This window comes from Nicotiana sylvestris, chromosome 12 (assembly GCF_000393655.2).
Source record: "Nicotiana sylvestris chromosome 12, ASM39365v2, whole genome shotgun sequence".
NCBI lineage: Eukaryota > Viridiplantae > Streptophyta > Magnoliopsida > Solanales > Solanaceae > Nicotiana > Nicotiana sylvestris.
Genome location: NC_091068.1, coordinates 2,085,462 through 2,157,550, shown reverse-complemented (window position 1 = coordinate 2,157,550; position 72,089 = coordinate 2,085,462). Strand labels below are relative to the sequence as shown.

At 39.2% G+C, this 72,089-nt stretch overlaps 1 long non-coding RNA gene across 1 annotated transcript; it reads right to left on the bottom strand.

Moving 5' to 3' along the window:
- Positions 1-26,655: 26,655 nt before the first annotated feature.
- On the bottom strand, positions 26,656-28,504 carry LOC138884268 (uncharacterized). The gene is made up of 2 exons (XR_011404433.1): positions 27,704-28,504; positions 26,656-27,022 (listed from the first exon to the last, which is right to left on the bottom strand). It is a non-coding gene; the product is annotated as an uncharacterized lncRNA (long non-coding RNA).
- Positions 28,505-72,089: the final 43,585 nt, after the last annotated feature.

Below are 72,089 nucleotides of genomic sequence, written 5' to 3'. Positions count from 1 at the left end.
GTAAGTTAAAACAATTAGGAAATAGTAATAAAAATCCCTGAAGGGTTCAAATAGTTGGCACGAAGCCCAAATCATGATGATAACATATAAGTTTCAGTCAAATGCGCGGTAAAATCATCAATCGGGATGGACTAAGTCACAATCCCCAATAGTACACGACTCCACGCTCGTCATCAAGCGTGTGCCTCACCTCAATATAGCACTACGATATGCAATTCGGGGTTTCAAACCCTCAGAGCATCATTTACAATCATTACTCACCTCGAACCAGCTAAATCTCTAACTCGTGACGCCTTTGCCCCTCGAATCGGCCTCCATGCGCGCCAAATCTATCCAAAATCACAACGAATACGTCACAATATACTAAGGGAACAAAGCCCAAGCGAAAACAATCGAATTACCACAAAATTCCAGAAATTAGTCAAACCCGACCCCCGGGCCCACATCTCGGAATTTGACAAAATTCACAAAACTAGAATCCTTATACCCTCACGAGTCTAACCCTACGAAAATTATCCAATTCCGATACCATTTAGTCCTTTAATTCATCATTTTACATTTTCGAAAGATTTCACAATTTTCATCCCAAATTCTATTCCAAATCACGAATTAAATGATGAATTCAATGATGGATTCATGTACTCTAGCCAAATCTGAGTTAGAATCACTTACCCCGATGAATTTCTTGAAAAACCTTCGAAACATCGCCAAAATCCGAGTTCGCTAGGTCAAAATATCAAATAAAACCCAAAACCTCATATTTATAGAGTACCCCACAGATTTCCACCTCTGCAAACCGCACAAAGTTGACCGCGGTTCGCACAAAACCAGTGCGGTCCGAACAAAAATGACCGCGGCCGCACAGCTTTCCTCTACAGTGACAGGATTTAGTATTTTGGGTATAAAATTCGCTACAAATGTCCAAATTGCAATATCTTTACCTTTCTGGAAACTTGACACGAAGGGCTACAAGTTTTATTTTTGAATCATCTCAAAATTTCTTGTAGATGAAAAGATATGAGCTTCCGAAGTAGGACCAGTGAAAAGTTTCCCACCGCGGCTGCACAGCATTTTGTGCGGTCCGCACGACACCTACCGCGGCCGCACATAATTTTGTGCGGTCCGTACAGCTCATACCGCGGCCGCACTTGTTTTTGTATGGACCGCGCGGGTGGGTTCCGAGGCCTACAACCCTTCTGGACCTGCTACAACTATGATTTTTGGCCTAAAACATCCCGGAACTTACCCGGAACTCCCGGAACTTCAAACCAATTGTACCAACACATCCCATGACATTGTTCAAACTTGTTCAAATATTTGGAATGCTCACAATATCATCATATCACCAATTTAACATAGGATTCAAGCCTACGAACTCCAAGAACTCTTAAATTATGCTTTTGATCAAAAAGCCTATCAAATCTCGTGCGAATGACCTCAAATTTTGCACACACATCCCAAATGACACAACGAAGCTACTGCAACTCTCGGAATTCCATTCCGACCCCTATATTAAAATCTTGCCTATCAACCGAAAAACGCCGAAATCTCAATTTCACCAATTCAAGCCTAAACCTTCCACGGACTTCCAAACTGCAATTAGCCTGATCAAACGAACCATCAACCTGTAATTAGCCAGATCAAACTAACCATCAACCCGTGCCTCACTGAACTCTAACACCGTAGAATGTAACCTCATTCTAGTACAACCAAGCAACTTCCTGCTCTATGCACCGAGCATCCTTTACGAACAACAACTCAAGACATTCCGTGATTCTCATACCCTATGAAGCATAATATAACCTCTGTCAAAATTTTCCTTTACTCGAGCCATCATCGGTCTCAATTTCTGCAAGCCATAAGTGATTCACCAACACGCCTCAAATTGGAACCAACATAGCACCTAACCGTGCAATCGCCTAATCAATAGCAGACTCCCCCACTTGGCTTGAAGCCATAGATCAACACACACTGAACAACTCATAACAATTATACTTTATTGATGCCATGATACCATAGTGATATTAAACTCAAATCTTTTATAAGCTTGTGAAATTACAGAACATCTAGAATTTTAACTCTTCTGCAAATCTCGCATTCACTCTTGCAACAGTTAAACCCACTCTTTTATGCGACCCGAATTTAAATTTCAACACATATATTTCACTTGAAAATGAGATCTTCTAACAGACAACATAAAGGTCACACAACTTCCGAACACTTCATAGGAGATATCCCACCTACTTCGCCTCGAACTAACCTTCCCGCATACCTCACAAAATCAGCACCTCGCTGCTCAAGCCATAGGCAAAGATCCGGCCTCAAGTCCTCCAAACTGGCCCAACATCAACTCACAGAGATCACATCTCGCCCCTCGAACGGGGAATCACAAGCCATCGAGGCATATCTGATACTGAGCGCTCATGCGTGCACACAAACGCGTGGAAGGAATTCAAAGAGTTACATTTCAAGCTGAATCAAAGGACGCACGATAAGAATTCAAGAATATGAAGTTTTCCTAAAGGATCTGCCGCCTCTCGAGGATAAATAAAGACGTCTCTGTACCGATCCGTGAGACTCTACTAAACCTGCTCATGACTCGTGAGACCTATGTAACCTAGGCTCTGATACCAACTTCTCATGACTCTAACCTTAAACCCGGTTGTGATGGCGCCTCTCGTGAAGACAAGACCAGCCAATTAAACTCATTTCACTTTTTAAAACAGTTAAACAATATAAAAGCAGTCTATACATGATTTAACAATAATAAGTAGCGGAAATACAACCCGACACAGCCCTAACCGGGGTGTTACAAGTCATGAGCATCTACTACAATTGTCTAGTCACAACGGGACCGAAATGGTCGGTAAAATCACAAGAATACATAAGGAGGAATACAGAGGAAGAAAGCAGAGCTGCGATCGCTAGGCGACTACCTTGCTAACTCTAGTGAAACTGCCACCAAGCTCAGAAAATACGTGAATCTGCACACAAGGTGCAGGGAGTAAAGTGAGTACTCCGACTCAGTGAGTAATAAAGGTAAATAACAACTGAGCGGTAAGAAATCACGTAAAGCATATCAACATGCTGTATAGAAACAGTATAAAACCATTTACGAAAAATAGTGAAGTTGTGAAATCTCTTAAAAACATCTTAGCTCAGTTCAAACTTCTTTTGAAAATAACTTTTCAACAGTTATGCAAATGAATGTAAAACAATGAGTGCAGATAAGCACAGAAATCCACCTCTCAGGCACAAATACACAATCAACAGGTAATGACAGAAAATTAAGAAGATAAACACATAACAGTTCGCCCCTAGGGCAATATCTCAGAACAGTACCAGCCCCTCGGGCTATATCTCACATCACAATGGCTACCTGCGCTCACTGGGGGTGTGCAGACTCCGAAAGGGGCCCCTTACGGCCCAAGCGCAATATCAGCCCATCTCGTGGCATCAAATCTAGGCCATCGGCCTCATATCAATCAAGCCACCTCGTGGCGTATATATCTCAGACCCTCGGCCTCATAAACAATATCAATAAGCCACCTTTTGGCGTACATATCTCAGGCCTTCGGCCTCAAATCAGTATCAGAGTTTCCTCACAACTAGGCCCTCGGCCTTACTCAGTCAAAAAACACATACAAGACCCTTGAGCATTAGTAAAACAATATTTCTCAACCCAAAACATCATTTAAAATATCATTTAAGTCTCAAAACGGAGTAAAAATGGCTGAGTAGTAAAACAGTGGAAAATAACATGACTAAGTTCAATTAGTAAGTCAAAACAGTGAGGAAATAGTAATAAAAATCCCCGAAGGGTTCAAATAGTTGGCACAAAGCCCAAATATAGCAATCAGCCCAAATCATGATGATAACATATAAGTTTCAGTCATATGCGCGGTAAAATCATCAATCGGGACGGACCAAGTCACAATCCCCAATAGTACATGACCCCACGTTCGTCATCAAGCGTGTGCCTCACCTCAATATAGCACTACGATGTGTAATCCGGGGTTTCAAACCCTCAGAGCATCATTTATAATCATTACTCTTCTCTAACCAGCTAAATCTCTAACTCGCGACGCCTTTGCCCCTCAAATCGGCCTCCACGTGCATCAAATCTATCCAAAATCAGAACGAATACGTCACAATATGCTAAGGGAACAAAGCCCACGCAAAAACAATCGAATTACCACAAAATTCCAGAAATTGGTCAAACCCGACCCCCGGGCCCATATCTCAGAATTTGACAAAATTCACAAAACTAGAATCCTTATACCCTCACGAGTCTAACCAAACGAAAATTATCCAATTCCGATACCATTTGGTCATTCAATTCATCATTTTACATTTTTGAAAGATTTTACAATTTCTTCCTAAATTCCATCCCAAATCGCAAATTAAATGATGAATTCATGTACTCTAGCCGAATCTGAGTTAGAATCACTTACCCCGATGAATTTCTTGAAAAACCTTTGAAAAATCGCCAAAATCCGAGCTCTCTAGGTAAAAATATAAAATAAAACCCAAAACCTCATATTTATAGAGTACCCCACAGATTTCTACCTCTGTGGACCGCTCAAAATTGACCGCGGTCTGCACAAAACCAGTGCGGTCCGCACAAAAACGACCGTGGCCGCACAACTTTCCTCTGCAGTGATAAGCTTTAGTATTTTGGCCATAACTTTCGATACAGATGTCCAAATTGCAATATCGTTGCCTTTCTTGAAACTAGACACGAAGGGCTACAATTTGTGTTTTTAAATTATCTCAAAATTCCTTGTAGATCAAACGATATGAGCTTCCAAAGTAGGATCAGTGAAAAGTTTCCCACCGCGGCCGCACAGCATTTTGTGCGGTCCGCACAGCACCTACCGCGGCCGCACATCATTTTGTGCGGTCCGTACAGCACATACCGCGGCCGCACTTCTTTTTTTGCGGACCGCACGGGTGGGTTCCGAGGCCTGCAACCCTTCTAGACCTGCTAGAGCTATGATTTTCGGCCTAAAACATCCCGTAACCTACACAGAACCTACCCGGAACTCCCGGAACTTCAAACCAATTGTACCAACACATCCCGTGACATCATTCAAACTTGTTAAAAACTTCGGAATGCTCACAACATCATCAAATTACAAATTTAACATAGGATTCAAGCCAAAGAACTCCAAGAACTCTTAAATTATGCTTTCGATCAAAAAGCCTATCAAATCTCGTGCGAATGACCTGAAATTTTGCGCACACATCCCAAATGACACAGCGAAGCTACTTCAACTCTTGAAATTACATTCTGACCCCTATATTAAAATCTCGCCTATCAACCGGAAAACGTCGAAATCTCAATTTAGCCAATTCAAGCCTAAACCTTCCATGGACTTCCAAAATGCATTCCGATCACGCTCCTAGGTCCCAAATCACCTAACGGAGCTAACCAAATCATAAAAATTCTAATCCGAGATCATATATAAACAAGTCAAATATTAGTCAAACCTTTCAAATTTTAAGCTTTCAACTAAGACTGTTCTTCCAAATTAAATTCTAATTAACCTGAAACCCAACACCAACGATTTACATAAGTCATATTGCATCACACGGGGGATGTCATTCCAGAGAACTGATGAGCGAAATGCAAAAGCTCAAAATGACCGGTCGGGTCGTTACACAGACGGTTGTAGTAGATGTTCATGACTAGTGACACCTCGATGTCAGGCTTTCTTTCCGCACTATTACTTTGTTTTAAAGATTTTATAAAGGTTTATTGTTAAATAACTTTTATTTTATCCTAAGAATGAAAATATGTTTGGTTTTGGGTTTCTATCGGCTGGCCTAGTTCCTTGATAGGCGCCATCACGACCCGGTTGGTTTTAACAAATATGACATATATATATATATATATATATATATATATATATATATATATATATATATATATATATATATATATATATATATAGTGAGAATGAGACAAGTGCACGAAGGTATTATCATGCCATTTGATGTGATATGTTGAATATATTTCTCACACCAGAAAAGTTAAATGAGGTGTCACATGGTGACTTTTACTTGAATGAATTATTTTTGAAAGGCATTTACTTGAAAGAATTATATTCGAAAGATATTTATTTGAAATAATTATATTCGTAAGATATTTATTTGAAGGAAGTATATTCGGGATATATTTAATTGTACGGATTACATTCTAAAGATTTTTATTTGAAAAAAAAACTTATAGATATAAGATGTATATTTTGAAGGGCTTGATTAATTGGATGCACTTGTGTTTATTATTCATTTGAGAAATATTTATGGTATTCTTGTTGCCTCGCTGTTTACATCACTTGTTGATTATGGTTTCTATCACTGCAATTTGTTTCCTATTATTTTTGTATACTATATTGCACATGTTATTATACTAGTGAGTGTCTTGACTATACCTCGTTACTACTCTACTAAAGTTATTCTTGATACTTACTAGGTATCGACCCTGGTGTACTCATACGATACTTCTACACAGTTTTATGTAAAGCCAGGTATTGGAGATATCATATTCGGACAGAGATTAGAGTATGATCGCAAGGATTTAAGGTAGGACTTCTTGGATGTCGTAGTCCCTTGGAGTCTTTTCATTTATTGTACTACTAATTTCTTATTCGAACAGTATTGTATATTCGACCCACGATATAATTCCATGTATTCGATTATAATGACCCGACTGGTCGTTTCGAGAGTTATAACTATGTTTCCCTTATTTCTGCTTGTTTTGTGCTTTACAGCTGTGGCATGCGGAATTTGCAAATAGAAATCGTGAGCTCGTGGTGTAACAGGAGAGGTTGATGATTGAGTGAGGCCAAGAGCCTAGTTATGATTGACAGTTATAGGATTGGGTTGCATGTTGCAGTGGTTGTATTGATGATTACGATAGCGCTTGGGCTGTAGGAGCCCCTCCGGAGTCTGTAACACACCCCTAGTGAGCGTGGACGATATTATTGAGGGATGGATTTCCCTAGACATGTATTTTTCCGAAGAACTTGATACATGGTGATGGATTTCTCCATAAGGTTGGATTGCCCTTTTTCCTTGGATTGGGTGACTTTCAGTCAGTGTTGTAAATATACTGGGATTGATTTCCCTAGGCCGGATGGCCATATACAGAACCAAGTGGTTAAGCACTTGAGAGTGGGAGCATATGGTGCATTTCATACAGTTTGTGCATTAGCATGTAGAGGATACTGAGTTGTATACCATGCACTGTTCATATCTGCAATTACTTTACTACCTTGCACCATATATTTGACTTGAATGCATGCCTACGATTCTGCGTATTAATTTCTATTATATCTGTTGAGGTTGGGTCATCACTACCTTTCAGTCCAAATTTTGGAGTTGTTACTTACTGAGTTGATCTACTCACATTACTCTCTGCACAATCTAGGCATTTTTGGTCAGGGCAGCGGCTGCTAATTTCGGCATTTGGAGTCGGAGACTATTGCGGTAGTTGCACGACGTTCGTGGGCCTTGATTTCCCTTCCTTAGTTTATTTGTACTTTTGAGTTTATTGCTATAGATGTTGTTGTGGACTATGTCCCAGTAATTAGACGCTCAGTGACGCCCCGATTATTGGGATGGTTGTATCGTATTTTGGGTAAATTCTATTTTCAAATGGGCTTTTATTTAAATGTTAAACATTTTCGCTATTAAATTCAAAATATTTCTTTACTGTAATGGAGAGGAATGTTGGATTAAGGCTTTCCTAGTTCCACGATAGGCGCCATCATAATAAGTTAGGTTTTTTGGGTCGTGACTCAGTATTACCAGTCTTAGGAGGTTGTTTGAATATTAGTTTCTGCGGTTGCTTTCGATTATTTATATGTTATGAAAAAAATGGCTTGAATTATTATTATAATCGACTTACCTAGTCTTAGAGACTAAGTGCCATCATGACGTCTGTGATGGAATTTTGGGTCGTGACATATATTCTCCACAAAGGAGGAAAGCTCCATCTTAGAGAAAAGGAATTTATGATATCGACCTACGCTAAAACATAAAAGCATCGTCACCATTAGGAAGAGAATATTCGAGTCCTTGGATATGGAGTCGCCTTTGTTTGGGAGCATTTTTTTTCCTAATATAGGACTTTCCGACACATCTCCAAATTTAGTCGGGCCCCGATGTGACTACCGGACACCGGGTGGGTGATGGTAGGCTATAATTGTGTATTTTGGCCTCTATTTGCGCTCTAATTCACTGCACTTCACTAATGTCTGAGCTTTAAATGGTATTAATTAGCTCTAACTATGTATTTTATGCTTTGTTGGAGCAATTCAGGGCTAAAACAAGGTTAGGGAGCATTTTTGAGCTAATATGGAGCTTTGAAGGCTAAATAAAAGTTTATGGAGTAATTTGGGATTTTGTTCGAGGATCAAATGGTGTTCGCGCACTTAAAAGAAGAATGAATAGGAGAAAAGAAAGTTGCTCAAGTGCGCGCTGCGCACTGACCGCGCATGACAAGCAGAAACTGGCCAAAGTGCATGGCGATATGCGCGCTCACCTGCCTAGTTGTGCGGCCGCGCACGTCTTTCTGGAGAAAGTTTCCCAAGTTTAAATTTGTAATTTCGTAGGCGACTTCCCTTGAACTATATTGTCACAACCCAAATTCCATTAAAGGTCGAGATGGCGCCGGAACTGCTGTTAAGCAAGCCAAAAATAAACATTTAATTTGGTTCTCGTTTTAATTTTTTTCAATCATATTTCCTTCAATTAAATAGCAAAAGGTGGAATATATAGGGTAAATAATGATATTTTTAACAATTCCAATACAAGACATCTCATAATCATCCCAAACCTCGGTGTCACAAGTGCATGAGCATTAACTAGGAATGTAAAATTAAATACAACATTTGTGCGGAATACAAATTGGACAGGAAAATATAAATACTCTAAAGGAGATTCTGCCGGCTGCGGGTCGTAATAAGGAATGTAGCTCACCTAAGTCCCCGTATGCATACACGTCCGTGCACTCACAAAGCCACTAATCATATATGTACCTGCACAAATATTTGCAGCAAGTGTAGTATGGGTACGTAAATCAACGTGTATTCAGTAAGTATCTACCCTAACCCCAGAAGAGTAGTGACGAGGGGTTGACATCGATACTCACTAGTGGTCGAATGACAACAGATAAAGTAGAGAGGTAAGTAAGTATGAGGGTGAGTAAATAAATGAAATACACAAGTATAAATCACGTGGTACAAATCCCCCTATTTTCGAGGAACTCAAGCTCTCCATTAGAAATTACCTCCTTGACCAGAGCATATATATAGATATAGTATATCTCATCAAGTAGATTGCCATAATTCAAATCCAGGAAACTCACAGATACACTAGCTTCTTGCCATGTTTGACACACGATTACATGAGGATATGGTCTAGGAAATGCTGAGATGTACGGCCCGATCCAATAATAATTAAACTGTGCACTGCCGAGGTTTGAACAACACGAACCATAAATGTATCTATTAACCTACCGAGGCAAACAACTCACTCCCATGAGAGTATGGTACATAAATTCTGCCGAGGCCAACGACCCGATCCCATTAGAATAAGAATCTTTGACAGGTCCTTGACCCTACTCACAAATAAACTTGTGAGTTGTAATTTCTTTAGTAAAAACCTTTCAATGAAACATATATATAACAGAGACATGTCGTAAGAGGACAAGGATTATCCAGTGATTAATCATGAACCTGTGAAGTCTCTACAATAGTAAGTCTAATCTCAAATAGAACAAAAGTATTTAATAAGAGGAGAAGGATTATTCGGTGACTAATCATGAACCTGTGAAGTCTCTACGATAGCAAGTCTAATCTCAAATAGAAATGTAAAACAAAAGAATTTAATAAGTGAGACACTGCTCAAATAGTACAGGTATGGCATGATGTGAACCTAAGTCTTCCCGGACAATTACATAAATGTAGCTACGTACGGGCTCTCGTCACCTCGTGCTTACATAGTCCCCACAACAAGTAGCACACATTAAATATATCACCTAGGGGTAATTTTTCCCTCACCAAGTTAGATAGGAGACTTACTGTCACGACCCAAATATATGGGCCGACGGGCACCTGGTACCTTACTTAACTAAGTACCAACATAATGTATCTTTTCATGTCATAATATCTTAGATAATTGAGCCAGAAGGCTGCCATGAGATAAGTAGAATACAACATGTGATACCAACTTATACATAAGACATACGGGCCTATAAGACCAAAATAACCACTCGTGTACTGAACAGAGGCCAATAAGGCCATACAATCTTTTACGTCCATTACATCTGTCTACAAGCCTCTAAGTATACAACATTTTTATAAAGGTCGGGACAGAGTCCTACCATACCAAACAATACACGTCTAAATCATACTAATCAAACAAGCAACTCCGAAGCAAATTGAGCGCACCAACATCTTCCGCTGAGCTGATAGCCTACTTGGAGGGCTCTCAACTTGTCTATCGGGACCTGCGGGCATGAAATGCAGTGTCCCCAGGCAAAAGAGACGTCACTACGAATAATGTACCGAGTATATAAGTCACATAAATAAGTACATAATAGATATGGAAGAAATATAGAGTAAATGACTCAACCTATAAGTCTGGATAACTGTGTAATTCATGAAATAGTTATAGTGTCATGCATTTGCATATGAATGTCATTTCGTGCACAGATACATGTTTCATAACATTATCAGGCCTCTGAGGGCATCCCATCATATCATCTTATCATCTCGGCCACTGTTGGCAAAATCATCAACGTATACCAGCTGATCAGGTGGTGGTGCATATATAATGCCATAACATTTCCCATATCCCATATACAAATATACACATACATACACACACACATATATATACGCGTATATAATGCCATCTAGTCATGGGTCAATATGCACGTATAAATGCATGAAATGCATATGAAATACGATAATAAAATCTCTCGGTACATCATAAGACCATTATACCTCTGATTAATATCATGAAATAAACTTTACCAGCTTACGTATTTTTGAGACCCGTGAAAAGATGATAGAATAATAAGACATATAGGAAATCAAGAACATAGGCATCTCTAATACTTCTATGAATAGGGTCATTTATGGATGTTGTGCATTTTCTATTTTCGTTCGTGTCGTATAGATCATGCCAAAAAGAAATAAGGGATAGCCTTAACATACCTGGACTAGGAAAAAATCCGCATAATATTCTAGGAGAAGATTGTACCGTACTCCTTTAGAACCTCAAAATTTTACGTTGCTACAATTCTAACAATTCTTGTTGGAATTGTTTTGTTGCAATAATTTTATTGGATGCCTTTGTTGATTGAGTTTAGCTTCTGTTCTTGAAGTACTTTGAACTATAATGAAAGATATATGATTCCTACTTTATGACGAAGGACGTTCTGATTTTTGTCCAAATGAAATGGTAATAAGACTTGTAATAAGTCTTAATTGTTAAATTCCTATTAACCTTAGATAGCCACCTAAGCTCATATGACTACTTAGTCATATGTAATAATAGTGGCATACTACCATGTTTATCTGGGGGTAGTCTTATCTGATAATTTATTAATTAATTAGGTAAAGTCCTGTTACCCGATAATTAATCAATTACCCGCATAATTAAGAATTGTATTAAATTACTTAAAATTTTACTTATTTTGAATACACTTTATGCATCCTACTATCATGGTCATATGGTACCTTGTATGTCACTAGTCCATAAATATCGGGCATTAACACTTGGCCCGAATGTTATCCCAACATGCCAAACTTGGACGACAATTTATTTTCTTTGACTTGCTTCCCCTTTCACCTTCACGAATTTACTCATCACTTGTTTGAAATAGCATAATCCTTATAATCTCCAAATAAACTTTTCCTTCACGAATTTACTCAACACTAATGTCAATTACCTTATGGAAAATTCAACGTATAATACTATATGGTGCAGCATCATCGTAATTTAATACTGCGAAGCGTAACATCATCGTAATATAATATTACGGGACGTAATATCGACGTTATATTATGGGGCGTAACATCATTCCCCCCTTTGGAACATTCATCATCAAATGTTGACTGAAGCTCTTATCATTTTCATAACTTATAGCTCTTGTGTACCTCAATACTCTCCTTGCCATTTAGGAAGTTGTTCTGTGAATATATCTAAAGGCCAGGGTATTCCCTCTTTTAGGCCTCTTTCCTACGCCATGACTTGTGATCGAATTCCTTTCAATCTCATAACTGTTGCTACATTGTATCATGCAACCTCTATGATACTGACCTTGTAAGTGTGCCTATGCGGCTCTTCCCTCCTTTTTCCTCTAGCTTTTAGCCAGTCTCTAGGACTTACTTTGTAAACATATACAAGGCTTAATAGGATGCCTCCCCGGGCATCTATAGGTGTACTGCAGTTCTTCGCTCGGTACTTTGTAGAACTTGCGAATATGGTTATATCTTATTTCATAGACCTGGTTATCCATTCGTATGACCTGCCTCTACAGAGGCCATACTATACCATAATTCTTACTTCGATTTATCGTCACTAAGGTCTGCAATCAAATCCAAGTTACTCTCATTGCTTATCCTTAAGACTGATTGTCTAATCTCATCTCATACTATTGGACTTTTATCCCTCTATTGTTGATTCACCTTAATGTTGATTCATCATCTACCATTGATAACTTGATCTTTTATGTAAGACCGCTGCTAGGGCTTGCGTCTCGTCGGGGACATCAGGAGTAATTAGGTTGATCCTACGAGTAATACTATACTTCTATAACCGTACTTTAAAGCATCCCAATGTGACTCACCTTCTATGGTATTTTAGCCACTTACAATTCATGCAATCCTCTTTAAGTCATTACTCAATCTAAGGCCCAAATTTCATCCTTTATCTATCACTATTACGCCCTTATTCCACTACCAGGGCAGCATTCCATCTCTTCTAAATGCTACTATTCTTAGACTCCTTTGAATTCATTCTGGTTATACTGAGCCTTCTATAACTTAGAGAATCCATCAGCTCTATTATTTTCATGACCTTAATCCCAAGAACTTATCCATTCTTTTCACCTTTTTCACTCACCTTTTCTTATCCTTACTCCTGTCTTCCTAAAACCTTGTCGCTCTACCATACTTTAGCTTGTGACCTACACATATCTATTTATAATTGTTCTCAACCTTCCTTCAACTTGCTTACACCTTATATTTCCTTATGTCATTCTGGAACATCAAGCGAGATATCATATCATCTCTATCTCTTATTTTACTCTCTAATTAGACATTTCCGTACTTAGAAACCATAGGCTGGAAGGTATGCCACTGACGATGCTGCTATCATTCCTAGGTACTAGATCCCCATGCTTCTAGACTTTTATCCGCAATTTGGGCTATTCACAATCTTCCACATTTGAGTATCTCGTACATTGTTAACCTTTACCTTTCTTAACTCAAAATCTTGCATCGTATCATTTATCTCTTTCATGACCTCCCTTCCATATAGGTATAATTCATATTTAAAACTTGAAGTTCTATCATAATACTTGCACCTCTAGGGCATACACAATTCAGTAGTAGCTCCATACTGGTACTCTTCTATCTGTCTCTATCGTAAATCCATTATAGGATATGGCTACTATACTATTTCTCTTGTACTTCTGATATTAAGAGTGATTCTACAATGTTCTCAATTATGATGCTTGTAACTTTTGGGGTCCAATAAGTAGACTCATAATTTACTCAGTTGATGTAACTCTTTAGTTTCCTCTTTCTTCTAATTGGCCTTTATGTCGGCTTAAGTTATCTTCCGATCTGTGGTTCATGGTATTAGTTATTCTGTTTAGCCTTTCATGGGTGCTGAAAAATATGCATGATACAATCCTTTAGCAATATAATCTTTCGTTTAAGTCCTGGGCTCAATTCTTTCTTTTAACGTGTACCAGAATCTTCTACGGTTGTTTATGCTGCATGCATAAAACTCCAAACCCTTAAGTGCGTTCATAACGTAACCACTCTAGATTATTGATCGAATAATTTCATTCGTTTCATCTTAGCATTCTTTCAACGTAAGCTATTACTTTTCCTGGTCTTTCTGCCCCCTTGTTGCGTCCATACTTAGCTTATCTTAGTGCCCACACTTGCCAGCATTTTCATACAACTCATATGATCTCGAATATTACTTTTAATTTTACTTCCCGTTCATTAGCCACGGTCGGTTCCACTTTCCTTTGGAGTGCTTACAATGTTGTTGCAAGACTGTTGTTATATGACCATTTCATCTTTAGGTCGTTCTGCTTAGGTTGAAGCCTTCTTCCTTATCTCCTCAGCTAGTCTTTCATTGTAGTACTTAGGGAGAACCCTTGACTCTCGTAAAGCTGTGAGCTTATTACGGACCTTTTTAATGTCCTTCTTTGCCTATAATCATCCATAGTTGCTTACCCTCGTGCCCTTATGCTTATAGGGTTGCTTCTGAACTAATATTTTGACTTCCTTCCCAGTGGAACTTTCTTTTATCCCTATAATACTCATACAGTACCTTTAACTACCTGGACTCCTATTTGAATATATCTCAAGTATTATAATGAGATTACTATGAGGCTGAATTCTCCATGTTGGGTTTTACTATGTTTATCTTACACGATCTGCTGACTCGTCTGAAACCTTCCGTTTAGCCATAACTGGGCTCTTCCTGATCAATTACTAACTACTAATTGGCCCATTCTCATATCAATATTATGCGTAATCTTTCTTGGACTATTTCCTTTGTCTTAACTTATGTCTCTCACTGGCTCCTTATTTATTAATAACAGCTGGGGAAGGAACTTTTACTTCCTCTCCTTGATGTCGTGCTTACACAATATTCCGGAATCGTAGTGTATCTGTAGGATTTGGATAAGTGCCATCTCATTCCTTTTTCATTTTTATCGCTTTCTTCCTTTACCATTCCATAATCATTAGAACTACTTAATTCCGACTTAATGCCACATCACCCCATATTCCCCCTTTAGGGGAGTACTAAGAGCTGAATCCACGAGGATCTATCTATAGATATTTTACCTCTTCATCTTTCGTTTAACAACATTAATGATCCTTACTCGCCTTGCGGCAATCCTTCTGTACCAAGGATAACAAATTCCCTTACTCGCGATTGTGACAATTAGCGCAACTGGCACATACAGTCTCTTAAGTTTATTTTTGCTCATATTGCTTGCTTTAGGGAAACGTCTTCCTAAATGACCATTCTCTGAATTCATCATGGATCTTCTTCCCGCTGTCCATTCTATTGTTGCCGGAATGCAATACGAAATTCTCATGATGCTGACGATTATCAAATCACTCAGTTCCTAATTCATGTTTAGTTTACCTTATTCACTAGTCCGTACTGATTTCTATTACTCTGGGGTCTAACTTTTCCTTCTGTTAATCATGTTAGAGTCGTGAAAATATTTCTCGAAATGAGGATGTGACTGTATGGCCTATACTCTTTTGTTGTCTTAAGGCCCATCACCTCTCATCTCTTTCTTCATTTGACTATAGTTTCTGTAATACTCTACTATTGTCATCCACGTATCACATCTCACTCATAATGCTTCATTATCCCTGCTCGTACTTCCCTGCTAATATTTTTATTTATCACTTTATCTTGAAAACATTAATAAGATATTTTTTCGCTTTTACCTTCCCTTGGACGATCTACCGGCTCTTCAGGCTGCCTAACATTCTCCCTCTACCAGCGATGGGAGCCATACTAAGGCAATATTTAGCCCTTCAAGATTTCTAGTTCCTATATTTGTAGTACTTGTATCTAACTGTCCTATTTTAGTGTGCACCATCTGGGTGTCTCACAAGGAGATCTATTAGCACATTTGCAGTATCCTTTGGAAATGTCAACTAACACAAACAATTCATTCACAATTTTGGCTCACTGTAACCCCATCCAGATCGTGATATTATGTCCTTCTCTTAAACCATATTTGTTAGATCCCATAGTGCATAACTTAGATCGGTGTGTCCAATTATGCATACCTCTGTTACTGTTAAAGGTAACTTAAAATGCTTACATCTCCCTTCCTAAATAGTTAATAAGGATAATCTTTATTAACTGGGTACCTCGTACCCTTCTTTACCTTGCTTCATTTACTTGTTGCAACTCGTGTCTAACTTCCAATTCCATTATTCCTTTTTACCATAAGAGTGGATAAGTATTCTTTACTAAAAGCTCCTTACCAAGAACCATACACCTTTTAGTACACGCATGATCTGCTCGAGACCTCTCATTTACTCATCATAAGAAAGCTGCAAAATTGTGTTCCTCTAACTCAACACCTTCACAGCTATATCTCTTATCAATCGTCTTTCTAAATGTAGGCATCGTCTTATTACGAATAGAAGTTCGGGATTTGAATTCTTATAAGGGAGCTCTACCACACGATCTAGAGTAAGAAGAAAGAGTGACCGTCCTAAATGCCCTATAGCCTCCTGCTTATAAGTGTGGTACACAACATACCCATAAACAAGACTCTACTAGACACAGCTTGTAGACTCCCTAGGACAAAACTGCTCTGATACAGCTTTTGTCACAACCCAAAATGATGGGTCGAGACGGGCACCCAAAACCTTACTCAATCGAGTACCAACATAGCGTATCTTTTCATGTCACACCATTATAGATAACTGAACCGGAAGGCTGCCATGAGATAAGTAGAATACAATATGTAATACCAACTTATACATAAGATATACGGGACTATAATACCAAAATAACCACTCGTATACTGAACATAGGCCAACAAGGCCATACAATCTTTTACGTACGTGACATCTATCTACAAGCCTCTAAAAATACATAATTTTAATAAAGGACGGGACAGAGTCTTGTCATACCAAACAATACACTTCTAAATCATACTAACCAAATAAGCTACTCCGAAGCAAATGGAGCGCACCAACATCTTCCGCTAAGATAATAGCCTACTTGGATGGCTCTCGACCTATCTATCGGGATCTGCAGGCATGAAACGCAATGTACCCAGGCAAAAAGGGATGTCAGTACGAATAATGCACCGAGTATGGAAGAAATATAGAGTAAATGACTCAACCTGTAAGTCTGGATAACTATGTAATTCATGAAATAATTATAGTGTCATACATTTGCGTATGAATGTCATGTCGTGCATAGATACATATTTCATAACATTATCAGGCCTTTGAGGGCATCCAATCATATCATCTCGACCATTGTGGGCAAAATCATCAACGTATACCAACTGATCAGGTGGTGGTACGTATATAACGCCATAACCTTTCCCATATCCCATATATATATATATATATATATATATATATATATGTGTATATAACACCCTCTGGTTATGGGTCAATGTGCATGTATAAATGCATGAAATGCATATGAAATACGTTAACAAAATCTCTCGATACGTCATAAGACCATTATGCCTCTAATTAATATCATGAAATAAACTTTAACAACTTACGTATTTTGAGACCCGTGAAAAGATGATAGAATAATAAAACATATAAGTATTCAAGAACATAGGCTCGCTAATACTTTTATGAATAGAGTCATTTATGGAAGTTGTGCATTTGCTCGTTTCGTTCGTGTCGTATAGATCATGCTAAAAAGAAATAAGGGATAGCCTTAACATACCTGGACTAGGGAAAAATCCATATAATATTCTAGGAGAAGATTGCACCGTACTCCTTTAAAACAACTATATTTTACGTTGCTACGATTCCAACAGTTCTCGTTGGAATTGTTTTGTTGCAAAAATTTTGTTGGAAGACTTTGTGGATTGAGTTTAGCTTCTGTTCTTGAAGTACTTTGAACTAGGAAGAAAGATATATTATTTCTACTTTATGACTAAGGACGTTCTAATATTTGTCCAAACTAAATGGAAACAAGACTTATAATAAGTCTTACTTGTTAAATTCCTATTAACCTTAGATAGTCACCTGAGCTCATATGACTACTTAGTCATATGTAATAATAGAGGCTTACTGCCATTTTTTTTGGGGGGGGGGGTTATCTGATAATTAGTTTATTGATTAGGTAATGTCTCGCTACCAGATAATTAATCAATTACCCGCATAATTAAGAATTGTCTCAAATTACAAAAAATTATACTTATATTTAATACACTTTATACATCCTACTATCATGGCTATGGTACCCTGTATGATACTAGTCCATAAATATCGGACATTAACACTTGGCCCGAATTTTATCCCAACATGCTAAACTTGGACGAAAATTCATTTTCTTGATTCTCTTCCCCTTTCACCTTCACGAATTTACTTACCACTTGCTTGAAATAGCATAATCCTTATAATCTCCAAATAAAATTTTTCATAGACTGATGTCAATTACCTTATGACAAATTCAACGTACAATACTACATGGTGCAACATCGTTGTAATCTAATACTGCGAAGCGTAACATCATCGTAATATAATACTGCGGGATGTAATATCGGCGTAATATTGCAGGGCGTAACACTTACCTTGTCTCAAAGCTCACTTTCCAGTCTCAACACGGTGCCAAACGACCAGAAGCTAGTCAAATGTTATATTAAATAGTCAATACATGCTCAAGAGTTCACATCATTACTATTAAAATGAATTGCCAACCCAATTTGAAGAATTCCTAAAAGTCATCCCCGGGCCCACGTTCCTGGATTCGAAAGATTCTCGAAGATAAACACTACCCATAATATTGCGAACTCAAATATATGACTTTTTCTCAGTTCCATGCCCAAATTTGTGGTCAAAATAGAAAAATATAAATTTCAACGTTTTCCTTCAAAATCCCAAATTTCTACAAATTTTCATGTCCAACTCCATGTATAATCCAAGTATTTAACTTGCAATAGGTGGGAATCGCTTACCTTGACATAGATGATGAAGATGGAGCTCTAAATATTGCTCCAAGACTGGCTCCTGTGGAGGAAATGAAGTAAAAAAGCCAAAATCCCGTTTTAAAACAACTCTCTGCCCATCATTGCCCTTCTTCGCCATCGCGAAGGCCAAAAGTCAACCGCCCAGAATTTCTTCTTTGTGAACGCGGCAAGCCCCTTGCGTTTGCGAAGCACTAGTGCCCAGTTCCTCTAACTCTTTGCATTCGCGTCCTTCCGCTCGCGTTCGCTAAGGCTTAACTAACTCCTGTCTCACGTTCGTGCCCTTTCCTCGCGTTCACGAAGGCCGAATCCAGCAGCCCCAAAATTCCCTTCTTTGCAACGCGGGACTTCCTTCGCGTTCGCACAGGGCAATACCAGCACCAGTAACAGCAGTTCCAAAATAGCCCGAAATGATCTGAAACATACCCGAGGCCTCCGAGACCCTGTCTAATTACTCAAACCAATCCCATAACATAACACGGACGTGCTCGAGGCCTCAAAATCAAACATCATCAAAATCATGAATCGCACCCCAATTCAAGCTTAATGAACTTTAGAACTTCAAACTTCTTCATTCGATACCGAAACCCATTAAATCACGTCCGCTTGACCTCAAAATTTGTACACAAGTGACATTCGAGATTGCAGACCTACTCCAACTTCCAAAATCTGAATCCGTCCCATATATAATGAAGTCCACTCCTGGTCAAACTTCTCAAATGCCTTCAGATTTCTAACTTTTGCCACATGACCCAGAAATGACCTACGAGCCTCCAAATCCACTTTCCGATGCGCTCCCAATACCAAAATCACCATACAAATCTATTCCCAGACTCGGAATCCCAAATGGACATTCATAACATTGAATTGCACTTCAACCCAGATTTATGAATTTCTTCCAAAATGCCAACTTCCACAATAGGCACTGAAATGCTCTTGGGTAATCCAAAACTCGGATCCGGACATACGCCCAAGTCCAAAATCATCATATGAACCTGTTGGAATTTTCAAATCCTGGTTCCGAGGTCATTTACTAAAAATCACACTTTAGTCAATTCCTCTAACTTAAGGCTTTCGAAATTAGAATTTTCTTTCTAAATCAAGTCCGAACTTCCCGAAATTCAATTCCGACCACGCGTGCAAGTCATAATACCTAAAGTTAAGCTGCTCAAGGCCTCAAACTGCCGAATGACGTGCTAGAGCTCAAAATGACCGATCAGGTCTTCACATATATAAAGCCCATTTCGTCTAAAAAGAGCGTATCTTCGATTTTGAGAGCAACTTTTGAGGGAGAAAAAGTACTGAGGCAACGTGAAAGCGAGATACTTGATCGAATTTACTCAATACGAAAGTTTGGTTGAATTTGGGAATTGTAATATCTCCTTTTTCTTATAATATTCTTGCTTTGAATATTTTATTCGTTATGGAATAATTTTCCTCGGGGTTGTTGAAGGAAATTTTGTTGTTTTGGGTTTTTACTCTATATTAATTGCTCGACTTTACTGAATTGCAAGGTTTATTGTAGTTTTACTTTAATCAAAAGAGAAGTCTACTTTGTACCATATTAATTAGGTTGATTTTATGCCTCTTCTAGGTAATCAAAAGAGCTTAAGGAGTTATCGATTTACCCAGTTTAGGAGAATAACCGAGAGGTGTTCTTCCAAAGATCATTCATTCACTATTTTAGTGCATATATTTGTAGGACTCATTATTAGGTTAGCTAAAGTAATCAAATTTGTTCGGAAGAAGAATTAGAATCCTTGAAGTACCTAATCATCTGTTGAAATCGAAAGAATCAAAATAAGTTAAGAGTGAATTTAGCACATAGTACCCAGAAAAATAGTTGATCACATATCTTGTCATCGCACGTACCTCTCACATTGATATTCCATTGTTATTATTAATCATTCTTGGTATCAACAGTTTCTTACAGTTGATAATCTTAGTTTATTTGTAGTCAATAATAACATAAATCAAAAGGTTTATTATCCTGGATATTTGTAAGCTGAAGAATTCATAGAACATTATTGAAACCAATCTCTGCGGAGAAGATTTAATACTATAATATCTTTGACTAGCGAGCCTATGTTTTGTACACTGATTTTTGATGTGGCATCGCTTCTAGAGATTGGTGATTAATAGTGTTTAAATTAGTCTTCAGTGCTAATTTAGGAACACCTTCATTTTATTTTCCTATTTACACTTTTTTCATTTGTGTGCAGGCAACAAGTTAAGTTCAACGATGTATGGCTCGATCCTCTTTAAAGGACTTGGTGCCATATGACCCAGAGTTAGACAAATACCCGAGGCAGTTGAAAAGAGAGAGAGAGAGAGAGAGAGAGAGAGAGAGGATAGAGTGGATTGCTGTTGGTTCAGTTTTCAACCCAGGATAAAATGGTGAACAACAAAGAGATAGTAGACCTAGCTGCCAGAGAGGCGGCTTAGCAATAGAAAGCACGGTTAGCGGCTGAAGCAGCTTGCGGAATTGCGGATGAAATGGTTGATGGGGATCGAAGACTCAATTCAAACCAAATTATCAAGGATGCATTTGAAAATGCAGGTCCTAGGCCTGGGAGATCATTGGGAGATTATGCTAGATCAGTGTACAACAAACAATAGTCCAGTGTGAGGCCCCCACCCATCAATGCCAACAATTTTGAACTCAAACATAGAGTCATACATACCATTCAGAATAATTGCATTTTCAGATGCAAACCCAAAGAAGATCCCAATGACCATCTAATAGACTTTTTTGAAATTATGAACACATTCCACTACAATAGAGCACCACATAATGCTATACACCTCATAGCATTCCTCTTCTTGCTGAAGGATGATGCAAAGTAGTGGTTGAGAAGTTTTCCCAAAGGGTCAATCCGTACGTGGGAGGTGATGACTATCAAGTTTCTAGAAAAATACTTCTCGACTACTAATACAGGAAGGATAAGAAAGGAGATTCACAATTTCAGCTTAGGTGAATGAGAGATAGTGTTCGAAGCATGGGAAAGATTTAAGGAGCTGCTGTGGAGGTGCTCTCACAATGGAATGGAGCAATGGATGCAACTTCAGGACTTTTGGGACGGTTTGAACCATCATCAAGGAGATTGATAAATACTGCAGTTGCAGGCCCTCTGATGAAGAAAACTTTTGAAGAGATTGTCACTCGTTTGAATGAACTATCTAAAGATTCATATTAATGTTCCACAAATAAGGGGATCGGAGAAAATCACCAGGGGTGCACCAAGTAGAATTGTCTGTAGAAATGCAGGCCCAAATTGCGGCTATAGCTAAGGACATCAAGCGATTGACCATGGCTCAGGTGCAAACTCAACCACAGGTGGGTTGTGACTTCTGTGGGATGGGACACCCTATACATGAGTGTCAAGCTACAACTGAGGAGGTCAACATTGTGGAGAACTTTAATTGAGGAAACTACCAAGGTGGGAACAACATAATGCTATGGGTTAAAGACATCCAGGTTTTTTGTGGAGTTCACCTAATGGGAGCTTGAACTCATGGCAGCAAATAATCTCAGACCCTAGGGTCAGGGACCACCAAGTTTTCAAAACCAACAGAGGTAGCAATACTAGTCACCATAGCCAAATTAGTCAAATATGGAAGATCTCATGAAGGCATTCATTAACAAAACAGATGAAGAATTCGAGACTCAGGGCACGGCTATCCGGAACTTACAAAGGCAAATGGGATAAATTGCAAATTTATTGTCTGAGAGGGCTCTTAGGACACTTCCCTCCAACACTAAAAAGAACCCGAAGGAAATAATTAAAGTTGTATCTCTAAGAAGTGGAAAAGCATTGACTAGCCCAATAGTGAAGGCTATATCAGATGTGGTTAACAAGCAGACTGAGACACCAGCAAAGGAAAAGAATGAAGAGAAAAAAAGACAGAATAGCAGGGTATAAAAGGAAATTGAAGAAAGTAGACATATGCCAGCTCTACCATTCACTCAAAAGATGAAGCGGGAAAAACTTACAAGTGTTTTAGGCGATTCTTGGAGATGGTCAAACAACTTTATGTAAATATTCCCTTCATAGAGATACTCACTTAGATGCATGTTTATGCAAAGTTCTTAAAGGAAATCATGTCTAGCTAGAGAAAATTAGAGGAGACAACAGCGGTCAAGCTGAATGCCCATTGCAGTGCCATATTGAAAACCAAAATTCTCCAAAAGTGTAGGGACGCACGAGCATCATCATACTATGCTCATTGGGGAGTGAAAATTTGACAAGGCCCTTTATGATTTGGGTGCGTCTATAAATCTAATGCCTCTATCTGTATTCAGGAAACTGGAATGTGAACTTGGAGTGATCAAATCATTACCAGTGTTCCTACAACTGGCTAACCAGACCACCATTCTGCTTGAGGGAATCATTGAAGATATTTTAGTGTGAGTGGACAAGTTTATGTTTACTGTAGACTTTATTGTAGTGGATATGGAGGTGAACAAGGTAGCGACTTTAATTCTAGGGAGGCCATTTTTACGTACATGTAGAGCCATTCTTTATATCTATGAGGGGCAACTTATGCTCAAAGTGGAAAATGAAAAAATGGTGTTCCAGATGAAGAGAATGATGAAATACCCTACTGATGAGGCATCTCCCTACTCGTATTTCAAGGTAGATATCATTGGAGAGTTGGTTGAAAAGTAAAAGTTTGACAAGCTTGTGGGGGATACTCTAGATAGGTGTATTACTTTGTCTAGCATAATGAGGATGAAGATCCTGAAATAAATAAAGAGATTGAAGCTCTTAAAACTAAGGATCAAGTGGTTGACGAGGAGGAACTAAAAGTGAGGCTTCTAAGTCCAATGTGGAATTGAAAGTCCTCCCCACTCACTTGAAATATGCTTTTGTCCAAACTAACAATGTTCCTGTGATTACTTCTGCTCACTTGACAGGTACACATGAGCAAAAACTAGTGGAGCTCCTATCAAAGCACAATAAGGCCATTGGTTTGAGCATATCTAATGTTCAAGGAATCAATCCAGCCATTTGCATGCACAAAATTCTGGTGGAAGAAAATAGCAAGCCAGTGGTGCAGCTGATCTCGCCCAAAATCACACCACAGTTTGGGGTTGTGAAGCGGTCGATTGCAATTATAATTATCCAACTGGGAGTCAGGATCGACTCCTCAGGGAGCGTAGATGGGATTAGGTATATACTTGGACTAAGAGCGTAAAGTGTCTAAGATGCACTTTCACATACTTTATTTTAAGTCTACTTCTAAATTATGCTACGATTTACAAATGTAAAGCTAGAGAATGATATTTTTGGTGTTGTTTTTAAATTATTTAAAAGATCTAGGGATGTGACTTCCACCTAGGTGTTTGTCTAACGGGTTGTGGGCTTTAGAGCGTGTTTTGTTGGTCGGGATATAATATAGCAATCAACAAATAATTACCCACTCAATACCTTTCGGTAATAGAGTGGTTTTTCCCAATTTAACTTTTTCAAGTCTAAATAGGTAATTCACAAAATATTTGACAAATGCTCAAGTCGGATTTTACTATCTCTAGATTCAACCCTTTAATTGGGACTATCAATTTATTGAGTTTATCCTAATTTCTTGTCAGCCAAGTTTTCCTGGACTAAGTCTCTCTTTCTCAGGTAGAGTCTAAATCAAATAGGCTTGAATAAATATCTGCAACTAGTAATTCTACAATTATAGCAAGAACTAGGATAAATATTACACATCCAACCATAAACAAGCACTAAATCAAACACCCATTAGGTGCCCACACTAGAGTTGGGTCACAACCCTAGTTAGAAATTTAGCTACTCATAGTGGGTGATGAAGAAAATAAAGGAGAAAAGATGATTAAACTCATATTAAATGATAAAGAGATGAAAATCCAATGTAAAATTGATAAACTATCATAAAGCTTCCTAAAAAGGTAAGAAAAATCGCGACCAACTTTCAGATATTCAAAACTTAACCTAATTTCGTCAAAAAACTATTTATACACAGCTGAAATTTTTGGACAAAATTACCCTTACAGAGGCTCTGCGGCCACACAATTATGTGTGCGGTCCGTATTTTGCTGCAGTTCTTGATAGGAGTGGCTTCTGCGGCCGCACAATTCTAGATTGCGGCCGCACTTCTTGAGTTCTGCGGACCGCACACTTCTGAATGCAGCTGCACTTTTGATTTCTGCGGCCGCACAATTATTGTGTGGTCCGCACTTCTTGATGGTCTCAGATTTGGAACTCTCTGATCATTGTCTTATGTGGCCCAACATTTATTGTGCGGTCCGCACTTTTCAAAGTAGCTATGTTAAGTTTCCTTCATGATCTTTAGCCGCAGACAAAATTTTGCAGTCCGCACTTCGGCTTTTTTGCTTGACTTTTGTTCTTGTTCAATAACACTCCTTCTTGATGAATTAGATGCCAGCCCTATGTAGGAATTTGATAGGTATGGGAATTCAAACCAATCAATGAGTAAAAACACGTTTAAGTGCTTCAATTGAAAGTTGGTTTTCAATATGTTCTAAAGGCACCAACTCCCATGCAACTGATCCTTATTCAGCTATTACCACATGACTGCTTTTAACAATTCTTGACATATTGAAGTTTTCATAATTCAATGTATTAAATCAAGACATTCTAAATAATCAAAATCTTCCATCAATACTACTGAAGAAGCACCAATATACTTTCTGCAAAAGCTTCTTTCTTTTCAATGTGTTGAAAACGCCAACTTCAAACCGGCCAAAGGTGTAAGATACCGAATAATATGAACATTCCTTGGATTTTAGATTGGTTTGAGATTAGTTCGCCTTAACAACAGTCTTTAAGGGCTGAAATTGCGCCAACAATGTTGGGGAATGAATTACTTTAATAGACACCTTAGTAAGATTTTGTTTGAAGAATGATCTCTAACACTATGTATATGGCCTTAAATGGGAGATTCTATTGAAATGTTCATTTTGGGTAAGCCCTTTATTTTTCCTTGCAATTGCTATATGACTCACGTAATATGTATATGAATCACCTAATACATTTGCATATGGCTGCCACGTGGGAGTGGGGTGAGAATCTTAATCTTTATCCAAACTCATTAGTTAATTAAGTAATATCCCGCTACCCGATAATTAACCAATTACCCACGTAATTAACAATTATCCCAAATTACTAAATACTACTCACTTTTAATACACTTTATACACCTTACTATAATATACTTTACTATCGTGGTCATATGGTACCATATAAAATTAATACATACCTTATTATTTTATTAAAACATCCATGTAAAAAAATACACATATTTTCTCAATTTCTAATTTTCCTAATCTCAAATACAAAGTAAAAATTTTAGTATGCTTAATTCTTAAAATGGTAAAAGATAACCTCCTTTTCTTGTAAAAAAAAATAACTTCTATCTTTACAATAAAGAAAATCTCACAAACTTTCTCATATTATGTATATAATTTAAAACATATTCGAAGGTAGTAATATTAATAAATATATGAAATCATATTTTTCAAACTTTTTACAAAAATGTTCCACTCGATATAAATATCATATCAAAATATATCTAACGTTATCAACGTTGTTAAACTTATGGGGTTGTCACGACCCAAATCAGAGGGTCGCGACGGGCACCCGGTGCTTTACTCAATCGAGTACCAACGTAACATATCTTTCTTATCATACTATCGTGAGTAAATGAGCCAGAAAACCCATCATGAGATAACAAGAATAAAACATAAGGGAATACTTAACATATGAAGACCCAAAATGATATACAAACTTATATATGTGACATACGGGCCTATAAGGCCGACATGACCATTTGTAAACTCAAAACATAGGCCGACAAGGCCATACAAGTATCCCTACACCTCACATCTGTCTACAAGCCTCTAAGAGTACATAAAATCATAAAGGTCAGGACAGGGCCCCGCCATACTAATCAATACATATCCAAAGCATACTGACCAAATAGGCAACTCCGGAACAAGTGGAGTGCACCAACACCTTCGCTGAGCTGATAGCCTACTAGAAGGACTGTCAACCTATTAATCGGGACCTGCGAGCATGAAACGCAGCGTCCCCAGGCAAAAGGGACGTCAATACGAATAAAGTACCGAGTATGTAAGGCAGGAAAGCATAAACAAGAACAGTAATGTAAAGAGAGATAGAGGAGATACAACCTGTAACATCTGAGTGCCTCTGGTGACTACTGACATAATATGCATAATACATATATATACATGAACGTTTTAAAAACATTCACCTCTGTGGGCATCATCATCATCATATCGTACCCGGCCTCACAAAGGACTCGGTAAAAACGTACCCGACCATCATAAGGCTCGGTAGAATCATACCCGGCCACGTGGAGCTCGGTAAACCCAATTGATCAGTGGTTGCACAATAGGTGCCATACCCGACCGACTATAGCGCGGCTCGGTAGAGTAAAATAGATACATATATATAATGTATGCTCGACTCATGGAATCACGTTCTAAACCTTTCGGAGTGACGTAAGGTTGTTGCACCTTCGATTAGCATTATGGACATCATACCATCAATATGAACTTCACAAGGACTCAAGGATCATACATACTTTCTTAGAATAACTTTGTACGGAAAGAACAACATGGACAACATTAGTTGCTAGGAGTAGATTCATTATGAAATAGCGTATCGTTTATGTTCATTTCATTTTAGATCATGCCAAAAGAAAAAAGAAAGTGCCTTAACATACCTGAGTAGGGAAAAATCCGTATGATGTTCTTGCAGATAGTTATTCAGTTATGCGTGGGTGTAGTTTTAGGAGTCCAATGATCTACTATCCCATATTTGGTAAAAATAACAGCTTTCTATAGTCTTCTTTACCATCATTAAATCTCCAGATCCATTTGATAAGTATACTACCAAACTTCTATTTTGAAACTTGAGATTCTTCACTCCCATGCCACCACTTTCTTTAATCACCACATGTTGCCATTGGCAGATGCTTCATTCTCCTTTCATAAAGACATGCCGAACCAGAATATTCCACAGAAATAATTATACAGATTGGGAAGCCAAAGGAATTACTTGAGAACTTGACCTCCAACCATTAACAATATCCTCTAGATATGGACCAACCAATGAATCGAGAGAGAGGGAGAGGATTCAGCCGTATATATAATATGACAAGTTTCCTCATATGCCTAATCTTATTCTATTTGGCTGAGCAGCTATAGTTGTTTGACTTCGATTTCTTATTGGCTAGGAGTTGGTTTACTTCAATGACACAGAAGTGCGTAGAGTAAATAGTCAGCTTTGAGATGGTACATGTAAATAGCACCAAAATAACAAGTATACAAGATCAACCTTCCTGTTCATAGGATAACCCTTAACTACAATATAAGATATGCTATTCAAGGATTTTTAACAGAAACGGCTTCGAGAAGCAGAATTCAAAAGGAAGTGTAAGAAAGAGATAATCTTCACCATTTAATAATTAAAGGAAAAGTATCCATCCAACACATTGTCTCGCCACCTAATTAAAAATAAGTAAGACTCATATCTCTTAGGAAGTGTCTTGCTTCCACCTAGGGGTGGGGGTTTAAATCTTTATTCACTAATTTATTAACTAGGTAATATCCTGCTACTCGGTAATTAATCATTTACCTACATAATTAAAAATTATCTCAAATTACTTAAAATACTATTCACTTTTAATATACTTTATATACCTTACTGTAATATACTTTACTATCGTGGTCATGTGGTACCATATAAAATTAATACATATATTATTACTTTCTTAAAATATCCATGTAAAAATACATATATATTCTCAACTTCTAATTTTTCTAATCTCATATAAAGAGCACAAATTTTTGTACACTTAATTCTAAAAATGGTAAAAATTAGAATTTCACATTTAACGTCTTCATCACTGAAGAAATTAGAGCCAACTAAAATTTATCGTCAATACTGACATCATCATTTAGCATAAAGCAGTACGGTTGGCAATCAACTCTTTGAAACTTTTGTTTCAAATAATTCTGGTGTTGCAAATGTTTTTAAAATCGTTAGCTTCATGTAAAGACTGTCCTTTTATTTTAGCTTTTGGGTTTTATGTAATACTATTTTTTTTGCTTTTAAAATGCTAGTGGCGACAAACGTTATTATTTCCTTTCTAAATTAATGTTGCAAAATGGTGGGTCACAAAACTTAGTAGATATTGCACTACTTCTCACCACACATATGTTGAGAAAATGAAAACAAGACTTGGAAAGTCTTTGGACTGATTAGAGGAATAATTTGTCATATCCGAAAATAGTAATAATGGTAACTATCCAAAATTATACTTATAAAACTTTTACTAAAATATTCCACATAAAAAAAATATCACACTAACATAATATCTAACGATATCAAGGTTGTAAACTTATAGGGTCTCATAAAAATAATAATGTCTTTAACCCTCTATAATCTCCTAATAGATATAATCCCTTTGAACTCATGTGGATTTACTACGCCACATCTTAATGCTAAGGTACGGGATGTAACAGGGGTCTTACGGTCGCAATCTGTAGAAAAGTACGAGATGTAACATAAAGTAAATAAGAAGTTAGACTACTAAGAAAACAAAATAAAGAAGCTATGAAATAAACTACCAAAAGCAGAAAATAAATATACAAACCGAGAATGGGAAAGAGAATATATACATCAATAGAGAGGGAGGAATATATACATAATGAAAAAAGAAAATAAAGTTACAAAGAGAGTATTATAGTTGTTACAAGCCATTGTCATATCAAATCAATCAAAATAGTCTACCCCCTGAATAAGAATAAGCATTATCCTCAATGCTTAATAAAAATCAAAATAAGGAAGGATAGAGAGTAGAGAGAACTCTCTATGTGGTCTCAGTGTGCATAGCAACATCACCACCCTCAGGCTCCTCCAACTGGATCTCATCATCCTCTGCTTGAGGAGTAACGGGGTTGGTAAACATCTGAAGCACCTCCTCGGCAGTATGGGCATCAAGGTCTGGCTCACATGCCACTGGTGCTGAAGTTGCTACTGGGTCTACAGGTACTGATGGATCTGTCTCCATAAGTAAATCAAATGGAAGAACACCGGCTACTGCTATCTTTGTCACCTCACGTCTCAACCTGTCCACTAATTTCCTCAAGGCCTATGATTTCATCATATTCACATGTTTACCCAACTCCTCAATAGCTCCCCCATGTGCCACCAATGTATCTATGATGGTTTTATGATTGTCCAAGATCTTCTTCAACGTTTCATCCACTGACGAAGGAACCTGTGGTACTGTTAGGGTAGAAGACTGTGCTGCAACAGTAGTAGATATGTGAGACAGCTTTGCAGTGGTTGTCTGCATCTAATTGTTGAGACTCACCAATGTCTAGGAGACTCAGAGCACAGTGATTAGATATGTGGAGGAAAAGGGCACTGATACTGATGTTGATGGTCTAGAAGATGGAGGTGGTAGCATGTCAGCTGTCTCAGCGGAAGGACAGGCTATAGTGGAAGGCATAGAAGCTACGGAAGGCATATCAGCTAAATCTGCAACCATCACTGATAGCTCATCAGAATGGCCTACGGTAGCAGTTGCCTTACCATTGAGCTTCGGGTTCCCCGGGTCCTTTAAAGAATACCAGGAGAAGGGCTTCTTAGCTAGCACCTTCGTGTCAAAACTCATCGGCTCCACCTTTGCAGTCGTGATACATCTCTGAGGGTGTTGAGATATGGTAGGAGCTCTCACCCTTTCTAACAACTACTGACATGTTGGCCGGCATGATGGCACCCAGAATGATTGGGTACCCGGCCATGATAGATGCCACTAAAACTGCCCAGGGGATTGAAAGATTGTTCTCATTCTGGCTCGGTTCTGTATGGCTGCACACAAATGTTTGCCACTCTTTTGCTTCAAAGTTGAGGGTAGCCCGTGCAATGGGAACCCTTTATGTGATCCACGATGGAGGTAGTCCCGGAGCTACCAAGATCTCTGCTAGCCAAGAGCGAGCTGCATCATCGATTAAAAACATCTCCAAGTACTGGACTGGCTCTACCTCCTCGAACCCCAAGTAGGCGTTCAGAGTTCTTTGATCAAATCTAACCTTCAGGTTCCTCACCTTGTTCACTTTAGTAACCTTCTTGATGTGCGCCAAATTGGTATAGAATTCCCATACCAAATGCTACTTTGCATCCATAATTCTTTAATTGAACCACATCTATCCATTTCGTTCCCTGAACTATTTAACCACTTTAGGATTGAATCTATCCAAATCCTTCAAAAGAAATTGTCGCTCAAGTGTGAGTGATCTTTGGGGCCACCACTCTTTGAACTTTTTAAATTTTGTCAAACTCACAAATCTGTTTTCCCATACCTTATTTTTTTCGACCTCTCTATGCTGCCCACACTAGTGTCACCCCCTTTACCATCATCTTGAATATAATCATCATCATCCACTATGACTGGTGCAACGGGAGTGTGTGTAGAGGAGGGTTCTGAACCCTGGATGCCTTCATTTAAACCTTCAAAAGAACTTGTTGAGGTAGAGGGTTCATGAGGAGTTGGTATATCCCAGGGAATAGTAGTGGTTGAGATTGGGCCTCGGGGTGTTCCTCCACTGAGTGACCCTTGGAAGCTTTCCTAGATGGGATATAAGAACTAGATTTTGAGGGCTCTGTGGACCTACCTCTCCCAGTGGTTGGCTTCTTGGCTATTGCTTTCTTCTGCACTACAAGAGGTTGAGTACCCTTGCCTCGGCCTTAGGAAGGTTCACCCCTACCATTAGAAGTATCACCTATACCTCTTGATCGAACCATAGTCTGAAATACAAAGCAACATGAGTTAGTTAAAGTTCAGAAGCAATCTATGAAAATTTGTAGGAAAAACAGTATTGAAAAGGGGGAAGTGTGGCCCGCACAATTCTGAGTGCGGCCACAGAGTGCCTTGTGCGGATAGCACAATTTTGAAGTGTGTTCGCACAACTGAAGTGAAACCGCATAATTTTTAGTACGGCCGCACAAGTCTAGGCCCAGTACTAGTGGCTGTCTGAAGTTTGAATCTGCCGTCGCACACATTTTTTGGCGGTCACAGTTCATTTTTTGCGGACCGCAAAATTTTGAGTATGGTCTCCACATTGAATGCATAGCTTGTTTCCCTAACTAAGGATCTGAAGACCACACAATTTCATGTGCGACCGCACAATTGAATATTTAATGGCACTGAACTTAGATTTTTTAATTTTTACACAATTTAGACATGGTTTTGGCAATTTTGACATGATACATGATTTACCCAACCCCCAATGAGTACATATGACATTACCCACACAATTTTAAGCACACATGATGAATTATCTGACAGTTTAGGCCTAAAAATAACTATACTAATTTAGAACAAAAACTAAGAAAATTTGAAAAAACTAAACATGAAATAAACATACTAGTGAAGAAGGATGCAAGGGAGAATCTAGGTTGATGAAATGAGTGTGAAGTGTTAAACAATTTTTATGCACTGTGCTTGCTTTGGTTTCAAGAGTTCAGAGTGCGTAAAGTTTGAAATAGTGTGAAAAGGGCCTATTTATAGGTTGACCAAAATAGGTCAAAAGTGCAGCTGAGTGCGGCCGCACAATTTTGTGTGTGGACGCACTCCTTACCTGATCCGTTCTGAAGATTTGTGGTCTACACAAAATTGATTTGCGGTCTACAAAAAATTGAGTGTGGCCACAGATATTTGTGCGGTCGTACAATTTCAAGTGGGGCCGCAGAATGGCCAATTCTCTTCAATTTCAAACTTTAGAGAGTTGCATTTTTGGGTCTCCAGTTTAATTTGTGCGGCCACATACTCCTTTCTGTTGTGGCATTCAATATTGTGTAGTCCACATAATAAATGTATGGTCCGCACTTTTTCAATACTTAGCCACTTTTTCGAGCACAGTTCCTGCAAAGCACACTCATTCCTGCATTTCAATTCAAAACTAGTTAGCACAAAACAAAACCAATCTAAAAAGAAGAATAAAAAGAAACATGGGTTTCCTCCCAAGAAGCGCCTGATTTAATGTCGTGGCACGACACAGATTATCATCAATCGCTTGAAATGAATTAATGCCACGACGTGGCCATCATCAACTTTTCCAAGATAATGCTTCACCCGGTGACCGTTGACGCTAAACACTTCATCATTTTTATTCTTCAAGTCTAATTTACCAAAAGGTGTCATATTCGCATCCTCAAACGGACCACTCCACTTAGACTTTAACTTCCTAGAAACATCCGTAGCCGAGAATTGAATAATAACACAGGATCACCTACTTTGAACTTCTTGTTCTGAATGTACTTGTCATGGAGGTACTTTATCTTCTCCTTGTATAAGGAAGAACTTGTATATGCATGGTACCGGAATTTATCAGGCTCATTTAATTGTGCCACCCTAATGTTAGCGGAGACATCACACTCAAAATTAAGCTTCTTCAATGCCCACATAGCCTTATGCTCAAGTTCCATCGGAAGGTGACAAGCTTTCCCGAACAATAACCGGTATGGAGGCATAACAATCAGCGTTTTGTAAGCTGTCCTATAATCTCAAAGAGCATCATCAAATTTCTTTGACCTATCCGTCCGTTCGGCATTCATTGTCTTTGAAAAAAATACTCTTGATCTCCCGGTTGGAGACTTCCACTTGCCCATTTGCTTGAGGGTTATAGGGGGTCGAGAGTTTTTGAGTGACACCATACATGGTGAATAAGGTATCAAAATCTTTGTTGCAAAAGTGTGATCCCCCATCATTTATAATGGCCTTTGGAGTACCAAATCTTGTGAAGATGTTCATGTTAAAAAATGCCACCACACTTTGAGCTTCGTTGTTGGGTAAAGCAACGGCTTCATCCACTTTGACGCATAGTCCACAGCTACCAAAATGTAGGTGTTCCCACAAGAGATTATGAACGGCCACATTAAATCAATGCGCCACACATAAAAAATGTCAATTTGCAAGATGGTGGTAAGGGGAATCTCATTTTTCTTCGAAATCCCACTAGCCCTTTGACATTCATCACAACGCTTGACTAGATCATTAGAGTCCTTGTAGAGGGTAGGCCAATAGAATCCACAATTCAACACTTTTGTCGTCGTTCTCGCTCCACCATGGTGACCACCATATGGTGAAGAGTGGCAAGCCTCAAGAATTTCCACTTGTTCTTCCTTCGGTACACATTGTCAAATCACACCATCGATACAAATTCAGAAGAGATACGATTACTCCCAATAATAGTCAAGGCAATCCCATTTGAGCTTATTCCTTTAGATTGAAGAGAACTCATTCGGTACAATATCACTCACAAGATAATTTGCTAAGTCGGCAAACCATGGAATCCCGGTCATTGAAATGGCTAGAAGTTGGTCGTTGGGAAGGAATAATTTATCTCAAGGCCGTCATATGGTCTCCCCTCCTCATCCTCCAAGTGAGACAAGTGGTCTGCCACTTGGTTTTCACTGCCTTTGCGATCTTGAATTTCTAGATCGAACTCTTTCAATAAATCACTCACTGCATTAACCTCGCCTTTCAATCCTTTTTGCTCATTAAGTACCGAATCACCGCATGATCGGTGTGGACAATCACCTTTATACCCATCAAGTACGGGCAAAACTTCTCCATAGCAAAGAAAATAGAAATTAGCTCTTTTTTGGTCACTATGTAATTGACTTGGGCATCGTTCATGGTCTTACTAGCATATTAGACCGGATGAAAATTTTTGTTGATACGTTGCCCCAAATCCGCTCCGACCTCCACATCACTTGCGTCACACATGAGCTCGAAAGGCAAGCTCCAATCTGGTGCGATGATAATAGGAGTAGTAGTCAATTTAAACTTGAGAAATTCGAATGCCTTCATGCAATCCTCCTTAAAATGGAATTTCGCATCCTTCTCCAATACCTTACACAAGGGGTTCACCACTTTGGAAAAATCCTTGATGAAAAGAGATAGAACCCTCCATGACCCAAGAAGCTCTTCACTCCCTTCACGGATGTAGGGAGTGGGAGCTTAGAAATCACCTCTATTTTGGCCTTGTCGGCCTCAATACCATGCTTTGAAATTTTGTGGCCCAGGACAATGCCTTCCTCGACCATGAAGGGATATTTCTCCCAATGAAATACCAAGTTTGTCTCCTCACATCTTGCCAAGACCTTATCAAAAATTTTCAAGCAATTATCAAAGGAATTCCTGACCACGGAAAAGTCATCCATGAAGACCTCAAGAAAATTCCCCACTATGTTGGTGAATATAGCAATTATATACCGTTAAAAAGTCATTGGTGCATTGCATAGCCTAAATGGCATCCGCAAGAATGCAAAAGTACCATAGGAACATGTGAAAGTAGTCTTCTCTTGGTCCTCCGGAGCAATAAGAATTTGATTGTAACCGGAATACCCATCAAGGAAACACTAGAAAGCACGGCCGGCCAACCTATCAAGCATTTGATCAAGGAAGAGAAGTGGGAAATGATCTTTCCTCGTGACTTTGTTGAGCTTGTGATAGTCCATACACACTCTCCACCCGATCACTGTTATTGTAGGGATCAACTCATTCTTGTCTTTGGTGACCAAAGTCATGCCCCCTATCTTTTGGACACATTGCATCGAAGAGGTCCACGAGCTATCAGAAATGGGGTAAACAACCCCGGCATCCAAGCACTTTATGATCTACTTCTTCACCACCTCTTCCATTGCTTCATTTAGTCTTCTTTGATGTTCAATGGATGGTTTGGCATCCTCCTCCAAAATAATCTTGTGCATGCAAAAGTCGGGGACCCCGAATATCATGTTCATCCGATAGTTTTCTTCCTCTTTCTTAGCACCACCAATATGGAGTATACGTGCACGTTAGTTAAACAATAGGAAAGCATAATTGATAAAGTAGAACAAGGGCCAAGGAACTCATAATGTGGAGGCAATGGATTTAACTCCAAAGTTGGAGTCTTCCGGTTTTCAAGATCTAAGGACAATTTGCGGGGATCACAAGTATACGACTCCATTCCTTGCAAAGCATTCACACATTCCACATAGCCATCCTTCTCATCATCATCACGATTAAGCAATACGGCCTCCAAAGGATCATCAAAATTCATCATGGCACTATCATCATCAACAATCACCTAGGTCACTAAGTCCACAAACAAACATACTTTAGTGCTATTCAGTTGCCTCATAGATTTGCACACATGGAAAACCAACTTTTCATCACCTACCCGGAAGGTGAGCTCACCGACTTCTACATCCACAAGAGCCTTCCTGTAGAAAGTAAAGGTTTACCCAAAATAATAGGCACCTTATAGTCCACTTCACAATCAAGAATCAAAAAGTCCGCTGGGAGGATGAACTTATCAACACGAACCAACACATCATCAATAATACCCAATGGTCTCTTCATAGTATGATGCCCCATTTGTAGCCTCAAATAAGTGGGTCATGGTTTCCAATCCCCAATGTTTTGAAAATCGAGTAGATCATCAAGTTGATACTCGCCCCTAGATCACAAAGAGCTTTGGCAAATTCCGCGCTTCCAATGGTGCAAGGGATTGTGAAAGCCCCAGGATCTCTTAATTTCGGATCCATTGAGTGCATAATTACACTCACTTGATGTGTCATCTTTATAGTCTCACAATTCATCGACCTCTTCTTTGTCACAAAATCCTTCATGAACTTTACATATCTAGGCATTTGCTCCAAAGCCTCAACCAATGGCACAGTAATAGATAAGCTCTTCATCATGTCAATGAACTTTTTGAATTGGTTCTCATAATTTTGTGTGGCAAGCCTTTGAGGGTATGGAGGAGGAGGCCTTGGCATTGGTGCCTTAGATTTTGGCACTACAGGTTCCCGTATGTCAACAATGTGTTCCCTAGATGGGTTCATTTCTTCTTGAGTCTCCTCCACATTTTCATCAATATCAATTCTCACTTCGTCATTAGCTTCAACCACATTGTTCAGAATCTCATCTTCTTGAATTACTTGTTCATCATCCATAATTCTTCTTTGACTTGAGGTGGTTGCATCCCCACCTTTTCCACTCCTTATGGTCACGGCCATGGCATGTCCCATGTTGTTACCACACTTCGAAGTTCACCAACGTGTCACTTGGTAGTGCCCCCTTAGGACGAGTGTTTAAAGCTTGCAAGATTTTCCCCAATTGAATTTCCAAATTGTGGATTGAAGTGTTGTTAGAGGCTAGTTGAGCATCAAAGTTGACATTCTTCTCCATCATTTGTTTGAACATGTTCTCAATTCTCCCCATCTCATTGTTGGAAGAGCTAGGACCATGGGAAGGATAAAGAGGCAGGTTGCTTGGTCGTTGATACATCGGGGGCCTTTAAAGCCCGAACCTCGATTCCCTTGGTTATTGTTCCAACCCCTTGGTTGTTGCCTCTCCAATATCCTTGATTGTTGTCATTCCAATTGCCTTGGTTGTTTTGATTGTTCCAATTACCTTGGTTGTTACCACCATTCCAATTTCCTTGGTAATTTGAGTTCCAATTCCCTTGATTACCTTGAGATCGCCATTGTTTTTTATTCAAGCCTTGAGAGTTGTTTCTTTGCCCTTGGAAGTTGTTCACATATTGCACTTCCTCCTCTTGTTCATTGTATGATTCATCTTGGCCAAACTCACTATCTTCTTGCACATATTGTTCCACACAGTTTTGCACTTGTTGACCATTTTGCCTTCGCTTTTTCACCATCATATTTACACCTTCCATTGTATTAACTTGCTTAGGACCTTGAACTTTTTGAAGTTGACCTTTGGCTAATTGATTCATTATGGTGGTAAACTCAGAAATTGTTTGCTCATGATCATGCACTTCTTTATGTAGGTGAATCACATTTGGATCACCTTGAGGAGCATTTGCTCTACTTTGCCAGGACAATGAAGTATCCGCCATTTCATCTAAGATCTCACAAGCTTCGGCATATGGTGTTGTCATGAAATTTCCACCGGTAAGTTGGTGGCCACGCATTGATTGGTAGTATTGATCCCCCTATAGAAGGTTTGTTGAATCATAATCTCTGTCATGTCATTGTTTGGGCACTCTTTCACTATAATACGGTACCTCTACCATATCTCAATTAGAGGCTCATTGGGTTCTTGCTTGAATGCTAGAATCCCGTCTCTAAGAGTAGCCACATGCCCGTGAGAAAAGAACTTGGAAATGAATTTCTCCTCCAATTTATCCCATGTACGGATAGAATGGTTTGGCAATCTTTTTAACCAATCCAAGGCATTCCCCCGTAGAGAGAAAGGAAATAGCCTCAACCTTAGAGCATCCTCAGAGACGTTGGTCTATTTACTCCCCAAGCAAATGTCCACAAACCCCTTCAAGTGTTTTTATGCATTTTGACTCAGAGCCGCGGTGAAGAATCTTCGTTGCTCTAGCAATATGAGAATAACATTAGTGATTTGGAAATTGCCCGCCCTAATGCGGGGCGGGACTATGGCGCTTTCATATCCTTCATTTGGCAACATACGGTGTTGAGCCACTCTTGGTTGGAGGTGGGGGAGGAATGGGAACATTGTCTTTAGGTAGGCAGCCTCGTCTATTTGCTTGAGGTTCAAGAGGAACCTCTTCAACATGGTCACCCTCCCCGTCATCCCCCAGTGGAAAGTTTGAGAGAGGATCATTATGGTTGACAGCCATTTTTGTACCTACAATTGTTTAACAAAAAAGATTAGTAACATGGAAGGAAAGGAAGACAAGTCACACACAAAACCAAATATATAGCTAAATCCATTTTTAGCTCCCCGACAACTTTGCCAAAAATTGATCTCGTCCAAAATCACACCACAATTTAGGGTTGTGAAGCGGTTGATTGCAACTATAATTACCCAACTGGGAGTCGGGATCGATTCCTCAGGAAGCGTAGATGGGATTAGGTATATAATCGGACTAAGCGCGTAAATAGTCTAAGATGCACTTCCACATACTTTGTTTTTAGTCTACTTCTAAATTATACTACGGTTTACAAATGTAAATCTAGAGAATGATATTTTTAGTGTTGTTTTTCAATTATGTAAAAGATCAAGGGTTGTGATTTCCAACTAGGTGTTTGCCTAACGGGTTGTGGGCTTTAGAGAAGGTTTCATTGGTCGGGGTGTAATATAGAAATCAACACATAATTACTCACTCAATACCTCTCGGTAATAGAGTGGTTTTTCCCAATTTGACTTTCTCAAGTCCAAATAGGTAATTCACAAAACAGTCGATAAAAGCTCACGTCGGGGTTTACTATCTCTAGATTCAACTCATTAATTGGGACTATCAATTAAAGAGATTTGATTTGGGAGCTTGGAAAATTGATTTGGGATCTCGGGATTGGCGATTTTGTGAGAGATTTTCACTGGGTGTTTTGGGTAAGAAATTCTTACTCAGTTTTGATTAATTTCCATGAATTTATGCTTAATTCATCCTTTAAACTCGAATTTGGGGTGAAAGTTTGGAGAAAAATTGGGAAAAGTTTTTAGGCCTAATTTTAGAGTTTTGATCAAGATTTTGATGTCGTATTGGAGTAAATTTTGTATATATGAACTCGTGAGAGTGTGAGGATTCCGAATTTGTAAATTTTACCGGATTCTGAGATGTGGGCCCGGGGGACTTTTTGGGCGATTTTCCTAATTTTGCGTATTAGCTTCGAATTAATTAGTTGAATTAGTTACTTGAAGTTATATTAACATTATGCAATTACTTTGAATAGATTTGGGCCATTTGGAGTTGGATACTCGTGGCAAGAATGTGGTATTGAGTTGATTGAGCGGGTTCGAGGTAAGTGGCTTGTCTAACCTTGCGTGGGGGAACTCCCCTTAGGATTTGGTACTGTTGATATATGAAATGCCTTGTACATGAGGTGACGAGTGCGTACATGTGCTAATTATTGAAAATCCTTTTCTCATTAAGTAACTATAACTGAGTTTTCTTTCCTGTTTATGCTACCTGCAATTTATCCTACTGTTAGCTTAGGGAAGCTTGTCTAATTAACTTAATTGTCTTACTTGCTCAAACTGCTTTATTTGAATTCCTTGCAGCATGCTAGGTTAGAAATATTTGTTTACCTTGGTATGGAATTTGGATTGGATTGAATAATCTTCATGTTGCTGCTGTATGTTTACTTTGGGACTACGAGACGGTATCCCGGGAGATCCCCCTGTATTTACTTTGGGACTACGAATTTGTATTCTGGGAGATCCCCCTGCACTTTTATATTGGAACTACAGGACTGCACACGGTAGATTTCCAGTACTGAAAATTTACATTTGGGACTAAGGATCGGGATTTCGGTAGATCCCCGTGCACTATGAGTAGGACTATGGGATGACACCTGAGAGATCCACTAGATATTTATATTTGGGACTATAGGACGGTATCCTAGGAGATCCTTGGTTGTTACTTCTGTGTGAGCTGTATTTTCTTTTTGTGATTAATTGGTTTCTGTTACGGTTGTTGTTACTCTTATTACCCTGTATTAATTTAATATTGTTTCTTTCCTTATATATATATTATTGTACATGACCGGTAGGGCCCTGACCTTCCTCGTCACTACTCCACCGAGGTTAGGCTTGGTACTTACTAGGTACTGTTGTGGTGTACTCATGCCCTTACCTGCACATGTTTTTTAGTGTGCAGATCCAGGTACTTCGACTCAGCCCTACTACCCTTGAGGCGAAGCGATTTTCCAGAGACTTCGAGGTATATCTGCTGCGTCCGCAGACCGAGGAGTCACTTTCCATTCTATCTTGTAGTGATAGTCCTTCTATATTTTTTGTTAATTTAGACATTCCGGAGTTAGAGCATTTTATCATGTTCATAGCTTGTGATTCATGGGATTCCGGATTTTGGGAGTTTGTCCGGTTTTGAGATCTTGTATTGTATATGCCGAGCGGCATCTTAACACTTTTATATTGTTATCTTCGGTTTTTATTAGTTTATTCACAGTTCTTCTAGTTTATATCTGTTATTTTTTTTTTCCGCAAATTGTTAGACTTACCTAGTCGTAGAGACTAGGTTCCGTTGTGATAGTTCATAGAGGGGGAACTGGGGTCGTGACAAGTATGCCATAAGTAAATTGATGAAAGCATGGAAATGAGATATTACATCCCGCATTTTCGTATGTTAAAGTGTCACTAATTTAATCGACGTAAGCTCGAGAATGAAATTATTTTAATATTATAGGTGTTAAGTTATTTCAAGCAAGTGATAAGTAAATTCGTAAAAGTGAGAGGGTGAGCGAATCGAAGAAAATGAGTTTCGTTGAAGTATGATATTTTGGGATAAAATACGGTCCAAGCTATAATACCCGATATTTATGGACTTGTGTCATACAAGATACCACATGACCATAATAGTAAGGAATATAAAGTGTATTAAAAGTGAGTAGTATTTTAAGTAATTTGAGATAATTCTTAATTATGTGGATAATTGGATAATTATTAATTTTTATTGGGAAATTAACTAATTAAATTAGCATATTAGGCCTATTAAGCCCCAAACGTGGCTGCAAGTAAATGTGGACAAAGCCCAAGTAAATTACTCTTACACCTTGTAGCAAGGTAGCACTTTTAAAGGAATTTGTGGCCAAGTCATCTCTAAAGAGGGGCCACAACCACTAAGCATAAAACCCCCTCTAAATCACTTAAGGGAGATACATATATCTCTACAATGTAAAGAAGAGAGCTTCAGCAATTCATACGAGACAAATTAATACTATAGCAGCGTGAAATTGGGATTCTAAGGGAGTACGGTATAATTTGTCTCAAGAATATCATACGGATTTTTCCCATGAAAGAGGAGACACACATGCATTCTGAAGTCAAGAGAGAGTCACTGCTCATCTAAAAATCCAACGTCTCCTCTTTTCCTTGCCATTTTTTATCAAAATTTCCCATCACTTCCGCTGATTCATTCAATTGTTTGCCAAATTAAAGCCAATGCCTTCTGACCGTGTTGATCTAATTGAAAGAAATACGCCAAAAGCTCTTTCACTTGGTCAAAAGTGTTCCTTCCATTTTGAAGCAAGTCTTGCTATAATCCAAAATTCCAAGAGAGACAAGAGTCGTTTGTTTGCAACATTGAAGATATCCTTCGCTGTGATGGCTTCAATTGGTTTTCAATTTCAAAAACAACATCTTCTCTTAAGAATGGATCTCTTTCTTGAATTGGTTTTCAATTTCAAAAACAGCGGCATTTTTATTTTGCTCAGCTGAGGTGGCGAGTTTCGAGATCGCCAACGAGTTCTCCTATCCCGGTCCATGTTCGGTCGAGATTTCTCGCCGAGTTTTCATTTTGTATTCTCATATATAAAAAGGTCCATTTTCTTAATTTTCATTCTTTTTTCATCTTGTTATAGTAGCTCTGAGAGTGTTTAGACTGTTTTTCTTTATTTTATTTTTTTTCTTGCTGATTAGTGTGTCTTAGCTTCCATTAGCTACTTTAATTAGTTTATCCATTTTTGTGATATATGTGACCTCCGTTCTTGAATGAATATAAAATGTTTGATTAATTAAGTTGGCAAGGTAGTGGTTAGTGTCAGAATCTTTAATGAGCTGATGGAATTTCTTTTTCAGCAATAAGGATTAGTTCTGGCCCTTTTGAATAATTTTGGGTCCTAATAAATCTAGATTTTTGCAAAGCCCGGTGTTATTAAATTTAGTAGAATACATAATTTTTCCAACATCTTAGTGATCTAATGAACTAGCTAAGGAATGTTTAAATGGTTGAATTCTTCCACAATACTTTCTATAACTCTTGGTGTCACGACCCAAAACTAACCCTGTCGTGATGACGCCAAACGTGGTACTAGGCAAGCCGGCACACTACCAAAACCAATCAATATTTTTATTTTTAAGATAAAACCAAAGTTATTTAATAATAAACATGCATAAGGAGTTTAAATCAAAACAACAGTGTGGAAAGAAAGCCCGACGTCGGGGTGTCACTAGTCATGAGCATTTACTACAACGATGTGTAGTAAATACATTTATAACAGTTAAATACATTTATAACGATGTGTAGTAAATACATGCATAAGGATTAAGCTTCTTTAAAATACATTTATAACAGTTAAACAAGTAAATGACAGGCAACTTGAAAAGATAAACACATAAAAACCGCCCCTCGAGCACAAAACCAACCAAATCAGCCCCTCGGGCTATATCTCATATCACAATGGGTACCAGCGCTCACTGGGGGTGTACGGAATCCGGGAGGGTCCCCTTACGATCCAAGCGCAATATCAAGCCATCTCTGGCATAATCAATATGCTCTCGGCCTCATATCAAGTCACCTCACAGCGTACAACTCAGTCCCTCGACCTCATAATCATAATCAATACAACACTATTGTGGCATGCAGCCTGATCCCATAATAATCCTTATAACATACGCCCTCGGCCCTACTTAGTCAGAAATCTCTAAAATCCACTTAGGCACAGTAAAATATGATGCTCAACCCAAAATATCATTTAAAGTGTTAAAATAGAGTAAACATGACTGAGTTATGAAAACAGTATAATATAGATCAAAACACTGAGGAAATAGTAGTAAAAGTCCCCTAAGGGTCCAAATAGTTGGCACGAGGCCCAAATATGTCATTCAACCCAAACATGATGATAGCAAACAATTTTCAATCAAATACACGGTAAAACAGTCATTCAGGATGGACTAAGTCACAATCCCCAAAGGTGCACGACGCCACGCTCATCATCTAGCATGTGCGTCACATCAACATAGCACAACGATGTGTAATCCGGGGTTTCATACCCTCAGGACAACATTTAAAGTCATTACTCACCTCATTTCGGTCCAAACTCTAGCCTGCGACGCCTTTGACCCTCGAATCGGCCTCCACTCGCGTCGATTCTATCCAAAATTAGAATCACGACGTCAACATATGCTAAGGGAACGAAGCCCATGTGAAAATAATCAATTTACAACATAAATCCCGAAATTAACCAAACCCGACCCCCGGGCCCACATCTTAAAATTCGACAAAATTTACATCAATAGACTAGTTATCTCCTCACGAGTTCATACATATCAAAAGTCCCAAAATCCGACCACAAATGGCCCCTCAAATCCTCAAGTCAAGGTCTCCAATACACAACCCTAATCCCCAATTTTTAAACCTTAATTTCCATTAATCTTAGGCTAAATCAGTGAAATAAAACCATAGAAACGAGTTTTTGGTTCAACAATCTTACCTCAACGAAGCTCCATTGAATTCCCTCTTCAAAATCTCCCCAAAAGCTCTAAAACCGACTTGAAATGGTGAAGAACAGCTCAAAAATCGCGAAGGAATTCTTTTATACCTTCTGGCCCAGGCTTTTTGCACCTGCGGCCCTTTTACCGCTTCTGCGTCCCCGCTTTTGCGGTCTTGACCACCGCACCTGCGGTTTCCACTTAAACGCCCAAAGTCGCATCTGCTATCAAATAACCGCACCTGCGCCATTGCAGGTGCGCTCAGCACACCGCATCTGCGGCTCCTGCCCTTCGCATCCTTGACCGCATTTGCGGTCCTTTCTTTGCATCTATGGCATCGCACCTTCGGTCCCCAATCTGCAGGTGCGGAAACAACAGAAGCAGAAATATTCTGCATCTTCACCAAAACTCCAAACTCTCCGTCAACCATCCGAAATCACCCGGAGGCCCCCGAGACCTCAACCAAAAGTACCAACAAGCCATATACCACTTTCCAAACTTATACCAATCTTCAAAATACCTTGAACAACATCGAATCAACCAAAACACATTAGATTCAAGCCTAAGGTTCCAAAAATCTTCCGAATTACGCTTTTGATCAAAAATCTACCAAACCACGTCCGAATGACCTGAAATTTTACACACACATCCCAAATGAAACAACGGTCCTATTGAAACTCCCGGAATTCCATTCTGACCCCTATATCAAAATCTCACCTACCAACCGAAGAACGTCAAAATTCCAATTTCACCAATTCAAGCCTAAATCTACTCCGGATCTCCAAAACACATTCTAATCACGCTCCTAAGTCCCAAATCACCTCCCGAATCTATTCAAACCATCAGAACTCACATCCGAGCCCTTTAACCCATAAGTCAATATCTGGTTGACTTTTCCAACTTAAGCTTCCTCAAAAGAGACTAAGTGTTTTAAACCTTACCAAAACCTCTCTGAACCCGAGCCAGCCAACCTGATCACATATAGTACCGATAAACAAAGCAATAAGAAGCAGAAATAGGGGAAACAGAGTGGTAACTTATAAGACAACTGGCCGTATCGTCACATCCTCCCCCTTTTAAACAAACGTTCGTCCTTGGATGAGTCAAGAAATATACCTGAAGCCTCAAACAGGTGAGGATATCTGCTCCGCATTTCCTGCTTGGTCTCCCAGGTAGCCTCCTCCACGGGCCAACCTCTCCACTGCACTTTTACTGAAGCTCCAAATATCTGTTGGCTCCACATCATAAGTCAAATCATCATCTAATTGAACCGTACTAATCCAGAACATGAGACGGATCCCCAATATACTTCCAGAGCATAGAAACATGGAATACCGGATGCACACTCGACAAGCTCGGTGGCAAAGCAAGCTCATAAGTCACCTCCCCAATCCTCCGAAGCACCTCAAAAGGCCCAATGAATCGAGGACTCAATTTACCCTTCTTCCAAATCTCATAACACCCTTCATGGGTGAAACCCTCAACAAAACCTTCTCACCAACCATGTAGGACACATACCAAACCTTCCTGTCAGCATAACTCTTTTGTCTCGACTGCTCTATATGAAGCCTCTTTTGAATTACCTTCACCTTTTCTAAAGTATCCTACACCAAGTTTGTCCCCAATAGCCTAGTCTCATCTGGCTCAAACCAACCAACCGGAGATCAACACCGCCTCCCATACAAAGCCTCATATGGAGCCATCTGAATACTCGACTGGTTGCTATTATTATAAGCAAACTCTACGAGCGATAAAAACTGATCCCATGACCCTTCGAAATCAACAACACAAGAATGCAACATGTCCTCTAATATCTGAATAATGCGCTCGGACTGCCCGTCTGTCTAAGGGTGAAAAGTTGTGCTCAACTCAACCTGAGTACCCAACTCCCGTTGCACAGACCTCAAAAACTATGAAGTAAACTGAGTGCCCCTATCTGAAATGATGGAAACTAGAACACCATGCAAATGAAAAATCTCCCGGATATAGATCTTTGCCAACCACTCTGAAGAATAGGTAGTACACACAGGAATAAAGTGTACGGACTTGGTCAGCAGATCCACAATGACCCAAATAGCATCGAACTTCTTCAAAGTCTGTGGGAGCCCAACTACAAAGTCTATGGTGATCCGCTCCCACTTCCACTCTAGAATATCCATCCGCTGAAGCAAGCCACCCGGTCTCTAATGCTCATATTTCACTTGCTGACAATTGAGACACCGAGCTACAAATACCATAATGTCCTTCTTCATCCTTATCCACCAATAATGCTGCCTCAGATCCTGATACATCTTCGTGGTACCAGGATGAATGGAATACCGCGAGCTATGGGCCACCTCCAGAATCAACTCCCAAAGCCCATCTACATGGGGCACACATATCCGGCCCTACATCCTCAACACCCCATCATCACCAATAGTCACATCTCTGGCATCATCATGCTGAACTCTGTCCTTAAGGACAAGCAAATGAGGATCATCATACTGGCGCTCTCTGATGTGATCATATAAGGAAGACCGAGAAATCACACAAGCCAATACCGACTGGGCTCCGAAATATCCAACCTCACGAACCGATTAGCCAAGGCCTGAACATCAACTACAAGAGGTCTCTCCCCAACTGGAATATATGCCAAAACTCCCCATACTCAGTGCCTTCTGGCTAAAAGCATTGGCCACCATATTGACCTTTCACGGATGGTACAAAATAGAAATATCATAATCCTTTAGCAACTCCAACCATCTCCGCTGCCTGAAATTGAGATCCTTTTGCTTGAATAAGTGTTGGAGGCTACGATGATCGATAAACACCTCACAAGACATACCATACAAATAATGCCTCCAAATCTTCAACGCGTGAACTATGGTAGCCAACGCCAAATCATGAACGGGGTAGTTCTTCTCATGGGGCTTCAACTAACGAGAAGCATAAGCAATAACTCCACCTTCCTGCATCAATACACACCTAATACCAACTCTCGAAGCATCACAATACACGATATATGAACTTGAAGCTGATGGAAGAACTAACACTAGAGATGTGGTCAAGGCTGTCATGAGCTTCTGAAAGCTCTCCTCACACTCGTCCGACCATACAAATGAAGCACCCTTTAGTCAACTTGGTCAAGGTCGATGCGATAGATGAAAATACCTGAACAAACCGGCGGTAATAACCTGCAAAACCAAGAAAGCTGCGAATCTCTATGGCTGAGGACGGTCTGGGCTAACTTTAAACTGCCTCTATCTTCTTCGAGTCAACCTGAATACCCTCGTTGGACACCACGTTCCCCAAGAAAGCCACTGGACTGAGCCAAAACTCACACTTGGAGAACTTTGCATAAAGTTTCTCCTCCCTCAATCTCTGTAACACAACTTTCAAATGCTCAGTGTGCTCCTCCTGACTATGCGAGTATACCAGAATATCATCAATAAAGACTATGACAAATGAGTCGAGATACGGCCGAAACACGCTGTTCATCAAATGCATGAACGCTATTGGGCCATTGGTCAGCCCAACAGACATTACCAAGAACTCATAATGACCATATCGGGTCCTGAAAGCTGTCTTAAGAATATATGATTCCCTGATCTTCAACTGGTGATAACCTGAACGGAGATAAATCTTAGAGAACAACCTCGCTCCCTGAAGTTGGTCGCACAAATCATCAATACGAGGCAAATGATACTTGTTCTTGATTGTTACTTTGTTCAACTGCCTGTAATCAATGCACATCCTCATACTACTATCCTTCTTCTTCAGAAATAGAACCGGCGCACCCCAAGGCGACACACTAGGCCAAATGAACCCCTTATCAAGGAGTTTCCGAAGCTGCTCCTTTAACTCTTTCATTTCCGCTGGTGCCATACGATACGGTGGAATAGAAATGGGCTGAGTGCCCGGCTCCAGATCAATACCAAAATTAATATCCCTATTCGATGGCATGCCCTGCAGGTCTGCAGGAAACACATCAGGAAAATCCCTCACAACTGGAACATAATCAATACTGGGAGTCTCTACTCCGACATCCCTCATAAAGGCTAGATATGAAAGACAACCCTTCCCATCCATACGACGGGCCTTCAAGAATGAAATTACCCTACTAGGAACATAATCAGTCGATCCTCACTACTCAATCTGTGGCACACCCGGCATAGACAATGTAATTATCTTAGCATGACAGTCCAGAATAGCATGACACGAAGATAGCCAATCCATATCTAAAATAATATCAAAATCCACCATACATAACAAAAAAAAGATCCACTCGTGTCTCCAGAACCCTAATAGTCACCACACACTATCGGTACACACAGTCTACAATAACAGTACCATCCATCGGAGTAGATACATGAACAGGTGAAATAAGAGACTCACGGGGCGTATCCAAAAAACGAGCAAAGTATGATGACACTTAATAATAAGTGGAAACGAGATCAAATAATACAGAAGCATCTCTGTAGCAGACTGAGACAATACCTAAAATAACAGCATCGGAAGCAATAGCATCGGGTCTAGCTGAAAGTGCATAGAAATGGGCCTAACCGACCTATCCCTCTAGGGCGACCCCTAGCTGATTGACCTCTACCCCTAGATGGCTGGGTGGGTGGTGGTGACGTAACTGGCACTGAAGCCAATGGATAACTCCTCTATTGAGATGAATCCGCAAAACGACAAGGACACTGCCTCCACATGTGACCCATCTCTCCACACTCGTAGTAACTCCCAGGTGCTAGAGATGGGGACTGAAGGGAACCCCTAGCACCGGAATGACTAAAAGATGCACCTGGCATAGAAGAGCCCTGAACTAATGGAGCACGGGGCGAACTTTGAGCTGGAAGGGCACTAAGTGATGATTGGCTTTGATGAGAACTGTCGGATCCATGACCCGATGATGTCCCATGATAACCTGGGCGAGCTGGCTGAGCATGCCTGAATGGATGGCCTCTATCGTGCTGAAGCTGACCTCTCGAAGGAGCACCACCATAACTACCAGATCCCCGAGGCCTCTTGGCCTTCCTCTCATCTCGCTCCTGGCAACGAACTGACTCAATCTCACGAGCAATGTCAACAACCTCCTCAAAAGTAGCACCAGACACCCTCTCCCTGGTCATGAGAAAATGAAGCTGATATGTGAGGCCATCAACAAACCTCCTAATCCTCTCTCTATCTGTCGAAGCCAACCAAATAGCATGATGAGCTAACTCTGAGTACCTCATCTCATAATGCGTCATAGTCATATCTCCCTAACACAACCACTTAAACTGTTTGCGCAGCTCCTCTCTACGAGACTACGGAACATACTTCTCTAAAAAGAGAACGGAGAATTGCTGCCAGGTAAGGGGTGCTGCACCAACAGGCCTACGCCTCTCATAAGCCTCCCACCAAGTGAAGGCAGCTCCAAAAAATTGAAAAGTAGTGAAAGCGACCCCGCTGGTCTCCAAAATACCTCCTATGCGAAGAATCCTCTAACACTTGTCCAAGAATCCCTAGGCATCCTCGTCCTCTGCACCACTGAAAGTCGGAGGCTGAAGTCTACCAAACCTCTCCAACCTGTGTTGCTCGTCCTCTGTCATGGCAGGAGCTACATAGTCCTGAGCAGCTGCAACCGGTTGGGCTAGATGTGCCCCTGGTGTCTGAAGTCCCTGCAGGACCTGATCAGGTGTGCGAGCGGCGGGAGTCTGAGTGCCTTCCCTGGCCTGAGAAGTAGTTGCGGCTGTAGTAACTAAAATTGCCTGAGCTAGGCCTGTGCATACTGATAGAATCTGAACCAAGGCCTCCTGAAGACCCGGAATCACAATGGGCACAGCTGGTGCCTAAGCTGGTGCTATTGGAGCGTCCACAACTAGGACCTAATCCTGAACTAGGGCGGCTAGTGGGTCTGCAGGTGCCGCCCTAGTTGCTGTGCAGGCCACACCACTAGCCCTACCGCTACCACGACCGCGTTCTTGGCCTTTAGTGGCCACAGCTTGTGGATAAATACAGACGACTCCATACCGATCCACGAGAGTCTACTAAACCTGCTCATGACTTGTGAGACCTATATAACCTAAGCTCTGATACCAACTTGTCACGACCCTAAACCCAGACTCGGTCATGATGGCGCCTCTCGTAAAGACAAGGCCAGCCGACACAACACCCAATTAAATTAACAGATAATAATTTGTAATTAAGTCATAAATAATGATAAATACCATAATAAAGTGAAAATATAACAAATGTGGAAAACCAAACACGGCCCGACATTGGGGTGTCACCAATCATGAGCATCTAATAACCGATTAAAAGTAGGAAGAGTCTACATAGTCTATTACAGAGGTAAAACAAGAGAAAATAAGATAGGGGAGAAGCACTGGACTGCGAACGCCGAGCAGCTAACTAGTGATCTCTGAACCGCTTGAGCTAGAAGCAATCAACACTTGCTAGCGGGACCCGAGACTCTTGTGACTGCACACAAGGTGCAGGGAGTAATGTGAGTACTCTGACTTAGAGAGTTATAACAATAAATAAAGACTGAGCGATACGAAATCACATAAAAACACAACAATAGGCTATAAAAAGGCAGAGTAAAACCAGTAAAGTGCCATAAAATAGTGAAATCTCATAAAAACACCTTAGTTTCGTTTAAGCTTCTTTAAAATACCTTTTTAACAGTTAAACAAGTAAATGACAGGCAGCTTGAAAAGATAAACACATAAAAACCGCCCCTCCGGCACAATACCATCCAAATCAGCCCCCCGGGAAACAATATCGAACAACACCGGCCCCTCGGGCTATATCTCATATCACAATGGGTACCCGCGCTCACTGGGGGTGTACGGACTTCGGGAGGGGCCCCTTACGGCCCAAGCAATATCAAGCCATCTCGTGGCATAATCAATAGGCTCTCGGCCTCATATCAAGTCACCTCGTAGCGTACAACTCAGTCCCTCGGCCTCATAATCATAATCAGTACAACACTATTGCAGCGTGCAGCCCGATCCCATAATAATCCTCATAACATACACCCTCGGCCCTACTTAGTCAGAAATCTCTAAAATCTACTTAGGCACAGTAAAATATGATGCTCAGCCCAAAATATCATTTAAAGTGTTAAAACAGAGTAAAGATGGTTGAGTTATGAAAACAGTATAATATAGCATGACTGAGTAAATATATAAAATCAAAATAGTGAGAAAATAGCAGTAAAAATCCCCTAAGGGTCCAAATAGTTGGCACGAGGCCCAGATGTGGCATTCAGCCCAAAACATGATGATAGCAAATAGTTTTCAGTCAAATACGCGGTAAAACAGTCATTCGGGATGGACTAAGTCACAATCCCCAATGGTGCACAACCCAACGCTCGTCATCTAGCGTGTGTGTCACCTGAACATAGCACAACGATGTGTAATCCGGGGTTTCATACCCTCAGGACAATATTTAAAGTCATTACTCACCTTAATACGATCCAATCTCTAGCCCGCGATGCCTTTGCCCCTCGAATCGGCGTCCACTCGCATCGAATCTATCCAAAATCAGAATCCCGATGTCAACATATGCTAAGGGAAACGAAGCCCAAGCAAAAATAATCAATTTACAACATAAATCCCGAAATTAACCAAACCCGACACCCGGGCCCACATCTCGGAATTCGGCAAAATTTACATCAATAGATTTATTATCTCCACACGAGTTCATATATATCAAAAGTCCCAAAATCCGACCACAAATGGCCCCTCAAATCCTCAAGTCAAGGTCTCCAATACCAAACCCTAATCCCCAATTTTTAACCCTTAATTTCCATTAATCTTAGGCCAAATCAGTGAAATAACACCATAGAAATGAATTTTTGGTTCAACAATCTTACCTCAAGGAAGCTCCCTTGAATTCCCTCTTTAAAATGTAACAAAAAGCTCCAAAACCGACTTGAAATGGTGAAGAACAACTCAAAAATCGCGAAGGAATTCTTTAATACCTTTTGGAACAGGCTTTTTGCACCTGCGGCCCTTTTACCGCTTTTGTATCCCCGCTTCTGCGGTTTTGACCATCGCACCTGTGGTTTCCACTTAAACACCCAAAGTCGCATCTCCGATCAAATAACCGCACTTGTGCCATCACAGGTGCGCTCAGCACACCGCATCTGTGGCTCCTGCCCTTCGTATCCTTGACCGTATTTGTCGTCCTTTCTTCGCATCTGCGGCGTCGCACCTGCGGTCTCCAATCCACATGTGCGGAAACAACAGAAGCAGAAAAATTCTACAGCTTCACCAAAACTCTAAACTCTCCGTCAACCATCCGAAATCATCCCGAGGCCCCCTGGACCTCAACCAAAAGCACCAACAAGCCATATACCACTATCCAAACTTATACCAATCTTCAAAATACCTCAAACAACATCGAATCAACCAAAACACATTAGATTCAAGCCAAAGGTTCCAAAAATCTTCCGAATTACGCTTTTGATTAAAAAGTCTACCAAACCATGTCCGAATGACTTGAAATTTTGCACACACATCCCAAATGACACAAAGGTCCTATTGCAACTCCCGGAATTCCATTCCAACCCCTATATCAATATCTTACCTACCAACTGGAGAACACCAAAATTCCAATTTCGCCAATTCAAGCCTAAATCTACTCCGAACCTCCAAAACACATTCCGATCACGCTCTTAAGTCCCAAATCACCTCCTAAAGCTATCCGACCCATCGGAGCTCATATCCAATCCCTTTAACCCCTAAGTCAACATCTGGTTGACTTTTCCAACTTAAGCTTCCTCAAAAGAGACTAAGTGTCTCAACTCTTACCAGAACCGCTCCGAACCTGAGCCAACCAACCCGATCACACATAGTACCGATAAACAAAGAATAAGAAGCAGAAATGGGAGAAACGGAGCGGTAACTCATGAGACGACTGGCTGGGTCGTCATAGATAAGAACCTAGAATCTCTAGTTCAGGGTTCAGAATTCGAGCTTAGAATAACTGTTATACTTGGCTTTTGTTTATTATCTAATTTTTACGTGTTTGAGCCTAATGTGATAAATATAGCTTTTTACCGCTTTAATATTGTTTGAACTGTATATAAAACTGTTATAACCCCTTCTTCTCTCCGAGTCTTCTAAATCTTTTGGGAAGTGCATGTTAGTGTGACTTCTTTTCTGTTAGTGTCATACCCTAATTTAGAACAAGGATCGGATCGGTTACAAAGCCGTATGGACTTTTGGTTACCAGTACGTTCCCCCCCCCTTCCGGCTCAAGTTGTCCGCTTGGGTAAGCTAGGTCTACAACAATACACCCAGGATTAAACTTAGAGTGACATAACCTCATGCTGGATCCCTAGTAGGTACATTTGTTTACATCATGTGCATTTGACTTTGGGGACTCAACATAGGGGTTGGTTCGGTCTAGAACAGGTGTACCCAAATTAAAAAGACCATCCTGATGCATCTTACGTGCTACTTGCACATTTGTTTGTTTCAATTTGCATGTTTACTGGCTGCTAGAATAGAGAAAGAAAATCAAAAAAAAAAAAGAAAGAGAAAAAAAATCAAAAAAAAAAAAATCAAGAGTGAAAGGTAGGTATTTGAAATTCAAAACTCTGCCGAAATTTCAAAAAAAGAAAAGAAAATAAGTGATTGTTTTCAGAAAGTCATGTTTCTCCTGTTCTGTCAAAACCGGCGAACTAAGCGGGTCTGATTCTCACCGGATGTGAGATACGTAGGCAAACCTCATTGGTTCCGGCCCACAATTTTAAAAAAATCCAAAAATATTTTTCTATACTTACTTCTTCATAAAGTCTTTCTTTTAGACCCCAATTTTTAAAAAAAATCCAAAAATATTTTTCTTTAACTCCTTATTTAGGAGTCTTTACTTAGAAACTCCCAAAAAAATATAAAAAAAATAAGAAAGATTTTATAAACCCAAAAATATTTTCTTTATAGCAGTCTTTCATTTGATAAAAGGAAACAAATCAAATCAAAATCCAAAAAAATATATATTTTCAACCTTTTCTAGAAGTCTTTTTCCCGAAAAATCAAAATTCAATCAAAAAAATATTTTCTTGAGAGAAGTCTTTCTTTGGAAAATTTCAAAAAAAAAAAAATCAAAACCAAAAATCCAAAAATATTTTCTTTCCTCTTTAAAATCCTTTCTTTTTAAAAAAATCAAAATCCAAAAAGTGTTAGTTTATTTACTTTATTTTTGGTCTTCCCGAACTAAGAAAGAGAGTGTGTATTCGAACATGCGTGTTGTCTTGATATAAAAGCAAGTTAAAGGTAGGCGGTTTGTTGATTTGCAATGGCCAATTACAAAAATAATCCAACATCCCTCGGAAATAAAAACATCTTCTAAACTGAAGGAAGAAGAACCATTATCGTTGCTCCAACTAAGGTCACAAAAAGACAAAGTAGACAAGTTGGTGATAAAAATAGAGGCAAATGTTGGTTGACGTTTACCAGTTTTGAGCAACACGACATTCTCTGCTCGGGATGATTTGATGATGGGGAGACATGAGAATTCTTCCAAGTCCTTTAGTAAATGAGTTGTTTTGAAATCCGAAAACCAATATTGGGAATGTTTTGATCAAAAGTCAAAATTTGAGTGCTGAACCAGAAAGAATAAAAGGGTTGAATGTCGTAGTAGTGCTGATGTGCAAATTTGTGGCTAAGATGTCACTTAGTAACTGGAAAGTCACTCCTCTTTTAGCCATGGTAGCCTATTTTATCGTCTTTTCTTCTTCTTTCTGTGTTATCTAACTCTGCTATCCTTTATTTTAAAAAAAAAGCCAGCCATTTTGTATCTATTTTGTGCATAGTTCTTTTCATGCTAGTTTTAGTGACATGACATGCATGTGGAATTTTTGGCCGGATCATAGAAAATTGATTTAGTCTTGAATGGATAAGTGAGAAAGACATAGTTTTGAATATGAATAGACACATGAAACATTTGGAAAATAAGCATGAGCCAAATTTACATGGAACCAAAGCAATCATGCTCATGAAAATTAAAGATCTCTACCTTTTGAATCATTTGAGAATATCGGGCTTAAGGATGATCGAATAGGTTGAAGTGATTTCTGCTCGGGATGATTTGATGATGGGGAGACATGAGAATTCTTCCAAGTCCTTTAGTAAATGAGTTCTTTTAAAATTCGACAACCAATATTGGGGATGTTTTGATCAAAAGTCAAAATTTGAGTGCTGAACCAGAAAGAATAAAAGGGTTGAATGTCGTAGTAGTGCTGATGTGCAAATTTGTGGCTAAGATGTCACTTAGTAACTGGAAAGTCACTCCTTGTTTAGCCATGGTAGCCTATTTTATCGTCTTTTCTTCTTCTTTCTGTGTTATCTAACTCTACTATCCTTTATTCAAAAAAAATCCAGTCATTTTGTATCTATTTTGTGCATAGTTCTTTTCATGCTAGTTCTAGTGACATGACATGCATGTGGAATTTTTGGCCGGATCATAGAAAACGGATTTAGTCTTGAATGTATAAGTGAGAAAGAGATACTTTTGAATATGAATAGACACATGAAATATTTGGAAAATAAGCATGAGCCAAGTTTACATGGAACCAAAGCAATCATGCTCATGAAAATTAAAGATCTCTACCTTTTGAATTATTTGAGAAGAACGAGCTTAAGGATGATCGAATAGGTTGAAGTTTGTTTAGCACCAAAAGATAGAAAGTATTTTCAAAAGAAGGTGTATTTCAGACAACTTGAAATGGATCAGTTTAGTAGCAAACTACATCTTCTACATCAAGATAAAATCCAAGAAAAAGTCACCCAATTTGACAAGGGTCATTCACTGCGAGGAAAGTATTGCTTATACAATTTTGCATGAAAAAGGCCTAGAAAGCAACATGTCCATCAATGTCCTGTTTGTGAATGGCTAATACGATTGGCATTATCAAGGCTAGGAGGCCCTTTTTCTGCTACCCAAATACTTTATACCCTTATTACCCCTTTTGAGCATGTGCTATTTTCTTTGACCACCCTCTTTTGGAATCAAGTTTAGAGTCAAGAGTCAAAAAAAAGAAAAAAAAATGAAAAGAAAAGTCCATGTCCCAATAGTACAAACTGGGGCAACTCTTAGAAGTTCAAGTGAAAAAAAACAGTCGAAGATCCATTCCCCCAGAAAATAGAATCCGGAGCAACTTGTTTTGAAAAAAACCAAAAAAATAGAAAAAGACAAAGAAATAAGGATGAAAAAATAGTTAGGTCGGATGTTTGAACTACATTTGACCTACTTCCTTTAAAAAGGATACATAGACAGCCTTACACGGTTAGGTCCAACTAAATAAGAGTAAAACAAAATCTCAAAAAAATCCCCAGTATCTGAAACTGGGGCAAAAATTTATTTCACTTTTGAAAGAGTCGATTCGGAGAGTTGTAAGTCTACAACCCCCTCATTTTGAGTCTACTTTGAGCCTTATATCGTCCCTTCTTTCCAACCCTATCCAAAAACCTTTCAAATAATGTCCTCCTAATATGCCTTCAAAAATGCCAAGAGAAGCATCAATGACCAATGGTTGTCACATGACATATAATACTGTCAGTTGGTCACACAAAGACATATAATCCAAAGAACCTGGATCTGCTCACGAAAAACATGTGCAGGAAAGGGCATGAGTATACCACAGCGGTACCCAGTAAGTGTCATGCCTAACCTCAGTCGGGTAGTGACGAGGAAGGTCAAGGCCCTACTGTTTATACATATATATATATATATATATATCAAGGTAAAACGGTATGAAGTGAGACACTATAATTAAAACACTAACGATTGATAAGGAGTAAAATCACAGAAAGAATATACTCAGTACACAGAGATAGCAATAGGGGATCTCCTAGGATATCGTCCCGTAGTCCCAAACGTAAATGTACAGAGGATCTCCTAGGATATCGTCCCGTAGTTTGAATCATAAATATGCAGGGGAAACTCCCAGCTTACCAATCTGTAGTCCCAAAGTAAATATCCAGTACAGGGGAATCTCCCGGGTGTCGTCCTGAAGTCAAAAATGTAAACGTGCAGTGGGATCTCCTGGAATACCGATTTGTAGTCCCAAAGTAAACATGCAGGGGGATCTCCCGGGATATCGTTCTGTAGTCCCAAAGTAAACACATAACAATCTCAATAAAGAATCTACAGTTCTATTCGAGAATAAACATGAATCCTACTCTAAACATGCTGCACAAATACAAGTAAGTAGTTAAAGCAGGTAAGGCAATTAGATCACATAGGCATGCTTTTCCTAAACTAAACAAGAGGCTTCAAGTACAAGTATTACTCAATTACAAGAAAACATAGAGATTTACTTAATGAAAATGGGGGTTTTTTCAACAATTAGCACATGTACGCATTCATCACCTCACATACACGGCACTCATATAACAACAGTACCAAATCCTAAGGGGAGTTCCCCCACACAAGGTTAGGCAAGCCATTTACCTCGAACCAGCTCAAAATTAACCTGAAACCACTCTCTTTCCACGAGTATCCAACTCCGAGTGGCCCAAATCTAATCAAATAAATTTTATAATATAAATATAACTACAAACAATGAATTTAGCTAAAGGAATTGAAGCTAAGATAAGAAAATAGAAAACGCCCAAAAATCCTCTCCAGGCCCACTTCTCGGAATCTGGTAAAGTTACTAATTTAGAACACCCATTCACTCACGAGAACACTCGTCCAAAAATACTCAATTCCGACAAATAAAATCCAAAAATTTGGTTGGGGAATTTTTCCTCAATTCTCCTTATTTTTTACCCCAAATTCGAAATTAAATGACAAAACTAAGATTAGATTGATGGAATTAAGAAATCTTTACCCACTGATCTCCTCTTCAAAATCCTCCCAAAATCGCCCTACCTCGAGCTCTAAATTTTATTTTCCAAGTTATGAACTCAAACCCTCAAAATTTCATATTTCTGCCTAGCGATTTCCACATTTGCGGTCGTGGGGACGCACATGCAGTCCTGCACCTACAGAAAAGGCATCGCTGGTGCACAACTCACTTAATCGGGCTGGGTCCGCATCTACGGTCACTTGGGCGCATCTACGGTTATGCATTTGCGGTCAACCAGCCGAACCTGCGGTTCCTGGAGCCCTGGGCTTCTTCCGCTTCTGCGATCATAAAGTCACTTCTGCGGTGTGACGACCCGGCTGGTCGTCTTAAGAATTAATGCCCTGATCCCCTATTAACTGCTTTTTCCAAGTTTATTTCTGCTATTTTGATTTGCCGGGATGTTCGGTTTTAAGTTTCGGAGAGTTATGGGACACTTAGTCCCTAAATCAACGCTTAAATATTAGAAAGTTGGTTGTAGTTGGAACAGTGTGAAGACGGCCTCAAAATGGAAATCATATGGTTCCGTTAGCTCCGTTAGGTGATTTAGGGATTAGGAGCATGCTCGGATTGTGTTTTGGAGGTCCATAGCTAATTTAGGCTTGAAATGCCGAAAGTTGAATTTTTGAAGTTACTGGTTCGATAGTGAGATTTTGATCTGAGGCTCCGAATGGAATTCTAGAAGTTGGAGTAGCTCTTTAGTGTTTAATGTGACGTGCGTGCAAAATTTCAGGTCATTCCGACGAGGTATGATAGACCTTTTGATCAAAAGTGTATTTTTAGAGTTTTTGGAATTCTTAGGCTTGAATCCGATGAAAAATAGGTGTTATGATGTTGTTTTAAACGTTCCGAAGGTTGGAACAAGTTTGAATGATATTTTAAGATTGGTTGGCATGTTTGGTTGAGGTCCCGGGGGCCTCGGGGGTGTTTCGGATGCTCAACGGACCACTTTTGGACTTGGAAAGACAACATATTTTCTGTCATTGTGTTGCAGGGTCTCGCGTTTGCGTAGAGCATCTGGGTGAAGCAGCTGGAATGTGTTTCACGTTCGTGATGTTGTCCCGCGTTCGCGAAGGTAAGGACCCATTGGTCTTCGCGTTCGCAACATGGTCCTGGCGTTCACATAGGATCTGCCCGTGTAAGCTACGCGTTCGCGAGTGGACCTCGCGTTCGCGAAAGAGGAATTTGGCCGGCAGGACTTTTGTGCATCGCGTTCGCGATAGTTGACTCGCGAACGCGTCTAGGCAAATATAAGATTTAAAATCGAGGGTTTAGCCATTTTTATCAAAACTTAAGCTTGGGAGCTCAGATTTGAGTGAGATTTTGAGGAATTTGCAGATATATCGATTAGGTAACGATTCTAGACTCCTTTTTGCTTGTAACCCATTAATCTAAACATGAATTCATCCTTTAATTTCGGAATTCGTATGAAGATTGAGGAAAAGTTCTTAGACCAAGAAATTGAGTTTTGATTGGGGATTTGACATCGGATTTGGATAATTTTGGTATGGTTAGACTCATGAGAGTGTGAGGATTCTGAAACTATAAATTTTACCCGATTCCTAGATGTGGGCCCGAGGGCATTTTGTTTAGTTTACATAATTTCACGTATTATCTTAGACTTTAATTGTAGAATCAGTTACTTGAGCTAATTGTTGAAATCCGGTTTTTCCTTAAGTATTTCAATTGAGTTCTCTTTCCTGTTTTATTCTACTTGTGTATTTAGCCTGTTGCTAGTTTAGGAAAGCATGTTTAGTTGACTTAATTGCCTATTTGCCTAAACTGCCTTTATTGCATTACGTAAAGCATGTTAGGCTAGAATTAACCAATTACTTGGTACGGAATTTAATTTAATTGGGTATTCTTGTGTTGCTACTGTGTGTTTTTACTTTGGGACTACGGGACGGCATCTCGGGAGATCCCCTATATGTATTTATGATATGAACTGAGGTGCGGGATACCAAGAGATCCCTGGCACATATGTTGAGGATACCAAGAGATTCTCGAGATACTAAGAGATCCCTAGCATATCATTGAGGATACCAAGAGATCCTCGGGGTACCAAGAGATCCCTGGCATGTATCTTGAGGATACCAAGAGATCCTCGGGATACCAAGAGATCCCTCGCATATATTGAGGATACCAAGAGATCCTCGGGATACTAAGAGATCCCTAGCGTATAATTGAGGATACCAAGAGATCCTCGGGATACCAAGAGATCCCCGGCTGTCATCCTGGTTATGAGTGGTATTTCCTGGTGTTTTCCTTTATTTTTGTTTCCGTTATTATACTCTTATTAACATGTATAGATCCTTACTGTAGATTTTCAATTGTACTGCTTACCTTATCCTGACATCTTTATATTTATTTAACCTCAGTAGTGCCTTGACCTTTCCTCATCACTACCCAACTGAGGTTAGGCTTGGCACTTACTAAGTACCGCTGTGGTGTACTCATGCCCCTTCTGTGCATGTTTTTCATGTGCAGATCCAGGTACCGCTACTCAGTACTATCATCCTTAAGGAGGCGACTGCTCTAGAGACTTCGAGGTACATATGTCGCATCTGCAGACCGAGAAGTCCCTTTCTATTCCTGCTTTTAGTATTTAGCCCTTCTGTATTTATTTGTTCTTATCAGACATTCCGGAGTTAGAGCTATGTAATATTGATCTTAGCTTGTGATTCGTGGGTTTCCGGGTCTTGGATCTATGTATTGGATAGTGAGAGTTAAATATGGTGTATGTCGAGCGGCACATTTAAACACTGTTTTTACTTTATTACTGTTTTAAAATGTTTTACTTCTGCAAATTTTGGTTTTCTTCTACAATTTAGGCTTACCTAGTCGTAGAGACTAGGTGCCATCACGATGGATCACGGAGGGCGAACCGGGGTCATGACATGCGGTGTTGCACCTGCTTTCCCACACACGCAGGTGCGGCTATGATAGGTCCAGCAACCTCAGATTTTGCCTAAGTCCAAATTCCAATCCGTTAAGCATCCGAAACTCACCCGAGGCCGCAAGGACCTCAACCAAACATGCCAACTAATTCTAAAACATCGTACGAACTTAGTACAACACTCAAATCACATTAAACAATGCTTAAAACATGAATCACCCTCCAATCCAAGCCTAATGACTTGAAATTTCAAGAATCCTACAACCGATGCTGAAACCAACCAAACCAAGTCCGATTGACCCCCAAAATTTGCACACAAGTCACATTCAACACTACGGAGCTATTCCAACTTTCAAAATCAAATTTCCACACTGATATCAAAATCTCACTATCGATCCGAAACATCAAAAATTCAACTTTCGACATTTCAAGCCTAAATAAGCTACGGATCTCCAAAACATAATCTGAATACGCCTCTAAGCCCGAAATCACCCAACGAAGCTAACAGAATCAATGTAATTCCATTCCGAGGCCGTCTTCATACTACTCCGACTACGGTCTAAATTCTAAAGCTTAAACTCTCATTTGGGGACTAAGTGTCCCAAAACACTCCAAAACTCAAAACGAATTTTCCCGGCAACTCACAATAGCAGAAACAAGCACGGGGAAAACAGTTAATAGGGGATCAGGGCATTAATTCTTAAAACGACCAGCTGGGTCGTTACACTAGTGTGCATAAAATCTTGTCATTGCTCTTCACATTTTTCCTCATAGGATAAAAAGTCCTAGTCTAATGGATTTTCCTCCCAATAAAAATCTTAGACTGATGAATCTTTCTCCTAAGATAGAAAACCTAGTCTGATAAAGTTTCTCCTAGAAAAGAAATCTCAGTCTGATGAATCTTTCTCCTAAGATAGAAAACCTAGTGTGATGAATCTTTCTCCTAAGATAACAAAAAAAATGTCCAGTCTGATGAATTTTCTCCTAGGATCGAAGTCTTAGTCTGATGAATCTTTCTCCTAAGACAAGAAAACCTAGTCTCATGAATTTTCTCCTAAGATAGAAATCTTAGTATGATGAATCTTTCTTCTAAATTAAATTTTTAAAAAAAGATCAACTTCAGTTTCCTCATCTTAGTATGATGAATCTTTCTTCTAAATTAAATTTTTAAAAAAAGATCAACTTCAGTTTCCTCAAGTTGTTAATCTTAGTTTTCTTTAGTTCTGGGGTTCCCCCTGGAGAATAGGGTCTGTTTTTACTTTAGTCAAGCTTAGTTTTTAGTTTTCCTCAAGCTCAGTCTCACACCTAGGAGACGCACTTCCTAGTATGAGTTTTTCTTATTATACTTTTAGGAGATGCACTTCCTAAATTGAGATTTCACCCCTAGGAGACGCACTTCCTAGTTTGAGTTATTTAAGTTCATCCCTAGGAGACACACTTCCTAGTTTGAGTCACTAGAGATTTTACCCCTAGTAGACGCACTTCCTAGTCTGGGTCTTTCAAGTTATATTTTTGTTTTAGGAGACGCACTTCCTAAATTGAGATTTTACCCTTAGGAGATGCACTTCCTATTTTGGGTCATTTAAGTTTAAGTCATTGAGGTTTTACCCTTGCGAGACGCACTTCCTAGTCTAGGTCCTTCGGTTTATTCTTTTAGGAGACACATTTCCTAAATTGAGATTCCACTCCTAGGAGACGCACTTCCTAGTTTTGGTCATTTCAATTCATCCCTAGAAGACGCACTTCCTAGTTTGAGTTATTGAAGTTTCACCTGTAGGAGACACACTTCCTAGTCTGGGTCTTTCAAGTTTTTGTTTTAGAAGACACACTTCCTATATTGAAGTTTAACCCCTAGGAGACGCACTTCCTAGTTTGGTCTATTCAGGTTTTACCCCTAAGAGACACACTTTCTAGTATAAGTCTTTCAGTTTATTCTTTTAGGAGACGCATTTCCTAAATTGAGATTCCACCCCTAGGAGATGCACTTTCTAGTTTGGGTCATTTAAATTCATCTCTAGGAGACGCACTTCCTAGTTTGAGTCATTAAAGTTTCACCCGTAGGAGACGCACTTCATAGTATGGGTTTTTCAAGTTATATTTTACCCCTAGGAGACGCACTTCCTAAACTGAGTCTTTCATGTTATACTTTTTAGGAGATGCACTTCCTACTCTAAGTTTGTCAGTTTTGCTCCTAGGAGATGCTCTACCTAGTTTAAGTTTTTAGTTTTACTCACAGGAGACGCACATCCTAGTCAAGTGTTTAGTTTTACTCTCATAATTGCATCCTTCACCAATAGCATAGGTGATTTATAGTTCTGCTAACAACTCACAAATCTTTCTAGTGTAAACTGGTGCAGAAAAGTTTCTTTGTTTTTGTCTGTTTTGATGTAGTATCAGGTGCCCACCTGGAGAACAAAGGAATTCATTTTAGAGTTAATTCAAATTTCAAGTCAGTAGTAGGCGCCCACCTGCAGAATGAGGGAAGTCATTTTAGAATTCAATTCAAGTTAGAAGTATCACATCTCCTTTTTCCCGAGGGGGATAAGGAGTTTTTCCAATTAAAGTGAGTTCGGTTTCCAATTTCCAATTTTAGGTAAAAAGATCTCATTCAAGAGAGAGGAGACACACACACATTTTGAAGGCAAGAGAGAGTCGCTGCTCATCTAAAAATCCAACGCCTCCTCTTCTCCTTGCCATTTTTTATCAAAATTTCCTATCACTTCCAGTGATTCATTCAATTGTTTGCCAAATTAATGCCAATGACTTTTGACCTTGTTGGAGCCAAAAGCTCTTTCACTTGGTCAAAAAGTGTTCCTTCCATTTTGAAGCATGTCTTGCTATAATCCAAATTCCAAGAGAGACAAGAGTTGTTTGTCTGCAACCTTAAAGATATCCTACATTGTGATGGCATTTCTCTTCAGAACGGATCTCTTTCTTGAATTGGTTTTCACTTTCAAAAGCAAAGGCGTTTTTCTTTTGCTCAGCTGAGGTGGCGAGTTTCGAGGTCGCCGGCAAGTTCTCCATTCCTGGTCCATGTTTGGCCGAGATTTTTTGCCGAGTTTCCATCTTTGTATTCTCATATATTAAAAGGTCCATTTTCTTAATTTTCATTCTTTTTTCATCTTGTTACAGTAGTTCGGGGAGTGTTTAGACTGTTTTTCTTTATTTTATTTTATTTTCTTGTTGGTTAGTGTGTCTTAGCTTCCATTAGCTCCTTTACTTAGTTTATCCATTTTTTGTGATGTATGTGACCTCTATTCTTGAATGAATATATTAAATTGTTAGATTAATTAAGTTGGCAAGTTAGTGGTTAGTATCAGAATCTTTAATGGGCTGATGGAATTTGTTTTTCAACAATAAGGATTGGGGAGAAATTTAAAATTAGCCAGATTTAAAACTAGTCATTCAAAAATAGCTCAGTTTTAAAAGTAATCGAAATTTAGCCACTTTTCATGTAAAGATAAATCTGAGCAAAAACACTGTTCAAAACCTGGAAAATACGCCCGTATATTATACTGGAGTTCCAGCATAAGTATGCTTGAACTCCAGCATATTATACCGGAGTTCCAGGATAACTATGCTGGAACTCCAACATAATATGTTGGAGTTCCAGCATAAGTACACTAGAACTCCAGCATAATATACTGGAGTTCCAGCAAGTATAAATGTCCCGTATAATATACTGGAGTTTGGAGCACCGGTGCTCCAGTCTTCCGTATATTATACAGGAGTTAGCAAAGTATATCGGTCCAGCATAATATGCTGGAGTTCGTACACAGATGCACCGAACTCCCGTATATTATGCGGGACCGGTCTCTCTTGCAGCAAAATAGTGGCTATTTTTCATTGACTTTGTAAACGGTGACTATTTTTGAATGACCAGTCCGAAAAATGTCTATACCGTGCTATTTTAACTAAGGATTGGTTCTGGCCCTTTTGAATAATTTTGGGTCCTAGTAAATCTGGATTTCTGCAAAGACCGGTGCTAATAAATTTAGTAGATTACATAATTTTCTCCAACATCTTAGTGACCTATGGACTAGCTAAGGAATTTTTAAATGGTTGAATTCTTCTACAATACTTTCCCTAACTCTTGGCCTTACAATAATCTCAAAGTAGTTTTAGGAAGAACCAATTAAATTATGAACATCGTAGCTTGGTTTAAGCGCGAATAATAAACTGTCATGACTATGGGTACAGTTCCCGTGACATAGTCATGACACATAACCCCAATTCGAGTGTGCGTTTCACGTGACTCGACCATAACTTCAAATAATAATTAAAATCAACATGTTGTAGATCGCAGGTGCATTTCACATGATGCAATTCGTAATATGTACAAAAACAACGAGTGTGCGACATCGCGACTTGTTTAAATTAACTCCATAAATCCTAAAAGCAATTAAAGCTCTATTAAAAGCGATATAGCAGTGGTAACATATAAAAGGTTTTTAAACATATAATAAATCAGATAATTAGGCCAATTATTAATAGTTGGTTCCTAAAACCTTCTCCAGGGTTAACAAAATTTCTTGCCCGGTCTTCTGTGTTCGCGGTCCAAAAAATAAGATCCAATTTCCTCAATTTGAGATTTAAAATAAATCGGTGACTTGGGACACCATAAATTATGAAATAAATAAATAATCCCATTTCGATTAATATCACTTTAATTGGAAAAACTCTCTATCCCTCGAAAAAAAGGAGGTATGACACTTTCATAAATGGCTCTATTCATAGAAATGCTAGAGGTGCCTATGTTTTTGATTCCCCGTGTTTTCTATTATTCTATCATCTGTTAATGGGTCTCAGAAAAATACATAGTTGATAAAGTTTATCCGAATGGCATATTGGTCTTATAACATTCTGAAAAATCTTATTAATGTATTTCTTATGCATTTCATTCATTTATACATGTACATTGACCTATGACCAGATGGCATTATATACGTGTATATTATATGTATATGGGATATGGGAAAAGGTTACGACGTTATATACGCACCACCACCTGATCAGCTGGTATACGTTGATGATTTTCCCATAGATGATATAATGGGATGCCCTCAGAGGCTTGATGATGTTATATACGTATATACCTATGCATGGTATGACATTTATACGCATATGCATGATATTATAGTTATGAAATGATTCACACATCTACTCGGACTTACATGTTGAGTCTTTTCCTCCATGTTTCTCTCATGTTTTTTATTTACTGATTTTTATTCCTTATATACTCGGTACATTATTTGTACTAACGTCACTTTTGCTTGGCGATGTTGCGTTTCATGCATGCAGGTCCTTATAGACAGGTTGAGAGTCCTCCAAGTAGGCTATCTGCTCAGCGGAAAGTATTGGTGCTCCATTTGCTCCGCAGTTGTTTATTTGGTCAGTATGATTTGACATGTATTTATTAGTATAACGGGGCCCTGTCTCGACCTTTATGGTATTAATCTACTCTTAGAGGCTTGTAGACATATGTCATGTACGTGAAAGATTGTATTGGCTTGTCGGCCTATGTTTAGTATATGAGTGATCATTTTGGTCTTATACCATATGTCATATGTATAAGTTTGTATTACATGTTGGGTTGTCCTATGACGAGTATTCCCTTATATTTTATTCTAGTTACATCACAACAACCTTTCCATCTCATTTACCTATAAGAGTATGATACGAAAAGATACGTTACGTTGGTACTCGGTTGAGTAAGGTACTGGGTAACCATAGTAGCCCATCGGTTTGGGTCGTGACAGTAACTCTTGGTATAATTGTGCTTGATAATTTTGGAGTTGATGTATATTGGTGTGATGGTGGAGTTTTGGTTTGACATAAGTGTGGGGTTTTAAATGTTAAAATGTACTCCCTCCGTTTCAATTTATGTGAACCCATTTGAGTGGGCATGGAGTTTAAGAAAAGAGAGAAGACTTTTGAAATTGTGGTGTAAAATGAGGCTCATATATTTTGTGTGGCTATAAATCATTGCATAAAGGTAAATTGTTTCCAAATAAGGAAAGGGGTTATTCTTTTTGGCACTGACCAAAAAGGAAATAGGTTCACATAAATTGAAACGGAGGGAGTATGTATTAAAGTGCTTAGGGAGGTGTAGTCACTCTTATTTCTAAATGTATCCTACCTGTCTCGCAGCCTACGTTATAACCATTTAAAGTTCCATTTGATCCTTGACTGAATGAGCTCGAATTAGTATAGTAGTACACTACGGGCAAGCCTATGGTGCATCTTTTGTGGCATATGGATTCTTTCTATCACGAGTTCCTAATTGTTCCTAACTTTTATTGTGTGTGGAACTACTCTATTTTGTTGTGTGAGTGCACTTGATTAATGAAGGAAAGGCAACGTTATTGACCTCTATGTTAGAGAAAGTGAGCTGGTTATAGATAATGTGTGGTGCTGTTGACTCAAACTTTGAGGTTAAGATGAGTCTTGAGTGTTGTTGAAAAGGGGCATATTTAGGTGAAGTGTATTTGGATTACTCGGGGACGAGAAATGGTTTAAGTATGGGGTGTCGATGGGCGGTTATAATTGTGTATTTTGGCCACTACTTGCACTCTAATTCGCTGCACTTTACTAATGTTTGAGCTTTAAATGGTATTAATTTGCTCTGGCTGTGTAATTTATGATTTGTAAGAGCAATTCCGGGCTACAACGAGGCTAGGGAGCGTTTTGAGCTAATATAGAGCTTTGAAGGCTAAGCAAAAGCTTATAGAGTAATTTGAGATTTTGTTCGAAGATCAAATGATGTTCGTGCACTTAAAAAGAAGAATAAAGAACAGAGCAGAAAGTTGCCCAGGTGCACATCGCACTGGGTGTGCCTGACAAGCAGAAACTGGCCAAAGTGTGCGGCCATATGCGCGGTCACCTGCCCAGGCACGTGGTCGCGCACGTTTGTCTGAAAAAAATTTCCCAAGGCTAAATTTGTAATTTCGGAGGCGACTTCCCTTGACCTATATGAAGCCCAACTCGTCTAAAAAGAGGGTATCTTAGATTTTGAGAGCAACTTTTGAGGGAGAAGAAGCACGGAAGCAACATGAAAGCGAGATACTTGATCGAATTCACTCAATTCGAATGTTTGGTTGACTTTGGGAATTGTAATGTCTCCTTGTTATTATAATACTCTTGCTTTAAATATTTTCTTCGTTATGGAGTAATTCTCATCAGGGTTGTCGATGGATATTGTGAATTGACTATTGTTTTGGGTTTTTACTCTATGTTAATTGCTCGACTTTACTGAATGAGTTATTAATTGAATTGCAAGGTTTATTGTAGTTTTACTTTAATCAAAAGAGAAGTCTATTGCTATTCGCTTTGTATCATCTTATTAATTGGATTGATTTTACTTCACTTCTAGTTAATCGAAAGAGTTTAAGGTGTTATCGATTTACCAGTTCAGGAGAATAACCGAGGGGTGTTCTTCGAAAGATCATTCATTCACTATTTTAGTGCATATATTCATAGGACTTGTTATTAGGTTAGTTAAAGGAATCAAATTTATTCAGAAGAAGAATTAGAATCCTTGAAGTAGCGTAATCATTTGTTGAAATCAAAATAATTAATAGAAGTTAAGAGTGAATTTAGCACGAAGTACCCAAAACAATAGTTGGTCACATATCTTATCATCGCCCTTACCTCTCGCATTGATATTCCATTGTTATTATTAATCATTCGGGTATCATCAGTTTCTTACAGTTGATAATATAACGACCCGACCGGTCGTTTTTAGCATATGCATTTCGTTCACTAGTTCTTGGGCATGATTAGCCCCCGTATAATGTATTATGACTTATGTAAGTTGTCGGTTGTGGTTTTTCAGGTTAATCAAAATAGATATGGAACTATGATTCTCAGCTTAAAGATTTTAATTTGAAAGGTTTGACCCAGTCTTGACATTTTAGTATTCAATCTCGGATTTAGATTTTTTTATTTGGTTAGCTCTGTCAAGTGATTTTGGACTTGGGAGCAGTTCGGAATGTAATTTGGAGGTCCGTGGTAGATTTAGGCTTGAATTGGGGAAATTGGAAATTTGGCATTTTCTGGTGGAAGTGGAAATCTTGATATCGGGGTCGGAATAGAATTACGGAAGTTGGAGTAGGTCCGCTGTGTTATTTGGGACATGTGTGCAAAATTTTAGGTCATTCGGAGGTGATTTGATAGGTTTCGGCGTATTGGTGGAATTTGAGAATTTCTAAGTCTTTAGGCCCGAATCCGAGGGTGATTTGATGCTTTGATATTGTTTTGAGTGTTCTGAAGGTTGGAATAAGTTTGAATGGTGATATGTGACTTATTAGTATGTTTAGTTGAGGTCCCGAGGGCCTCAGGATAGTTTTGAGTGGTTGACGGGAAGTTTTGAATTTGAGTTGTACTGCAGATTTTGGTGTTCCTGTTATTTCTGCACCTGCGGATTGGGGACCGCAGGTGCAAGGCATGAGGAGATCACAGATGCGAGTTTGGCCTTTAGGAGAAGATCCGTAGATGCGGTTATTGGGATGAATCTGCGGGATCGCAGGTGCGGTGCATTGGCGCAGATGCGGACCTTGTAACTTAAGTGGTAATCGTAGATGCGGTAATCTTGACCGCAGAAGCATCCCGCAAGTGCGGTAAATGGGCCACAGGTCAGAAAATGCTGGGCAAAATGTATAAAAATGCCCCTTCGCGATTTTCAGTCATTTTTTCATCATTTTTGTGCGAGTTTGGAGCTCCAAGCTGTGATTTCAAGAGAGAATCAAGTGTTGATAGAGAGGTAAGCTACTTGGGCTTTGTATCTTGTGTTTATGGTGATTATTGCATTGTTTAATCATGAAAATTGGTGGGAATTAGAAAAAGAGTTGGAAAATTAAGGCTTGAAATTGGAGAGTTAAATTGGGGATTTGAGGGGCCATTTGAGGTCCAATTTTGATGATCCTGGTATGTATAGACTTGTGGAAGGATAAGGATTCTAGTGTTGTGATTTTTATCGGATTCCGAGACGTGATCCTAGGGGCCCGGGTTTTACTAATTTCGGGATTTTGAGTTTAATTTTATAATTTTCGCGTGGGCTTTGTCCCTTTGGCTTGTATTGATGTTATGATTCTGATTTTGGATAGATTCGGGATGATTTGAGGCCGAGTCGAGAGGCAAGGGCATTATGGAGTAGATTTTCGTCCGGTTTGAGGTAAGTAATGATTGTAAATCTTGTCTTGAGGGTATGAAACCCCGGAGTTCACTTTGTTTCACTATATTGAGGTGGCGCACACGCTAGATGACGAGCGTGGGGGCGTGCACCGTTGGGGATTGTGACTCGGTCCGTCCCGTTGCGAATCTTAAGTTGCGTATTTGACTAAAAATTATTTGATACACTTGTGTTTTGAAAAATATTACTATGTTTTGGACTGAATGCCATATTTGGGCCTCGTGCCAAGTTGTTTGGACCCTTAGGGGCTTTTCCATATTATTTCCTTACTGTTTTCACTTAAGAGTTGTACTCAATAATGTTATGTTTTTATTGATTTCATAACCCAGTATTTATTATTCCTTTGATGCATAAAAATGATATTTTGGGTTGAGCACCATGGTTACTGATAGCTCGAGTGGCTTGTGAGGTTGATGACAGAGAGAGGCCGAGGGCCCGATTGTGAGGTTGACGAATGAGAGAGGCCGAGACCTGGTTGTGAGGATTATATATCTATGGATCGGGTTGCACGCCGCAATATATATACATATATATATATATATATATGTATGTATGTATGTATGTATGTATATATATATATGTATGTATGTATGTATGTATATATATATATATATATATGTATGTATGTATGTATATATATATGTATGTATGTATGTATGTATATATATATATGTATGTATGTATGTATATATATATATATGTATGTATGTATGTATGTATGTATATGGATCGAGCTGCACACCGCAACGATATAACGTTTGGGCTGTAGGAGCCCCTCCGGAGTCTGCACACTCCCTAGTGGGTGCAGTCGACTATATATATATGGATCAGGCTGCACGCCACAACGGTTATTATAAGGTACCTATTGAGCGTGAGTGCTGAGTGTGAGCGCTGATTGATGAGAGTTGAGTCTTGAGTTACTGAGAGGCTTTCCCGAGAGGCTCTCTCTCTCTCTCTCTCTCTCTATATATATATATATATATATATATATGAGTGATGCTTTGCCCGAGGGGCTTGTTTTTATGAAATTACTATTTTCACTCCTTTTTATACTGAGCCTCTGTTGAAAATATTAAACAAATGCTTTTAAACATCATTCATTGAAATTGGAGTTTTTACGAGATGTTCGGAATTTAATCACTGATTTGGCTTTGTTATTTCCACTGAGATTCTTATGTTACGAGATGTATATGATTCATGTTTACCTGAGGGGCTGTATACGAACTATGTTTTGCCCAAGGGACCAATTATGATTTTCATCACTTTTACTATAAACGGTATTGAACCTCTATTGAAATTGTTGGAAAGCATCTTCAAATGATTTTTACTAAAAGCTGGATTTTAAATGAGACGATTGACTCATATTCTGATTTGAAAGTCTGTTGTACTTACTGAGTTTATCATGATGTGGATTTATCGTTTCCTACTGCTCAGTCTTTATTTACTCTTATTACTTACTGAGTTGTCATACTCACATTACTCCCTGCTCCTTGTGTGCAGATCCAGGTACTTCTGAGCTTGGTGGTAGGTTCATCGGAGTTAGCAAGGTACTTGCCTGGCAATCGCAGCCCTGCTTTTCTCCCTTCTTATTCTCCCTTAGTGTATTTTTGTGATTTTCCCTGACCATGTTGGTCTTGAGGTTGTCAAACAGTTGTAGTAGATGCTCATGACTAGTGACACCCCGATGTCGGGGTTCTTTCCGCACTATTGTTTAGTTTTAAACACTATATAAATATTTATTATTAAATGGATTTGGAATTTATCCTAAGAATGGTAAAATACTGATTGGTTTTGGGTTGTGTCGGCTGTCCTAGTTCCATGATAGGCGCCATCATGACCGGGTTGGTTTTGGGATTGTGACAAGTTGGTAGCAGAGCCTAGGTTACATAGGTCTCACGAGTCATGAGCAGGTTTAGTAGAGTCTCGCAGATCGGTACGGAGACGTCTGCACTTATCTTTGAGAAGCTGC